Source organism: Chenopodium album, chromosome 3 (assembly GCF_948465745.1).
Source record: "Chenopodium album chromosome 3, dcCheAlbu1.1, whole genome shotgun sequence".
NCBI classification, from domain to species: domain Eukaryota; kingdom Viridiplantae; phylum Streptophyta; class Magnoliopsida; order Caryophyllales; family Amaranthaceae; genus Chenopodium; species Chenopodium album.
In genome coordinates this window covers 9,174,765-9,242,451 of record NC_137836.1, presented here as the reverse complement: position 1 = coordinate 9,242,451, position 67,687 = coordinate 9,174,765, and the positions used below count along the sequence as shown (strand labels likewise).

Sequence of the window (67,687 nt, the reverse complement as noted above, 5' to 3'; positions counted from 1 at the left end):
GACATCGCCACATCTATTACACCTCACTATTTTGCTCCATGTCTGTAAATCCTTCACAGAAAACCCAAAAGGATCAAACTCAATAGACACATGATTATCAATAATGAATTTCCTAATAGATATGAGACTGTTTACAAGTATAGGACATGTAGGATATTTTTGAGTTGGAGTATATTGTGATAATAACCTTTAATTAGAACTTTTCTACCATCACCAACAATTATTGCATTATTATGATTGTTGCTCAAATGAAAATATGACGACAACTTACCTTGAGAATTCGTCATGTGTGATGTTGCACAAGTATCCATGTAGTAGTTCAGGTCTGCCAAAGACATTGTGTGCATAGCTTGCTCAATATTAGTTGCCATGTAACTCGTAAAAGTCGGAGGAAACATGGACCGAGTAGACATGTAGTATGCTTGAGGAAGACGAGTCCCGTGAATACACAACTGCATAGGAGTTGTCCCTTGCAGCTCACTAGGTTAGGCCTTGTGAAGGGTATGGATATGAGGCAGTACTCTAGGGCTCCTGGTTCCAGTAACCCCACGGCCCAAGGAACATCCAACCCTGATGCTGTTGTTGCTGGTCGAACTGCTGGCTTTTTGGTCCCTCCTACTTTTGTTGGCCGCTGGACTTCTCGGTGTTCCAACCACCATTTTTGGCGACCTTTTTATTCCCACCTTTGTCCTTATTATTTTTCCGACCACCACGAAAAGAAAAACTCCCAAGAATTTATTTTTATTGTGAGTTTTCATTGCCTTATTATGTGCTGAAGAAGACTGAGCAATTTGAGCCTTCTTAACCGAATTCGTAAGAGAATTCGTAAAATTACTTAGCTTGATCTTCAAGTTCAAGCATCAAAGCAAAGCATCAAACAAGGGCAATGGGTTGAGATTCCGAATTGAGGTATAAAAAGGCTTATATTCCCCCGGACGCCTTTCCAAAAGCTGAAGCGCCATCCTAGCTATTATCTGAGACTTTGTCTCCTACATTCCTAAAACTGTCGACTAGGGTTTTGAGGCGAGTACAAATAGGTTTAACACCCTCGAATTAATTGAGTTTGGTGTTGCTAAATTGCGCATCAAGGTGTAAAGCTCAGCCAAACTTGATGATGTTGTGGAAGAAATCCTCTGATCTATTCGTTTCCACACATCGATTGCCTTATCATCGGGATTAATGATTTAATTGAGAAGGTCATTGTAAATAGTTTTGTAAATCCATTGATGAACAATATTATCAAGACGTTGCCAAAGAGCTTTATCCGAAGGATTCGAGACAGGATCATCAACTAGAATAACAATATGACCAATGACCATATTTGCGCGACAATGAAGCTTGAAAAGAGTAGACCAGTAGTTGTATTGTGTACCATCATAGTCAAGAACAATGGGAACACATGTCTCGGTATTGGTAACAAGGACAGCTGGGTGAATTTTTTGATTTTCAGCCATGGCGGAAGATGGCCGAGTATAGTGAAGAAGGAGAAAGAAGAAAAGCGGAAGAATTTAATAGGTTAAGGATATAAATCTTGTCTCGTGATACCATGAGAGAATATGAGAATATTTGTGGTGCTTTTCTTATTGATTAAACGCAATTACGTATACAAAGTGTTCTAGGTTAAGCTAGATTAAATGGAAGGATAAAGTCGTATCACCTAATAAAAAATAATTCCTATAACCACTAACTAAAATAGATAAGGAAGTAGGGTCAAATCCACAGAGAAACAACATTGTTCATTTATTCCTAATAAATTAATATAATCTAAATTATTAAGTAACCAAAATGATTTTTAATTTGTGAGTTATACTAAAGAGAATAATTAAACTAACAAGATTAAGAATTATAAGAATAACAATAAATCAAAGCCTAGGGTAAAAGATTACCAATAAATAATACTCAGGGATGAAAGACAACAATCAATTATCAATGCATAAATTAACCATATTATAAAGGGTTTTCACAACGTATTACAATCACAAAATTTATCTAGTAGTATTAAATCACATCTCTCGAATCTTTATTTAACCATTTATAAATTAACTTGCCTACTGAAACTAAGCCTAAACATCAATTCTCATCTGTCGAATCTCGAATCAATATTGCATAATTCATACAATTAAACAAGGCCTAATCTAATTAAATAGTATTAAATCAATCAATATGAATTAATCTAAAACATTGAAACTCAACAATAATAAATCACTAGTAGAAAAAAAGCAATTAAGTTACCCCAATTAGGAAGCGGTTATTGAATTCTGCTCCTAAAAACCCACCCAAAAAAAAAGAGAATCATACAAATGGGGAGTGGTTATGAGTGAACTGCTTCCAAATATTGTAACTGAGAGCGGTTCAATGCTGCCTAATTATTCTCTCCTCTTTTCTTTCATCATCTCTTTCTAACCACCAGAAACACCTACATTAACCACCACTTCTCTTCTCTTTCTCTTGTCTTCTTTCTCACGCCTCTCTTCTTTTCTCTTTCTCTTTGTCATTTCTTTCTCACAAAATTTGACATTGTTTGTGGGATTCGACCATGGAATTATAGGGGTTTTTTAAAAGACAAACAACATGTTTTTATGTTAAATTCGACCATGAAAACTCTAGATCTAGAGTTTCCAGGGTCGAATGTGACCATAATTAAAAACCCAAATTCAAGCCTATATTGGGATTTTGGTGGAATTCAAGGTATGTTTCCTTTTTTCTTTCTTTTATTTAATTTTTGAGATTTTTTTTAACTGTTATGGTGATGTGTGGTCGTATGGTTTGTTTCGGGCGAATCTAGTTTGGGTGGGGGTTTAAGTGGGGTCGTGGTGGGCAAGGTGTTTTTTTTTTTTAAGGTGGGTTATAGATGGTTGGTGGTTGTGGTGATACGGGATAGGAGACTGGAGGTGGTGGTGGTGGTGATACGGGTTTTGATCTGGTTTTGATGGGTGGTATGGGTTACGAGTTAGTGATAGAATTGGTGGTGAGTGTTGATGTACCGTTTTTGGTTTGGTGGCTGGTGGTGCGAGTGGCTGGAGGTGTGCGTGGCGGAACAAGAGAAGCAACAAATTTTGTTGTACTCCGTATTATTATTAATTAATTAATTTATTTATTTTGATGAAAATGTAATATCATATCAATTGATTAATGAAAATACTTATGTTTATACATATATTAAGTGTTTGTGTATCAATTTAAGTGAAAAAACGAAATTTTTTTAAAATTTTAATAGGCATAATGGGAAGCGATTCGAAGCCAAAACCGCTTCCCATTACCTTCAATTGGGAAGCGGTTCAAAACGCTTCCCATTTAAAGGGGCAATGGGATGCCCCCTCAAGCCCAAGCGGTTCAAAACCGCTTCCCATTTGGGGTGTTGAACTGCTTCTCAATTACTTTTTTCTACTAGTGAATCTTTCTTCATAATATTTATGGATCCCCAAGAACCCTAGAAATAAACTACTCACACATAATTAAATCTAAATTAAGCAAAACAATTAATTAAACAAGACATAATTAATCAAAGAAATAAAATAACTAGACATAAAGGGGAGATAAATCGTTACCAAAATAAACGGAAATTATGAATTGCATAAACCAAAGAATCTTGAGAGAACAAATTGTTAAGAAACTTAAACTCTTAAATCTGGAAATTTAACTAATGAAAAGATGTAATTATCTCGCTTAACAAAAAGCGTATTTAAATTAAAGCAAAAAAATCCTAATTAAAAATAAAGTAAAACGATCCTAATTGCTATTAAAAACCCACGCCCGGCAGGGCTCCTGACTGCCTGACTGGGCGTACCTCCAGATGAATCTTCTCTCTTCCCTGCCCGACCGAGCACGTCTTAGGGCGAGGGCCCTTCTCTTACCTGGTCGGGCGAGTCCACCGACTAATATTATGGACTCCTCGATTGGGTCCTTTTTCTAGCCCAATTCGAGCTTTTCCTCCTTGGGGTCTTTACAACTTCGGTCCATTGCCTCGATTTCTTCTTTCTTTGCTGAGCCCTTAATCACCAATCTCAACTACTCTAACACGATCTTGTGCTACAGAACATGGTCATGTGAATTCGCTCCATATCAATTGCTTGTAGTCACTGAAATAAGTCCGAAAATTGCTCCAAATCGGTTATTTCCTACAAAATAATACCAAAGCTACAAAAACACTAAAAAATGCATATTAGTAATAAAAATAACTCTGTAGAGCAAAAAATACTCATAAATATGACCAAGGAACTGGGGTAAATTAATATATAAAATAGACATATCATTGAATTTGGAAAATATACGCAAAATAATATACGAAACATTATCTACATAAATAGATTATTTTCATAATCTATTGGATATCCCTTTGTAGGGAATATTTCAAGCATTATCCCTAGCTTGAACCCCACTGTGATCATACACTCAAGTACGGTGGCGTCCAAAGGGAAAGAAGATAGAGCAAAAGAGTCGCCAACAAGTTTTAGGAACTTGTAAACCGTTCACGAGGTGAAGGTTATACCCCTTAACGATCCAGGAGATCGTTAATTCCAATAGGTCTAGAACCATGACTGTTAGTTCGGGGATGAAGGTACAAATCCAACCTAAAAGAGATTGAGCTGCCCTAATAATAGGCCTCTACTTTATTCTGATCGTATTCATGTGCGCTTTCTGACTAACATGCAATCAATAGGTTTAGCCTAAACCTGTTTATCTATGTTGGCCGAATATAAATGCACAAATAAATCTATTATTGGCGATCACTTGAATTATAATCAAATTAACCCTAAACAAGATTATTAATTATCTCATTAAGCGTGATTATAAGTACCAATTCCCTTTAAACATGCATAAAAGGCGTAATCAAGCAATAACAATAAATATCAATATCAAGCAACATGATAATAATAATAATAATCATAAGCATAATCATGTTAAAAGCATAATAATAGCAAGATCTATCCTAGGCATGATACTAACAAGATTAATAACAAACCCTAGCATGTCACTAAGCAATAAAAATCAAAGCTTTAGCCCTAACATGATACTATTAGGAAAGAAATAGGAAGCATCACAGAAATCATAATAAACATATTTGATATTATAATCTTTACCCTAAACATGATACTAGGAAAATTAAAACGCCCTAACATGACACTAGGAATCATAATAACAACCTAGACATGATTTCTACATCATAATATCAATAAATCAGTTAAAGCACTTACTTGGATGCCTCATACCTCTTTCTAATCACAAAATACACAAGTTAGTAACTTCAAGGAAAATAATAAAATTAATGAATTAAATTAAATAATTGAAATAGAGATTTGGGACCAAACCCTCAGAAATTAAAACCTTTCACGTGTAGGACGAAGGCAACTTCGAACTTGGCTAGGTGTGTCTGGATCTTGTGAATGCGGAATTTTGTATGCAAAAGGCTAGAGAGAGAGAAATAGAGAGAGAGAGAGAGAGAGAGAGAGAGAGAGAGAATAAGCTTTAGCTTCGAGAGAGAAGAGAATTATAAAACTAGAGAGTTGATGAAAATTGATGATCGAAAACGGAGGTTTTAGGAGGCTATTTATAGAAAAAATCAGTTGAACGGATAGAAAAACAAATCAGAGTTTCAACGAGAATAAAACAGATTAGCGCCAAGAGCTAATGCTTGTCGTCATGCGCTAATAATCAGTTTCATGCGTTTTCTTATTTTTGATAAAATTTAGCCGTACAGAAGGGCAAAATCGTATTTTCTTTAAAAACACTTTTTTTATTCTGATTAAAACTCTAAAAAGTCAACCAAAGTCAATTTATCAATGCTAATTAAATTAGGAATGAAAAGAACCTTCTAGAAGAATCTAGAAGACTAAAATCAATTTTAATTGCATTAGGAATGATAAATCAATATTAGTCCCTCTTCTAGATCATTAGGCCGCACAAAAAGATCAAACCGGGCCCAGTTTAGTAATTTAGTCATAACTTCCTCATTATTCATCGGAATTGGGCTTATAATATATCGTTGGAAAGCTCTTTTCAAGCCCCACCCAACTACACTATTATTGGACCCTTTCCATGAACCAAACCAAACTGGATTGGCTGTTTTCTTAAAATAGGTTTTCAAAAACAGAGAGAAAGAAAATAAATAAAAAAAACTAGCCGCAACACTAGAATTTCCACACTTTCACTTCATTCGATTATGATTCGACGTGAAAAGTAATCATCACTGGGTTTGGTTTTGGGGAGACACAAATGGGTGTCTACACCCTTAAAATAATATTTCGAATGAAATATCATAAGCCCAATTTTGGTTTAAAAGAAATTGATATGAACAAAATACTATATCTATAAAAGATACTGATGATGTTAGAAAGTAAAAATCTAAAACTTTCCAACGATATACTATTTGTCTATTCCGAGTTCTGGATTAAAAGTTATGATTTAATTAACATCTAAAAAACCAGCATACTAACACAACACACTAGATTGGGCACACTAGTAGTGTCACGCTCAGTTTCTAAGCGTGAACGACCCACGGTAATGTGTCAAGCTCAATTCCTAAGCACTTCGTGCTAGTTTGGTGTTCTAATCCTACCAAAAGTCGTCCTTTTAACCCAAATACTATCCTAACACACCTAGATTTTAGCCAAAAAACTGTAAATTCATTCGTTTATAAGCGTGACCAGTGCCAGCATGGAACGCCCAATTTATGGCATGACATGCTAATATGGGCGTGTCACGGTCATCTCCTGATTTTTCTGTCATTTCTTATTTCTCAATCTATAAAGAGGAAGTAACTTTCATATCTTGGGAACAAAAATTTTTTTGATCAAAAATCAATCATCCGAAGGACAAATGAGATAATCTAAGACCTCTGAACTTTGTTTTCAATCCCCTGTTTAAGTTATTCAAAGTCCAAAACAAGATCTGAAGGTTCTACCTTTGACCAAGGCATGAAGGTAAAGTTTAATAACAATTAATTAGAGATATAGTATTTAAAGTTGCGGGTTCGAAGTGAATACTTATTTCTCAAGTATTTATTTATTTTAACTATATTATTGCTTTGACTATTAGTGATCATGTTAGTATTATTTTAATTATTTTTAGTATTATCCTAAGTTGCTTTCAATATTTTAATGCCACACGCTATTTATTTGTTATACATGTTTTTATTCCTTTAATTGCATGATCACTGATACCTTGCTAATCCAGACCGGTATTTGAAAATCACAACTAATAACATGATCATAGACAACTAGTTAGATATGCGTTAACAAAAAATTTTGAATTTTGTTACCTCGAAAATGACCCTAATTGAATTTTCACACCCGTTTAAAACTTTTTTTTATATATATATTTTGGTACCTATAAAATGTAAAAATATAGGTTTCTGGTACCTTCGCCTATTTTCAGTTAACTTTTCTGTTAGAGGGGCCTAGCCATAGTCCTGCCACCTCACAGCCACCCTTAGCCTCCCCCCCAAGCGGCTGCCAGCAACCCCGATAACCACCTTCCAGCCAAAAATCACCAAATATCAGATGCGCAACCAACCACAACAGCCTACCGCCGCGGCCAGGCACGCAGCCTAGCCACAGCAACTTGTCGCTGCGGCCAGGTACGCAACCCACAGTCACCAAAGCCGGCGAACACACTTCAGCTGCCACCACCACCACTCGAAACTCCCTAATTCACTTCCAATTCACCGCTCCATCACACCACCACCACAAAAATTACCCCCTGCAACATGCACCAGTAAAACCCACCTGAAACATCCCCGCAAAACCACTTGAAACAACCCAAAAAACCACCCGTTTTCTAGGTTGTTTAAAAACCCTAAACGGGTTTTTTTTTGTAGTTTTAGGTGGGTATTAGGGTTTTGGTGGGCGATGAAAAAGGGAGGGTAGTTGTTTCAGGGGGAGGGAGGAAGCCAAAGAATAGGGGAGGGGGGGTTTTTTCGGCGAATGATGTTTTAATTTGGAGGGCGGCTATACAACGGTGTGCAGTGGTTTGGCGGCTGAGATCGGAGGAGGGAAAGGGTGGAGGAGGGCTCCTCGGCGCCGGGGGAATGTTTGGACACCGGAAGCCGGGATGGGGAGGGGTAAGGGTGGCTGATGGGGAGGGGTGGTAGTGGCTTATTGGTTTTTTTTTTTTTAAAGTTTTTTCTTTTCTTTTTAAATAAATTAGATTATTATATATTAGATAATTAGCCCCACTAACGGAATATGGACGGAGGTACCAAAACCTAAATTTTTTTACATTTAATGGGTACCAAAATACAAAAAAAATTAAAAGCTTAAACGGGTGCAAAAATTCAATTAAGGTCATTTTCGAGGTAACAAAATTTAAAATTTCCTTAATCTTATTGTATAATTAAGTGATCACAATATTTAGAAATTTTGTTTGCATTAATATTCACCGACTTAGTATAATCTAGTTTGGAGCAAATTACTATATGTCTCAACAAAAACCGAGTAGAGCCAATACGACGGAATAATCTTCTTAATTCAATTTCTTACCATCATCCTTAAACCTTTATTGTTGTTTTGCTACCACATGGAATTAGTGATCTTGTGGATTTGATTGGGCATAACCTTCATTGTGGTTGTGGTTGTCCATCTAATGAAAATCCATGAATGGTTTACAAATTCCTTAAAAAATTGTTGGTGAATGCATACTTTGTGCATTGTCCTATTCAATTTAATGTCACTTTCACATCTTTATGATTGTCAAGCACATTTACACATGCTAAGGTAGGCCGACTTTTTCGACACTTACTGTCACCAATCTTAAGAATACACATAACTAATCGCGCTTAAATGTGGAGTAAGTTGGAATATGTATGTACTCATTTAAAGAAAGATGTATCTTATTAGTATAAGTAGTACACTAAATCCCTGTAAAGCAATCATGTGTAGTATCACACACCCCCCCTAAGGACAAAAATGACCTTATTGCACTTAGAAACTATCCACATATTTGGCCAAAGTTGCTGGTGGTATAGCCCCATAATGGAAACTAATCATGTATTCTGTAACACCCCGACCCCAAACAAATTAGGAAAGGACCTATTGTCGCAAAATGCACATCAAGGGCCAATAATTGTCCTCACAGACCTGCACAAGACCTTCCGATACATATTTTCCTCACTCATACGCACCCCAAAAAAACTTCTAAGGAGGTCACCTATCCTAAGACTACTCTTAGCTAAGTACGCTTAATTGAGAAGTATATTAGCCTATGAGCTTCAATTCCTAAAAAGAAGATGCATCTTGTTGGTATGAGTAGTATATCAAACTCCTTTAAAGCAATTATGAGGGGTATTACATATTCGATTAAAGCCTATAATAACCCCTAGTATCCTCTCCCATTAGGAAACTAACTTGGGATCATAAATCCATATGATAAACTATATCTTTATTTGTAGGGTTACTATGATACTCCACAATTAAATGTGTTTGTCTAGGAATAGTCTTAGCCTAGAGTCCTCTGTTACTAGACAACTAACATTTATAGGATCTTTAATCTACATAATTAGAATTGGCATAAGGTTCCTATGATATCGCGAAGTTAAAATGTGCTTAGTTAAGACTAGTCCATGGATGTGTGAACAATATAAGTAGAGGATAAAATGCGCCAAAATAACATGTGTTGGTTTACACTGACAATTATTGGTCATAGATGTGTATTTCGTGACAATATGCACCTCTTTAATTGAGGGTTGGGGTATTAAAAATGGTATAAGAGCAATTCTATGACATCATTGATTTGGTTGATTGAAGAAAATTGCTTTGTCGCCTAATAGAGGTGACTTTTTAGGCTATATCACCAATTTGGTCAAATATTTAGGCAGTTTCCAAGCATATTGAGCCAATTATGATCTTAAGAGTGTATAATACTCCTCGTGTTTGCTTTAAAAATGATCTAATCTACTATCCATACTAATAAGATGCATTTTTATTTCTTTTAGAGAGCTCATATGCAAAGATACACCAATGTTGAGTGTGCTTGAATTGGTTATTCGCTAGGAAGCTTTTCAAATTACGTAGGAGTAAAGACAATATATGCCAGAAGAACTTGGGTATTACTAATGTGGTTGGCCATTACCTACTAACAGGCTAAAGTCGTATCACCCAATCAAAATTAATTCCTAAATCTTCTAACTAATGCAGGTAGAGAAGTAGGGTCAAATCCACAGGGAAACTGGTCTTTCTATTCCTAATTAATCTAAGCAATCTAAATTATTAAGTAACAAAATAATATTATGGAAGGGAAACTAAACTAAGAAGATCAAGGGTAAAGGAAAATCAATGAATAAAGGACCTAGGGCATAGATTCACCAATAAATAACATTCCAGTGTAAAATATAATAATCAATCATCAATGCATCAATTAACCGGATCATAAAGGGCTTTCACTACGTATTACAATCACAGAATTAATCTACCGGCATTAAATCTCAACTCTCGAATCTCGACTTATCCATTTATAAATTAACCTGCCTATTGAAACTAAGCCTAAATATCAATTCTCATCTCTCGTATCTCGAATTAATATTGCTAAACTCATACATAAAAGATCTGCGCAAATCTAGTTGCATAGCATTAAATAAATCAATAAAAAATTAATCAAGCATTGATAATCAACAACAATAAATTACCCCTTCATATTAGTTATGGATCCCCACAAACCCTAGAAAGTAAACTATTCACACATAATTAAAACTAAACTAAACAAAGCAATTAAAGGAGACATGATGAATAAAAGAAATAAAATTACTGAAATTAATAAAGAAGAAATCGTTACCAAAGTTAACATAAATAATGAGTTGAATCAAGAACAAAGTATAGAGTTGTAGAGAGAGAAAATTAAGCTAAGTAGAGAGAGAAAGTCTAAGAGAAGAAGTAATAAAACAAATAACACTAAAACGTACTTATACAAAACTCCTCAATAATCCTAATTAAAACTAAGTAATTTGCCGAACACATCCCCTTTTAAACACACGCCCGATCGGACGAAGGGCCGCCTGATCGGGCCCGCCTTTTTCTTCGTCTTCTGAATCTTGGCAGCCGCCCGATCGAGCCAAGAGTTGCCCGATCGGGCCCGGCTATTGGTTGGACTTGGTTTGGGCTTCACTTCTTAGCCCATTCCGAATTTCCACTTTGGGGCTTGATCACTCGGTGTCCAATGCTCGGTATTTCACATGTCGAGCTCTTAATCACCGGCTCGATGACTCTAACCAGCCTGGGCTATGAAAAGTGGTCGTGCTCATCCAATTCTCGTAGTCGCTCCATAAAATCCTGGAAAAATGCTCCAAAAGTGCAATTTCCTACAAAACTCAACCAAAACTACGAAAACACTATAAAACACCAATTAGTAATAAAAGTGGCTCTAAAGAGCCAAAAACACTACCAATTATGACCAAGGAACGGGGTAAAATACTATATAAAATGGACATATCACCTGCTAGTTGTTTCATCAACTGTCTTTTGATCCTATAAAACAAATGCAGACTATCCCCTCCCTCATCGAGGAGAGAGATAAAATCCTCTCAATGAAAATATTGAAAAACATTTTAAAACCTCTTACGAAACCTTCCTTGTTCACTTAGCTCTTTTTTGTTAAATTGGGAGAAATTAAAGAATTATCTACTCTTTCCTCTCATAAAATTATTAATATCGCGCCAATTACATTCACGTGTACATTCTTGTAGACAACTTATTTTACACCTATACTAAACATGTCCAACAAAAAAGCCGAAAGGACGAACATCTAATATTTAAGTTTGCAAATAGGATGTATGTATTTGTGTTTAAGAAACCTAATTAGAAAAAAGGAGCTAACTAAAAATATTACTTTGTATCACATATGATTAACTTAACACTTTTTAAATAAAAGTGACCGTGAAAGTACATGACTTTCATGGGCGATAAAGTTAAACTAAGGGAATAAAGGTTTATCTGATTCCTTGACTAACATGGCAACATTACATGACATACAAATAAAAGGGCAAATGATGATACAAAACATAATCGTTCCACAATTTCTTTAAAGATTATAATTTTGTAAGGTTTTTCAAAATTTTATATATAAAAAACCTAATAAGGGAAAATTGTAAAAGTGCTACTTGTAGGTTTTTTTCATTTATTAAAACAAGTAGGTTGGATATGCTATAAGCTCGAAATCATTAGGCAAAAGAACCAAATCCTACTTAAAGTAAACGTAGTCCAAATTTATCCAATAATGCAAGTTATGAATACATTGGACAAACACTTTTGACATATAGTATGGTACAAATGATTTTATATTGGGTTACGGACCAAATGTCACCCTCATTTAAAAAGAAATGAGTATGTACGCGAAACCAAGGATAAGGTAAATAAATCACAGAGAGATTGTGTTATAAGATGACTATATATACTTGAACTATATCAAAGTTACTAATTTTTAGTATAACCAAATAAGGTCCCCTTTCGGTTCCAGGTGATCTTGAGTTTGATTCTTATCACTCGCCCCTGTAGCTCTCTAAAAAAATATATATATAACCAAATAAGATTATTACTCTTTTACTAACAAATAATGTAACTTGACTCATCCCGTTTTAAAAATAATAATTCTTAACCTAATGAAGATATCTGAAATTAAAGCTAATATAACATAACAAGTTTTCAAGAGTGATAGATTTGGTAAATAAATACATGTTGTAAGCTCATACATGCACATTGATATAAAATGATGGGAGAAATATGCAAAGTGTCCAAGAAAAAGACCAAACACGTGATTAAAGCCTTAAAATGAAGTGAAGTTGTCGGTGAACCTTGGATTTTGTGCTATATATATCAATACCCAATTTTTGGTTAGTTTTTTGGAAACAGTTAGTTGCAGTTTCTTGGCATGATTTGCATGCATTTTTAAACTAATTTTTACCCTATGCATTTGTGATAAAAATTAAAATTTTTATATGTATGTGTTATCTCCACTCCATCGATTGTAGCATAAAATATAAAAATTGTTGATCTTTCTCTTAAGTCTTGACGTATAAAGATCAAATTTGCAAACGTTTTTAATTGCTATAAACTTTCATATAATTAAATACATCAAGAGAATTCTAATTTTTATAAAATGATTGCAATCAAAGTAACTACAGTTGTTTTAATCCTTTTTCGAATCTAGTTTAGAAATTTTTACGTGTTTATGATATCTTCACTCGATCGATTGACATTAAATATAAATGTGATCTAGCTTGTGCTCCTGTATAAGGTGTACACTTTTTTCAATTGCGTCTAACTAAATACGTAGTATATCATGAAGTTATAGTATGTATAGAAAACGGTTTTCATAGATTGATTTTATCTTCTTTTTCTCTCTTTAATGTATAAAACATATTCTTACACTTCAACCATGAGCTTAAACTTTTGGTTGAGTTGGTTCAGTTTTATGGTATCAGAACCTACGTGATACAAATGTCATGATTTTAAACCTCATATACCCCCTTCCCCCCCACTTTCAAGTGAAATATTAAACGATGAGTATAAGGAGGGTCCATGCTGCATCCACACTCCAAGCCCAACGGGCTCTCATGTGAGGGGATTAATAGAGTATAAAAACATAATCTTAGACTTCAACCATTAGCTTAAACTTTTAGTTGAGTTGGCTCTCTAAGGGCTCTAACATTATTCACAAACTTTACATTGAAAAGCTTTTATGATTTATTAATAAGAAAACAATAGTCATATTGGCTCTTAAACATTTTTGTTAAAGCTTTCTCAATGTGTATGTCAAGATATCAAATTTCTATTATCGTTACATATTGCTAATAAGAGATATTTATATTTGAATTTATGCATAGAAAAATGTAATATATGAAAATTGTCAATTAATTTGAAATAGGGTAAGTATTAAGTTACTTCTGATAAAAATTGTATTTCTTACAAATAGTTTTAATTAGGATTACATTTTTCTTTTAATTTACCCTTTTTGTGTTCTAATCTAAACATACTTATGTATAATGTCTTTAATTATTTTTTTTAATTATAAACATAGTTGATATATCCCTCTCGTGACTAATTAACAGGTTCTCGCATTTTCAGGTGTTATTAATTTATGTCACATTATATAAATCATGTTGATTTAGATTCAACAACCAAAAAATTAATATATCTTTCGAACCATTTTGTATTATCTTTTTTAGGCCTTATCGGATATCTAGGCTTTTACTATTTGACATGAAGTATAAAAATTGTTGATCCCTCTCATGATCTTATTAAGGTTCCGTCAAAAGGGGTGAACCTATTTTGAAATATCACATTTTGTATTATTTTTGGTTAATGCTTTCAGATGTTTACAGTTGAATTTATGATAGTGCGTGTCAACTTATTTAAAACTAGGGATGAATTATTTTTTTTTCTTATCCAATATTTTGTATCACAAGAATTGTGTTTCATTTGAACACTTTCTATCAGCATTTTATAAATACAATTATTTCACTTCTAAAACATTTAACAGGTGCGCGCATTTTCAGGTGATATTAAATTTTGTCGTAGTAAATGTAACATGAGGATTTCAATTCATAGCTACTAGAAACAACCATAAGATTTATATATATTTTGACCAACTTAAAGATCTTTTTTACTCTTTTTTAGGCTTTATCGGATATTTCGGCCTATAGAATAAATGTTGTTGATTGATCCCTGTCGTGACCTAACAAAGGGTCCATGAAAAGGAGTATACCTATTTCATGATTTACAATTACTAAATGAAGATACTTATAAGTAAGTTTATGGATTGAAAATGTGACAAATGAAAGAAAACATGCCAATTGAATTAGAATGGAGAAATTACAATTTGTTTTCATTTAATATATCACAAGAATTGTATTTAATATAAACAATTTCTATTAGATTTATAATTTTTTTTTTAATCCCTTTTGAAATATAATCTCAACATATTTATGTCTTAAGTCATTATTTTTAAAGTATAAACATAGTTAATCCTCCCCGTGACTATTTAACATATACGCGCATTTTCAGGTGCTATTAATTTACGTCTTATTAAATGTATCAGATCACGAGGATTTCGATAAATATAAGCAACAAACACATGATCAATATACCTTTTAATCCTTTTTAATGATTTTTTTGGCGTTTTTAGGCTTTACCGAACATCCATGTTTTCAGTATTTTGTAATAAGCATGAACGTTGTTGATCCCTCTCGTGACCTAACAAAGGGTCCATGAAAAGGGGTGCACCTATTTTAAGATATACAATATTTTTTTTTTTTTTTACTTTTACTTATTGCAAAATAAAAATATAGGTTACTTTATAGATTAACAAACGTGATAAATAAAATCAATTCATTTAGAATAGGGGAATTATTAATTTGTTTTTTGTTTAATATATCACAAAAATTGTGTTTCATATAAAAAAATAAAATTATTTGACCCTTTTTGAGTTATACGTTAAACACATTAATGCATTGTGTAATATTTTTCTCTAAAGTGTGGACATAATAGATCCTCCTCGTGACAGTATGACTGGTGCACGCATTTCAGGTGTTATATATATTAATTTTTGTCTCATTAAAATTATTAGATCACAAGGATTTTAATAAACACGGGCAACAGACATATGATCAATATACCTTTTAATCCTTTTTAAAGATTTTATATGTGTTTTTAGGCTTTACCGTGCATCCAGGTTTTTAATATTTGACAATACATATGAACGTTTTATATCTCGGCCCTCTCGTGCCCTTATAAAGGGTTCATGAGAAGGGGTGCACCTTTTTTTTTTTTTTTTTTCTATTTAGTTATGTATCCTTAAAAAGCATCACATCACGTTAGTTGTTTAAAAAAAAAAAAAAAAAAGCATCACGTAGCGCTCGCTTTTGATCGATTCATACAAATGGTTGTCATTAGATCGAATTTATCTTAATTTTACCCCCTTTTGCAATCTAATAAATTTTGTTTTATGTTATCCTCACTGCATCGATATTTGTCATTGAATTTAAATGTTGATCCCCCTCCTGACTATATAAAAGGTATACACTTTTTCAGTTGCTATAATGATTTGATTCATATGAAACTATTTTCAATAAATTAATTTATTTTATTTTTACTCTTTTAGAAATCTAATGTGCGCTTTTTACGTTGTGATCTTATTTATACTTCGTTGTTATTTAGCATCAATTAAAATTATTGTTGTTTATTTTGTTCGATAACCTAATAAAAGGTGAATGGTTTTTTTTTTTTTACTTGCTATTAGTTTGTCTCATGTAATATATCACAAGTAGTTTGATATAATGGTTGTCATCACATTAATGGCATGGAAAGCATGGTCCATCCCCACCTTTTGTTGCTTTTAAATTTTATAAAAATATTTTGTATTAGCACGATCATATACTAGTTTTCAAGGAATATAATAATTGACTTGTTACCGATTTTTTGTTGTACTTACTATCTTTTTTCGAAAAAGATTGTCTTATTTGACTTTATTAGCCCCACATTACATTATATTTTAAATGTAATGATTGACTATTATTTTTTAGCATTATAGGGAGTTGAAGTAAATCTTTATAGAAATGCCCTGCAAAGAAGATACTTGAAATGTATACAAAAGCAGGTAAGAAATCACTTTTAGTAATGTGGGTCCTATATGCAAATATAAAAAGTCTTATCTAATGTGTATGTGTAGATATATGACACTTCTACTTTTTTATTATTAAACTTTGACAATATATTTTATTGCTCTGAGTAGCATATAATTATATTTCCCTGATTCAATTTGATTTTTTACACTATTTACACATCATTGTTTGATAATCACTTGTGATTTATAGGTAAGAGAAAACATAATTATGAGATTTTATTAAAGATCAACTTAATAAATGCTATCATAATATTCATTTATTTATTTAATTTTTTAATTATAAAATATATTAATGGTTAAATTTATGCATTGACAATCATAATAAATGAAATAGGTCAAATATAAAAAGAATAAAAGATATCTCTTAATTGATAACAGTAGTATCACATGTATTATGCTGAATAATATCCCTTATTTTTCACATACGCACATGCTAAAAAAAACAATAAAAAAAATATTTTAATTGATTTCCAAACCATCAATGGAACAATTAATAATTTATCTACAATAAATAAATTGATACCCTCATGTATATGTAATAATAATAGAAAGATAATAATAAATCTCGCATAACATGAAATAATCAAACAAAAATGGAAATGAAGGATATTAAAATCGCCCGTAATAAATAAAGTTGATACAGAGTATGTTTTGACCATCAAAATCAAATATCACGTGCTAATATGATATGAAGGGGATGGAGAAGTAGTAGCACATGGAAAATTATATTATTGGTTTACCGGGAAAAGGTGTTATTATCAGTTTCAGAGTGAGGTGGGAAAAAAGAGAGAAAAGTTCTACCCTACAAATACAAACAACAAACAATTTCCTACATTACCATTTTATTTACATAATATAATTACATGAAATAAAATAAATAAAGAAAAACCACCACACCCAACCCATTCTTTCTTCTTTTTCTCACATATTTTTTTCTCTTTTTTCTTCTTTTTCTCTCTCTTCTCTGAATGCACAAACTGTTGTTTCACTCCATTTTATCTTTCTCGACCGCTCAAAGGGTGGCAGATCTCCGGCATTGACCCACTTTTCCGGTAACCAGTCACCCTGATTTCATCTTGTTTATCAATTTTAATACTATTTTTTTTTCTGATGATTGTTTTTTTTTTTTTCTGAAATTTTTAATGTTCATTTTTTTGGGTGTTGTGGAAATTTGCAGACTGAACTGTAAATCACAGTTATATCAGCTGAAGAATGATCAGTTTTTTTGTTTTTTTTTTTTTTTTTTTTGGAGGGGGGATTTTTACTGATTTTTGCAGCAATAAAAACAGAATAAAATTTGTTTCTTTGATTTTTAATTAATTTTTAATAAGTTAAAAAAATTTATATCGTTCTTCAGCTGGGTTGGAATGCTCTGATCTGAAAGATCTGCTACTTAATTAGCCCAAAATTTTATGATTCTGTGAATCTGGGCTAATTAAAATGTTTCAGCTGTAAATTAATTAATTAAAAAGATTTCTGGGTGTTTTTTTTTTACCATTTCTGTGAACAAATTCAGGGTATTTTTTATTCCAAATTTATTGATTTAATTACTTTCTTGTCTAAACAAATTTCCCCGAATTTGCAGGTTATAAAGGAAAAATGGGTTCAACCTGAAGGAGATTTTGCAGGAGAGCATAGTTTTGGGGAAGAAATAATTTTGGTCAATTCTCTCCAACAACCCATCTAACAAACACAATTTTATTTATTTATTTATTTTTATAAAAAATAAAAATAAGTGTTTTTTTTTTTTTTTTTTTTTAGAATTTGGGTGAATTTCCCAAAGAGTTGAATGATGGAAAATTACAAAGGAAAATCAATTCCAACTGTAACAGATTTTGGTATAGAAGGGTCATGGATTCCATTAACCCCATTGAAGCCTCATCTTGGACCGATCTATGAAAATGGTGAAGTTGAGAATTATTTGTCAAGATTTTCTCAACAAAATAATCATGCTCAAACTCTTTTATCTTATTCGATTTCTTCTCAAGAAATCAATAATGGTAGTAGCAGTATCCCCAATAGCAGTAGCAATAACCATCACCAACAACACCACCTTTGGGATGATGGTAGTGGTAGATTAGTCAATAATTTACAGAGTAATAATAATGTAGGAGAAATGCAGAGAAGGGGTTTAGAGGATTATCTGCCTACTTGGAATAGCCAAGGTAGGAGAACAAAGGTGGCTTATCCTTCTACAAACCCGACAGTAGCGGCCGCGGCCATGGCGGCCGCTCAGAGTAGTAATAACAGTAGTTACCCTTACTTTAGTTCTTGGGAATCATCAATGCAATGGAGACAAAATGGAGTCGGAGACAGCGGCTCCTCGGCTGCTGCCGCCGCAGCTATGGATCAGTTTGAGAATATGTCATATACAAGTCTGTTAGCCAGGAATGATGCTTCTGGCCTGGGACTGGGAATGGGAAATGCAGCAGTTTATCAACAAGGTTGGGATTATAATCAGCCTCCTGCAGGAAATAATACCAACTTATATGGCAACCCAGTGTACAACCCGATTTTTGGAGGAGAAATGCAAAATTGTAAGTTTTCTTTTGTTTTTACAAAAGCTTTGATTGTTAAATTGTTATGTGAAATGAGGTTATTCTTTTTACCATTTTGCTCTGTATCTTACAACATCCTTACCACACATGCAGACCTCTATAAAGTGGTGGAAAACTTGGGAAAAAACAGTGATGAAGTTTGTGTTTTGTGATAAATATAAACGGGAAAAAAATTATTATTTTTTTTATAAAAAAAGGCTAATTTAGTAGGCTGGGGGGTTTGGAGATTGCTAGATCTACCCACATATAAATTAGACATTAAAAAATTAGTGTTGTTAAAGTGGGATTGCACTAATCCTTTGTTTTAGAAAATTAACTATTTTTTTGATGTATGAGATGGGCCGACTCCAAATCATTTTGGGACTAAGGCTTGTTGACCGGGAGGTAGATAATGGTTTTTCTGTAGTATTTGGCCATCTGAATTGGCAAATTGACAAATTAAAAATATATTGTATACGTAGTATATTTTTCGAAAAAAGAAAAAGGGAATACGGTGAATGGATTCTATGCTTGCATATATAATCTCTACTTTTATATTCTAAATACCCTTTTGTTGGATATTACTGTTCTTAACATTTCCACAAGCTGATACTAAGCAATGGTGTGTTGTAGGTGCTTCTCCTCAGCAGTACCAGAGTGTTTATGATGCCAACTCTTCTCAAATCACAAAGCAGGCAAATGGAAATTATTCCAATTTTGCTCCTGCAACTCCAGATTCTCGGTGGAGAATTGACAATAATGTGGCTCCAGGGAACTCACCTTTTGGCACTTTTCAAAGACCAAATGAGCAGAACCGGTTGCCGGAGCAAGTTGAACAAGTTGCTGCTGCTGCGATGATCAACCTTCAGACTGTTCATGAAGAAGTCGCTGTTCCCAATACAGAAGAATCATCACCTGGTAAAGTCTCCATGACAGAAGAGAATCACAACCCTGACAAGGGAGGCGACCAAGTTATTGACCTGAACAAGACGCCAATGAAGAAAACTCGGCGAAGAAAGTACACACCGAAGGTTGTAAGCGAAAAGAAGCCTAGACAGACTCCGAAACCCAAAACTCCCAAGCCCACTGATCCCAAGGAGAATGCACAAGTTAAAAGAAAGTATGTGCGGAAGAACAAGGTGAACACACCTTCAGCAACTCCTCTAGAAAGAGAAGCTAAAGCAGGAGAGCAAACACCAGCAGGAGCAACTGAAGCAGGAGAGTTAACACCTACAGGAGAAACCGAAGGAGATTCAAAACCATCCGGACTTGTCACCAAGTCCTGCAGAAAATCCTTAAACTTTGACTTGAATGGACAAGCAGCAGAAAGTAACTTTCCTCATATGTCAAATGAATATTTGTACTCTGAGCCCCAGCCAAACAAGGGTGACAATGCAGATACTCTTAGACAGGGAGAAGAATTGATGGTGGAAACATCAAGGGTGTGCAATGGTTATGACCTTAACTATACCCACACTCAGGAACTCAAAAATCACTTCTCACTTCCCACAAAAGACTACCAAAATAGTGCACAGCCTGACCTTATTATCCTCTCAGGGGGGAAAGATGAGGCTCGTCACAATTTGTCAGGGAACAACGCTGAGGTTTCATCCAGAAATGATGCTCGTCTGGCACAAAGTCCCAATTCAAGCCCTTGTGCAAGTTCCAACGAACAGAAAAATACAAGAGGATCAAAGAGGAGAAATCCCTGCATGACAGATGTTGCCACTGGAAGTGTGGATGCTGCCACTCACTGTGCCTTATGGCAGCAAAACCGCACAATTTCTGGAAATGCTATAATTGGAGAACTTCACACCTTTCTCTTTCCCGAAATTTGCAAGAAAAAGAGAACTGAGAAGGTACAAAGGACACACATATCAAGCATGCCATGTACTGCTGCTCCATCTGGAGATATCAACCAAGAAGCCGGCACTCATAATCATCCAAGAGTTGATTCCACTGCATCAAAGTACTACTGCAACCCTGCTTCTTATAGAGTAAATGCAATGTCTCATAATCATGCCGGGTTACTTATGGGAAGTGTTGAGAACAGGATGCAGCTATTGAATACTTGGGCTGACATGGGAAGGTTGAAGAAAAAGAGATCAAAAGGTAATACTCGTGTTCGTGATTTGGCCCCACTGATGGGACTTTCATCTGTCTTACCTCCCAAACCAGGACCCAAAGGTCCTCGCAAAAAGAAAATTGATGCTTCAGAACATGGTTACACTGAGGCCCTAGAAGCTGCAAGCACATCAAACCCAAGATCAAAGAGGACATCTAGGAAATCCAACAAGCAATGGGACCTCGTCTTGTATAATGCTAATCAGTCTGCCAGAAAAGCAACAGGTAAATATTAGATAATGGGGTGTTCTGCATCCTCCAAAATGGAATATAACTCTTTATTTTTTAATAGATGGAATATAACTCATTTTTCCACTTGCTGCAGGTTCTATTCCTGCACTACCATGGGCAAGAACCAGCTCCAGCTCCATTGAAGAAATAACTGAAGGAATGAAGCTGCTGGATATCAACAGAGAAGGTTACAGCACTCCACTTCTAGAACGGAATGCACTGGTCCCATACCGGGCAAAGAAGCAGGCCAAAAATGCGAGAAATGCACTAGTTGTTTATGGGAGAGATGGGACTATGGTGCCATTTGATGGTCCCTTTGATCCTGTTAGGAAGAGGCGTCAACGAGCTAAAGTTGACCTTGATGATGAGACCACTAAAGTGTGGAGACTTCTTCTCGAAAACATTGACAATAAAGGTGTTGATGGAACTGATGAGGATAAAGCAAAATGGTGGGAAAATGAACGAAGTGTTTTCCATGGGCGTGTGGACTCATTCATAGCCCGCATGCGTCTTGTTCAAGGTATGACTTAAAATCCTTTTTATCTATCTATTCTTTATGTTTCATTATAATAGATACCAATATGATTCTTTCTAAAGAAAAGAAAATACGAATCACAAAGAGAGAAGCTCAAGTACATTCCTAAAGGGCTGGCTTGCACGATTGTAAATCCCAAACTAATACTAAAGCCTTTCAATTGAAATTTAGAACTTTAAACATCTCCGAGTCCAAAGTCTAATACAATTTAAACCCTGATGCTAACTTTTTTACCAGACAATGCAACTTTGCAGAATAAAGAATAAACATATATTACCGACTCAAAAGTTGATATAAGGTATTAATTATTTAGCAAAAAGATGTAAACACATTTATATGCTAATAATTATGTGTTGCAACTCCATCAGCTTTGAGCCTATGAATACATTTCGTTCAGTGTGAGTAGAGATTAAGCATTATCCGTTAATCAATTTTCAATTTAGACATGCATCATCATCAATAATGATTGAATTCATAACACGGGTTTCAAAGCTTAGAAACTTACATAAAAGCTGAAATTATAGTATACCAGAATTTACCTTCAGCCAAGAGTAATGAAGTTGGTCACTAACAACATGTTTGCTTTATACAGGAGATAGACGCTTCACTCCTTGGAAAGGATCTGTTCTGGACTCTGTTATTGGAGTCTTTCTTACTCAGAATGTATCAGACCATCTCTCTAGGTAAGACCATGCTGAAATAGAGAGATCATTATATTCCACTAAGAACATTCTTGGGTAGGGGTAAAGAATAAAAAGGTTAAATAGACAAATAACAGAGCAGGTAAATGGGTGGAAATTGTGATTGATTAAAGAGGGATCCAGAAATTAATACCCTTTTGGGGGAATAATTATTACTCTGAGGAGGGGGAGTTATTACCCATCTTCCCTCTATCTCTTCCTCCTCCCTTGTCAAACACCACTTCCACTCATCTTCCCTATTTAATTTAGTTGTCATCCCTTGAATTCTTAATTCTACTTTAATCATGCCCTGAATGAGAAGTATCTTAAATCTTGTTTGATTGCAGTTCTGCTTTCATGGCAATGGCCGCTCATTTTCCCCTCAAGTCAGAAGGAAGTGAAAGCACCCTTTCAGAGGAGTCAACAACTGCTTTGGTTGTTGAGCCAGATGTTTGTATAATTGAACCAGAGGAAAGCATTACTTGGAACGAGAAGACAGTAGATCAGAAAATTTTGAATACTAGGATTATCCATGAAATTGACCATAGTGAAGAGAAGGAAGTTGTCAATAGCAAAGAATTGACTGGAAGAGCTCCTGGTTCAGTCAGCCCGAAGGACTACTCCAGTGAAAGCAGTGAAAAAACCCCCAATAACTCAATAGTCGATAATGCTAATAGCCAGACTACAGAGACAGAGACAGCAAGTGCCTTAGGAGATGATAGAGCAAAAGATGATGCAACTTCATCACAACACTCAGTAGTGTCATCCCAGAACTCCATCAACTCTCCAAATCTGCAGACTGCTGGAACCATGAGCATCTTTTCAGAGAACTATATAAATACACAGCCTCTAATAACTAGCTCCCAATCCAATTATTTTGATTGTTCCACCCCATTTCTGAGTTTACTAAAGATGGCAGAGAGTCCCTTCCTTAATGAATCTTACAGTCAAACCCAACAAGATCCACTAGAGTGCATCAATCATGTAACAAAAAGTTCTCCAGAAGCACAAGGAATCTGCTCAAACGACCAGTTGAATCTGAATTTTCAATTACCAGATGTAGATAGCAGATCTCCCGATACATCAAGAAAAGATGAGAACAACTCACCAACAGAACAAAGCAATCTGACTACAGAATCAACAGTGCAACAACTTGCACAAGAGAAAATTTCAGATAGCATTCCAAGATCTTTTCCAGAAAATATACGCTCATTTTATGTTCTTGAGGGTGATAATATGGTTATGCAGTCACAAAATCAGTTGGCAAAGGAACCATCAGATAATGCTTCATCTGCAAATGTTCAAACAAGTTCAAATTGGAAAGGAGCAAACTTGAAAAATCAAGTAAATGCTGATGTTACTGAAAGTACTGCAGAATTGAAAAGGGCGAACACTGATAAAAAATTAGTTGAAAAAATCTCAGTACAGACATATGCAGCAGGTGGATTGTCAGAGATAACAAATGCAAATTCTAGCAAACCTGGTAAAGGAAAGGCAGGAAAGGTAAAGGCTGATGCATTTGACTGGGACAGTTTGCGAAAACAAGCAGAGCCTAATGGTATAAAAAAAGAAAGACCAGCAAACACAAGGGACTCTCTAGACTGGGAAGCAGTAAGACATGCTGATGTGAATGAAATTGCTGAAACCATTAAGGAGAGGGGCATGAACAACATGCTTGCAGAACGGATAAAGGTGACATCTTATTAATCAAATATTTGGCTTGTACAAGTTTTGTCTAAGTTCAATCCCATAAATTGTTTGCATCATTGCTAATCCCAAATAATTGTACAGGCTCTATTGGACAGGCTGGTCAAGGATCATGGCAGTACTGACATGGAATGGCTGAGAGATATTCCCCCAGACAAAGCAAAGTAAGAGAATGAATCAAATAATGAAATGCCTACATAATAACAGCTAATTTTATGCTTTGTGCTTAATTATGTAACAATTAATGCTAATACATGAATTCCATACACTATTGTAAATTTACATTCTACTTAAACAGTCATGACATAAACTACCACTAACCGCATAATGCCCAATTTCTTGTTAATGATTCAGAGAATACCTATTGAGCTTTAGAGGGTTGGGATTGAAGAGTGTAGAATGTGTGCGACTTTTGACACTGCACCATCTTGCTTTCCCCGTAAGTCTACATCAATTTCATTCAAAAATAATTTTTTTTTAGAAAGAATTATTTCATACTGACTGGGGGCTATATTTATTTAGGTTGACACCAACGTTGGACGAATAGCTGTACGGCTAGGATGGGTTCCGCTTCAACCCCTACCGGAGTCGCTTCAATTGCATCTTTTAGAAATGTAAGTAGTACAAAGTCAATGTTTACTGCAGTGTTAATGACTCCTTTCAAAAGATGTTTTAACACCATTTGCTGCATCAGGTACCCTATCTTAGAGTCCATTCAAAAGTACTTGTGGCCACGGCTTTGCAAGCTTGACCAAAAGACTTTGTAAGAACAATATTATATTGATGTTATTTTTCTTTTTAATTTGATTATTGCATTCATTAATTTAATGAATAAAATTTAACCATTGGTAAATGTCATTATATGTGATTCAGGTATGAATTGCACTATCACTTGATCACTTTTGGAAAGGTACATTGACATCGAAAAAGCTTCTTAGCGTTTGTTTTCATTAATAGATCATAACAGGATTATATTGTAATACACGCAGGTATTTTGCACCAAAAGGCAGCCTAATTGCAATGCCTGTCCCTTGAGAGGAGAGTGCAGACATTTTGCCAGTGCATTTGCAAGGTTAGTATTCCATCTGATCTAATCAATTTACCTTACAAGGTATTGAACAATAGGCATCAAGCGGATGGTTGTAACAGCTGTCAGCTTCCTTGGAAAACCTCTTTATGAACTTGGAACAGAGCAGATTGCCACTAGACACTTTTATCTGCAAACCCTACCAACACCATAAAAGAAATGAGAATGAAGTTAGAGATATTTTATAGTCGTTATAAAAATAATTACACAAGCTTTAAGCTAGGGTGAAACATATACAAGCATTATCCTAGGACAAAACACACACACTAGAGGGTGAAAAGTATACAACTACAGACTCAAATCTCATACGGCACCTTTTATATATATATATTAAAAAAATATTAATAAAAAAAAATATGTTATAAAAAAAAGAAAAGAAAAAAAAGAAGTGATTTTCATGCCTAGGGTATAAACTCAAATTTCCAAGGTACCGGATCGTGAAACAGTTCAATAGAACTGGATGGATTATAGAAAAACTATTTGCTTGCACTGCAAATTAGTATTGCCAAACAAGTTTCCAAATTATACGTAATGCTACTAACTACCTTGTTGTAACCAAACTTTTATAATTGGGTAAATATTTATTGTTGGCTGCAGTGCTAGATTTGCCCTTCCAGGGCCAGAAGAAAGAAGCATTATGCCTTCAAGTGGGGGCAGTTCAGCACATCCAAATCCACAAGCTAGCACCAATTTTTTGCCTTTGCCCCCCTCTTATTCACAAAGCAACAGCAATAATGGTGCTCATCCAAGTGCAGTTTCATCTTCCCCACTGGCACTACCCTCGCCACAGACAATCAATCAACTAGAGAGGCAATCTGAAATTAGGAACTGTGAACCGATAGTTGAAGTACCAGCATCACCAGAACCAGAACCAGAGCAGGAACAGACATTATGTGATATTGAAGACTACGAAGATCCTGATGAAATACCTACAATTAAGCTCAATATGAAAGAATTCTCTCGAACTCTACAAAATTACATGGATGGAAATTCAAATGCTTTGGTGGCGTTAACACCTGAAGCTGCTTCAATTCCAACACCAAAGCTCAAGAATATTAGCCGACTGAGAACAGAGCATCATGTGTAAGTTAACAACTCTACCCTGCAGAGTATTGCTGTAGTGCTTTCTCCTTTTAAATCAATGAATATTTGAATTTTACTGTAACATAAAAACAAAATTTCCTAATCTAGGTCAATAATTAAGGCAAGTTGGATATAGTATGAAAATTATAGTTTTCACACCTGTTTTAGCTGGTGTATATGTTTAAGAATTAAACGAAAACCAAACAGCTATTTTTCATGCAAACTTCTAGCTACACTCTGCTTTCAACTGACAGTATGTGATTCAAGAAAATTTCATTTAAAGTCAAGTCCCTTCTCAAGAAATATATGACTGTTTTCTATGTAATAGATTTAGTTCCACTAACTGTCTTCTGAATGACATTTGCAGCTATGAACTTCCCGACGCACATCCTCTCTTGAAAGGGGTAAGCTAATTATAAATTGCATTATCTATGTACACTTTTTACCTTGGTTACTTTCTCATGATAGCGCACAATTGCAGTTGGACAAAAGAGAGCCCGACGATCCATGTTCATACCTACTTGCAATATGGACTCCAGGTAAGTACAATTAGTGTACATATATTATCACGGTGATTCTACTGAGGATAGTCAAGGGGGCTAGTCCTGTTCCAGTTTTCATCTCAATAACTTACTTGTGACATACTAATTGATGCCCAAAATAGGTGAGACTGCAAGCTCTATTGAACCTCCTGAAAGAAAATGTCATTCTGAAGATCCCAGCATATTGTGCAATGAGGAGACATGTTCTTATTGCAGCAGTCAGCGGGAAGCAAACTCCAAGACTGTACGGGGTACACTTCTGGTAAGAGATCAGATATTTTGTATACCTTCATTTGTCATACATGTCATGTAGAGTACTAAATCTTGCCACAATCCATTATTCAGATACCATGCAGAACTGCAATGAGAGGCAGCTTCCCACTGAATGGAACATATTTCCAAGTGAATGAGGTATGTTCAGTCAATTGGGTTCATCAGAACATTAAATCTTTTGCTGCTCATTCTCCCATACTTAGCTTATTAATCGTATGCAGGTATTTGCTGACCATGAATCCAGTCTTAATCCAATTCCAGTCCCCAGGACTTGGTTATGGAACCTTCCAAGACGTACTGTTTATTTTGGAACATCAATTCCAACCATATTTAGAGGTACTGAAAGAAAAATTGTTTGAATTCGCATGTGTGGGTATTCTTCATTCTAATTTCTAAACTTTTCGCCCAGGTCTGACCACTGAAGACATTCAACATTGCTTCTGGAGAGGTATGCAACTATGGCAATGAATCCTTGAGCAATATAATCACATATATTTCCCTCTCCTGTAGTTCTTTCCATTTCACCACACAGCTAGAAATATAAATGAAGAGAAATATATTTTTGACATAAATATAATCACCGCTCATCTCTTACAACAAGGATAAAAAAGGAAACCACACAACTATAGTTCAAAGTATATTAAAATTTAGTTTGACTCTTTAAGAAGTTTGGAAAAAGTAACAACGTTAGCGGCCTTCACCTCCTACTACACCTTCTAACAGATGTGTATTCCCCTACTTGGCTGCCTCTATACGAGTAAGAGCAATGCACAATCTTCTCAAGTATAAATCTCTTAAAGATGAGCAGCCGACACTGAGTACACAAGAGACAATGTTCCTTTGTCCATCCCGCCCCTTAATTTACTAAAGAGCACTGAGAATTTTTTCTTCTTCACTTGGTCAGCTACTTTCTAAGCTTCTATCTGTCTTCCTTTATATGCACTAACACCTTACAACTTCCTTTCTAAAAACAGTCCTTTGCTTGCCCAATCATTAATTTGTGTTAGGCAGTTAAAAAGAGGCATGGGAATAATGTTAGTTCTAAGCTCATCTCTTAATTATTGTTGACAAGAGCATCCTCCAACCATCATCCTCAACAATTTGCAACTACCTTTATTAGAAAGAAAATGCTATCACGTTCAAACTTCAATACTACCTTCTTTGTGCCATGTCAACATCATTAATATGGTGGGGAGGGAATGAAAGGTTTTGAAAACCTGTTATTTTTTTAGACACCAAATAATCTGCCCACCCCTGCATAGAATGAGGCAGTCTGTGGGAACCAAGGGGTGAGATTAAAGGACCCAAGTCTGCCTCTGTAATGCATCCACGTATCAGGAGCCAGGAAGACTAGATTCAGGGTTCAGTTTATGAAGCAGTTAAATACCCTATTTGACACTGTCACTGTTAAAACTTTTTTCTTCTTTCTCTCTATTCCAGTTCCCAGCCCCCCACTAAGGATCTTAGTGACGACAACATGCCTAAACTCATTTTTTTCGATTGCATATGAGCCTGACCTTGTGTTAGATTTAATAAAAATCAGTAATGCATAAACTGGATATACCTTGTTGGTACTTTCCATCATGAATAATCTCTAATAGTAGAAGCTGTTTAAATTGTTGACATGGATTGCAAAACTTGGATTCTTGCACAAATCCAGTTATCATAATGGTTTTCAAACAGATTATTAGCCCTGTGAACCTCATTTTGCATCATACTAAAATTTTATAGTTTTCCTGATTCAGCTATATTTTCATATTTCATATAACCTTTTTTTGTAAAATAGTAATAAGTAACAAAATACTTTGTAGTAAAAAGTGATAGAAAATAGCTTATTGCAAATTTTGATAGTGTTTGGTAAATTAAAAATAATGAAAGTAATTTGAATTCTAGGGGGAAAATGCATAAATATGATTTAAGTGTGTAAAACTCTACGCACACCAACCAGTATATCAAAACTATATGTCCATGCTTAATTTTAATGTCAATGCAGGATTTGTTTGTGTGAGGGGATTTGATAAAAAACAAAGGGCACCTCGTCCACTCATGGCCAGATTGCATTTTCCAGCCAGCAGGATGACTAGAGGGGCAAAAGGTAAGACATATGATGAGTAGGTGACCATGTACTGACAATTGATGTCACAGAAATGACAGTGAGGTTATAGAGGGAATAGCATCATATGGAATTAGGAAATGTATCAAGATAATGACCTTGTACATCATTTACATAGATTGTAGGCAATTTAAATTCATGCTCGAATTGAGCAAGTTTTCTGCAGCAGGAGAATATAGCACAGAATTGAGATCAACATATGTGAATACAGTACTTCATGACAGACACATTGAGATAAGAAAGATGTTCTCAGTGAAACTTCAGCATCCGACAATGTTATGCAGTGTTGTCAAGACATAGTTAAATAGTGTATAGAATAACAAGTTGGTAAAAAAATTTAGCAGATAAATTATGTCAAATTGTACATCAGTTATAGATATCAGATGAAAGCAACAAAGCTCTTGAAAAAACATTTCATTTTTTTGTGTCAAAAAAAAAAAAAATCATTTTCATGGCCTATGGCTTATAATGTTACACGTAGGTGAAACACAAAATTGTTAAATCTGAGTGAGAAAGTATCTTACCAGCAAATCCCGAAGTTTGTATGTTAGGTTGAAGTGATTTCCCTATCTTCTGAAAGGATGAATATCTGACAAGCTGCAAGCCTGCAACAGGGAGGACTTGGAGTTAATATCATCTAGCACAGTTAAAACTTCAACGCATCCAACAAAATCATAAGCTCAACGCAATTGTCACTACACAGTAAATCAAGATGCAGTGGTACACGGATGGGTTTAAATCCTCTGTCCCATTTTTTATGTTCCATTTGTGTTCCACTTAATATTATTGGTTGTAATAATTACAAGGTCTCACTTCTCAAATTTTAAAAGGCAAATAAATATTTTAAGAACCAATCATATTTAGTGGAACACCAATGGGACACAAAATATGGGACATATGATTTTCTCGCATGCAAACTAAATTGTATGCCATGGTCTAACTTTGAGGTTAAAGTTTCAAATTTGCTGAAAATCTTAGTTAAAAACCAACTAATAACGGTAATAAATAAGCAATGAACACGGTTAGTAAAAAAAAAAGTTTGAGGCAAACCGTGGAAGACAGTAGAAAGCATATTTCACACATCACAATTGAAAACAAATTCACTGTAGAAATGTTCACAATATAGTCATGTTACACACTTGGACAAGAACATGACAGGTTTAACATTGACAGAAGATCGAAACATCTGTCCAAGATAAGCCTGGTTTATAAACCAAGATAAACCTTGTTCTTTTTCTGTTTTTGAAAGGAGATAAGCCTTATTCTAGGTACACTAATGTGTGTAGGATGTTTTTACAAAAAGTCAATGCTTTTGCTTTCTGTTGTAAACATGATACTTGGAACCATAATCAAAGGCTCTATAATAACCATATGGGTTTATGTTTCCATTAGATATATTATTGAGAAAGTAAATAAAGAAAATGCATTCTACCTTTGACTGGCTTCTAAATTGGTTCAAAATTTGCCTCACATTCCGAGAAGATTCATCATTCAACAAGCCCCGAATCTGCAAGAAAATAAAAGGGTAGTAGTTCAGTGAGTTCTCACTACCTAAACAACGCAATACAACATAGCCTGAGTTTTAATCATGTAAGATCGAGTTGCTACACAGGAACCAAGTGTCTTCGCGAGCAAAGATTCTAAACATTTGTAGCAACACACAAGCAACAAAAAAAGCATAGAATCGAACAAACAATTAGCTTAGTCTTACTAAAAACAACAGTACAGCCTTGATACTTTCCAAGGCACATTTAAAGTCTAGGTTTAGCATTGAATAGTATCAATTACTCCTATTACTCATATGTGTAACCGCTTATACACTTCACTAGCAAATTGCAACCCACCATCTCCACCACAAGGTAAATTTATTTATACTTAGTATTTAAAAACACAAACCAAAATTGACACATGTCATCATTCTTTCTCACCTTTCTTTATTCATTCTCCTTCCTTATTTTTCAAAGAAATTCTCTCTTCATCTCCCCCTTTATTTCTCAATAACTTTTATATTTTGTAATCTTTATTTTAATTCAATAACAAATAAAATTTCCTAAACCTTCTTCTCTTCTCATTATTCCATCTATCAATTCAATTTATTCACATTCATAATCCATTTCTTTAATTTGACCCCTAATCTTCCCCCTCTTCTTATATAAATACAAATTTTCAATAAAGATTTTTTCACACTCATTAAGTTTCAAAAACTAAAAAATTAGTTTATCTCTCAAAATTCTATGTGAAATTTCTACAACAATGAGGATGATGATTGAAAAGGGAAATATTGAGGTGACAAGAATACTATGGAAATTCCATAGGATGACATTATTTGCGTGTCATGGGCTTTAATTTTGAAGATATTAAACGCAATATAAGAGACATATATTGGTAAAGACTAAAGAAGAATATCATGCCTTCACACTTGATGTAAAAATTATAAAATTATAATAAGTGTTTGGTATTTACAAAGTAGTTTTTTATACAAATTGTTGATTAATATATCATGCGATAGAGATATGATTTTACGATTTTAAGCCATTTTTTCTACAACTATTAGTCTATTACCACTAATTCATAAAATATTACAATATGTCAAAAGACGATAAAATAAATTCATTCAAATAATTTGTAAAGGTTTTTTTTTTTTGGTGACAAGATAATTTGTAAAGTTTCAAATAAATTTATAACTTAAGCATAACCCGTGCGTAGAACGGGTCCAAAAGCTAGTTTAAATAAATTAATTAAAGGCTTTTTTTTTTTTTTTTTTTTTTTTTTTTTTTTTTTTGGAGTTTATCCCTTTTGCTCAACTGGTTCAGTTACTTCAGTTGCTGCCGCTGGCTTCATAAAAACCCTAGAAAACTTCGAATTCAAGTTGAAGAGATTATTTAATCGCTTCGGATTTTATTTGAACCTTCAACAATGGTTAACTTCTAAGTTCTAACAGATTTAGTCGCCGCCTTTTTGACGAATTATAAAGCAAGCTTAAGCACAAATCTATAATGTTTGAGATTCAAGTCCACCAGATCATTAGAATACAGATTTTAATCGCCGTCTTTCCCACACAATAAAAGTAATTAACCTAGAATTTTAAATAAAATAAATAAAGCAAACAAACAAAATCAAATTGACCAGATCAATTAGTTGCATTAGATTCTAGATGAACCTTCAAAAATAGTGAACTTCACCGTCTTTCCAACAATATTTCTAGAAAATTCGAAAATCAAGTTAAACAGATCAATTAAATTGCTTCAGATTCAATATAAACCTCCAAAGTTAACAAAAATAAAACTTAAATAATCCAAGCATCAAACTGTAATATTTTCGAGAAGAATCAAACAACTTCAATTTGTTAAAAGTGCGATTATGAAATTAATGGAGGAATCAATCTAAAACGAAAATCGAAGTTTTGGAAATCGAAAATCGACATACGCACATACCTGCTCGTGTTCTGGTAGAAAGGAAAGAAGACGAAGACGCCGCCATTAGAGTGATGAGCGGAGGAGAGAGAAAGAGAAGTGGAGGGAAGAAAAGAGCGATTTTGAGGTTTTAATGAGTTTTGCCGCTCTTTTTTTATTTTCAAGTTCCCTCCAACTTTTTAAAGCCCGCCATGGATTTGTGAATTTTGGATGCGGAGAAGACGGTAATTTGAGGTGAGTTTTGTCTCTTTATTTGAGTATTGATGACTGAAAGTTTTAGGGCATGTTGGACAACATCTTTTTCGATAATTTTATATTTTTATCGAGTTAAAATTTAATCGGGTTTTATTTTTGGGTTCATAATTTATTATCTTCATTTTTTAAGTGATATTTTCTTCGTATATTCTTAGCTGTACATTTTGTACAGCTAAGCTGGCTGCACCACCCTCTAAATACAATTACAGAGTATTTTCTAGTAAAATATACCCAAAATTTATCTTCCTCCTTCAATACTTGTTGATCCAAATTATCCATTGCTCCATAATTTTAATACTTTTCAAATCTATATTTTGTTTCTTATTTCCTTTTTTAGTGCTAAATTAATTAATCAAGCTATTGAATGTCTGAATGATGATTCCTTACAAGTCACAATGAATTGCTTTCTCCAATAATTTCTCTCTCCTCAAGTACTTATTTCCCTCTCTCCTCAAATATTTCATTTATAATTGTAATTTGCATGATTGTGTTGATCTTTTTGAGTTTTTGTTTAATTATTTGAATTCTTATGAATTTGTGATAATTATTAATTAAATGGTTTATGTTATGATAATATCTAAATATGGATGTCTATTATCGCATGTACAATCTAGAATATTCTAGAGTTGGGTATTTGGTCTTATCCATTGATGGAACCTTAGGTAATGTACATTATATATATCCCGTACTAGATGGAATATGAAATACAACGTAACAATCTTCCCTCATCTCTCTTTATTTTCTCTTCCATATTTAACACGTTATCAGCACCATTGTAGTCAACTGAGTAGGATTACCAAACATTTATCTAGAATCCCATATTATTATTTTCATGTAAGTATGATCGCAGCCCATAACAATTATAATTTAACATTTATCTACTTTTGATGCTTATTTATTGGAATATCAACATATATAACGAATACTGAGCATGATATATAATTTAAGGTTCCATTCTTATTTTTCTCCATGCTAACGTTCTCATCTTCTATTTCGTTCTTATTTATGCATGACTTGTATCAGGTTTATTTATGCATGATTATAACGTTTAGTACATATTTTGGATACTATTTATATATACTTATCTTTTAATATTATTTTGTATAGTGAAAAATGTCGAACCTTGCCAAGCTCGAATTTGTGGCCCTTGATATTACCGGAAAGAATTATTTATCATGGGTGTTAGATGCTGAAATACACCTAGCTGCTAAAGGGCTTGGTGAAACAATAAAAGAGGTTACACTACTAGAAAAAAGACTTATGGCAACGACAATAATTTGTTACCATATGTCCTATTAATGTTGCCATATGCCTATAGCAACAGATTATAAATCGTTACCAATAGGTGCCGTTGCTAAAACTCTTTGGCAACAACTTTCATGCATTAGGCACACAATTATTGTAAACTGTTGCTGTAAATAATTATGGCAGCGCTTTTCTTCGGTAGCACTTTTTACTTTATGCCAAAACTTATTCAACAACTTTAGGCAACATTTTAAAAGTTAAAGAAACAATTTTCGCTAATTTAAAGCAGCACTTGTTGGCTTGAAACTAGTTGATGTTTAAAATTAATTAAGGCAACACTTTATTTTGTTTATAGCAATGCTTCCAATTGAAACTAAGGCGACACTTTTAAACCTGTTAATGGCAACGCTTTTAATTGGCATTTAAGCAATAGATTATATAATGCATGCATATAATAAGTAAATTGCTTAAATAGCATATGATCGATAAACTTTTGCTTAGTATAAGTTCTCCATAAAAATTTATATGTAGTTAATTCAAATCAATTCTAAACGATAAGCTAAATATTTATTACAAACAACAAAAACGTTCAATCTAAATATTTCTTACATTAATCTAATAAAAAATTCCAAAACCAAATTCAAAAACCAATCTAATGTTTTTGCTCAAATTCCAATAGATCTTTAGATGTTTGATGGAGCACTTGATACTTGGATATGAATAGCCTCCTGCAAAACAATAACAATAATAATAAGACTCTTATATTAAATTTTAAAAAAATAAATCTCCAATGAATTATTTATGGAAAATTATTATCAAAACACTAGAAATTACTTTTGTAGTGAGCAAATAATGAAAATAAAAAATATTTCATCTTAAAAAGGCAAGATGGAGGTACTGTAGCAACATCACAAGAGTATAAGGAAGTAACATCAAAGGATCATAAATTTGTATAATCATAGATACTACATTATCAAAACACTAAAACAATTTGGCTTAGCTAGAATCATAAATTTTGATGCCTAGTTTCGAGAAGAGGAAAGAAATTGAGTTTTCAATCGTATAATCATCAAAAACAATAATGCCAGTAAGCACATATTTTATAACACAAAGCTCAAGTTTCTAGATTATCCATTATACCATATAAAGTAGTACTTGAACAATACTGAACAAATATGTAAACCATTGGCATGCATGTATATATTAGCTTTTTAACACCCTGCAAATTCCAACGCCTTTTTTAGCATATGCAAACACATAAAAATTATCGAATTTAAACCACCAAAGTATGATCTTTGGTCTAACATCCAACTCGGCAACCAAAGGCATTCTAAGATAACATGTAAGTGGAATAACATACCTGTTCATAATCTTAAATAATATAGTTTATGGATCATTTGTAGTCGTTGAAACGATAGCTTTTGCAATAATTTATGGAGTTAAGCTAGGATCTTTTTGGCGTAGTTGTGCAAGTGCCGATATTACTGCATCAATAGTTATATTTCCTTGTTGATTTTCAATATCCATGCGTATCTCTTGCAGTTTTAAGGTCTCAGATTCAAGCTCCTTTGTTTTCCTCTCTATTTCAGCTTCTTGTGCAGCATGAACTTCTTTTTCCTTGGCAAATTCTTCAATTTCAGCATTTATATCCTTTTGAACATCAGCAGTTACAACACTTTTGATAGACTCCATGACCTCTTCTGATAGAATCAAAGAGGTACTAGGTCCTTTATCTTTTCGCTTCTTACGAGTGGCACCAAGTCCTTGTAATAATTATGTACCTCGACGTGCATTTCCCATAACTTCATCAAATGGGTCCTTAATAGATTCACCACTCTGATCATCTTGAGAAGCTTCCAATTCCCTCATTGCTTGCTATAACAATTATTAAAAATTATAGGTGACAAAGTATACGATTAATTTATTCATTAAATAAATTAATAGGAATAATAGAGTTTTTACTATCTTCTGTTGTGTATCATCATAAGGCCGATCATAAGTTCTTCCCTCTTTCGCCGTCGAGTCTCTTCAAACATTCTTCTTTTTGATGGTGCCACACCATCTTTCCGTAGCTAATAAATAAACAAAAATAAATATATAAACAACATAGAATCCATGAAATAAAAAAATAATCATAATAAATTTGGAATGTATTTCGCACCAACTGCTCATGTTTCATGGCAAAGGAAACGGGACCATTTGTATGTATGTTGTCTTGTTCACGCCGATTTTCAGAATTTTGCAAACTGGTTTTCTACATAAAATAAAAACGGATAAGCATAAAAAGTCAAGACAAATTTTGAGAGTTCCTAATTATTCAATTATACCTTTGCTATTGTTGTCCCCCAATAAGCTAAAAGTGTTTTGTAATGTGCTTCGGGCACTCTTTCAGGAGGATGCTTCAATCTCTCTTCATAGGTGTCATACATATATATAATAATGATCTCTTTTGAGGCGACATTTGAATCCTCTCCAAGATTGATCAAGAGTCTCCATTACCCAATCCTTAGCTTCAACAGGAAGGATGTACTTGCTCTAAAATAATGGTTAGGTTTATGTTTACAAAAATATTAAAACACATATAAAAGTAAAATTATGTTGTAGACTCAAAACATTACAAATGAGAGAAAAGAACACTTACATTCACAAATTCCCAAATTTTCTCCTTATTCGGAACTTTTTTCCAATTTGTGTATGTCAAGGGAGCCCAATTGTAATCATGAGCAATAGTTCCTAAGAATCTAGTTAGCTCTTTCCTTGCCTTTTCAGGCCCAATAGGTTGTCCTTTGTCATTACAATATATAGTTACGCGATCTTCCCACTTGCGAGCATGGACATCAAACAAATTTGTTGGACCTCGCCCTTTCTTCTTAGGAACTTTTATCCAAGTTAGAACGGAATAATTAATTCATAAGAAATCTCTAGATAAAAATAAAGATTACAATCACAACTTTATTAATGCAATTACATGACATATAAAAGTTCAAAAATAAACATGTGACAAGCATTCAACTCAATTTAAAGAATTACAATATGTTTTTGTATTTTATAATTCTATAGAACTATGAAGCCAAGCCTTATATATGCATCAGCAGGCCCTGCATCAAAAGTAGAAGGCCCTGCATCAACAATAGCTGCAGACCCTGCATCAACAACAACAAACCTTGCACTAGCAGTGTCCCTTGATCAACACAAGCATTCACATATTTCCTCGTGCAGCAGCAACACCTCCCAGAGCAAAAAACTCTCCTCAAATACCTCCCATACTCCCCCACAAGCCTAATAAAACTAACTTCAACCCGTACATAACTATGTTTGATTGTATAATGGTAATTAGCTAGCAGTTTGTTCATAATTTGTTCATTGTTTACAGCTAATTACTTAAATAATAAGAGAAGAAGCAGATTATAGAAAGTTCTCTAACCTTGGATTGCATAACTAAAAAGGTTACAAGACCATAAGATTTTTCATGATTTTTAGAGGGGTGGAGTATTGAATACAAACCTTGTGCAGAAATAGATTCTCCTCGGCTTTCTAGTGGGACAATGGTCGAAAGTGGACGCTTAGAATTTTGTCGAACTTGCTCCAATTGTTGTACATCTTGCTCTATTTGTTGTACTTCAGCTGGATCCATTTGATTTTGCGTAACAAGGAAATTGTCCATTGCCATAGATGGGCACAATGGCTGCTTCTTATTCTTCCTAGGTGGTTGCTCTCTAGTTCTTGCCTTCTAGCATCGGAACATCAAGGTAATTATTATCGAAGATTAACATGATCCCAAGAAGAAAATAAAAAATAAATAAGGAAAAAAGGAAAAAAGAAACCTTCTTAGGTATAGAGGTTGTTGCTTCAATTAAAACATCTCTCTCTCTAGACTTCTCAAACTCCTCAAGGTCACAGTTTTCTTTATCAGACACATAGTCTGGATCATCTACATTATAATTCACATTCTCCTTTCCTTTTGCAAAATTCTTACTTTTTCCAACAGTTGCTGAGCAATCTTGTCGAGCCCTAACTCTCTAAACTTCTGGGCATTTTTTTCTATTGTCATGGACCTAACTTTCTCATAAGGTGTTAAAATGGACTTTGAGGCACTTTCAGGCTTCTTACTTCCATTCTTCGTCATTCTGCAAACAAATATTATAAACAATTAGTGGGGAAAAATAGTATAGACATATCAGATAGCACTTACTACAAAAAAGTAAGACATATTTTTTTTCAAATATAACACATATAGACATACTTAAACTTAAAAATTTATAAGTACTATATCTTATACCTGACCAAAGCAAATATATTCAGGTTTTGGGAAAAAATTAGAAAAAAAATCTGATTCACTAAAAAGATGATAATTTTGAGGAAGTCCAAATATGATAACTACTTACTACTAACAAAAGCTAAATCAAAAGGTTCAATCAACAAGTCTAATAACATAAGACAGATAATAATATGATAAAATCACTTCTTTTTTTTTTTTTTAAATAAATACAATTGCTCAAGATTCATTAATAATCCTATGGGTCATGAGCTGGAAAATCATCAGTCGCATCCATCCAATCCCAATCTGTATCATCATAGACAATGCCATCTTCAAGGTCATTAACATCTCCAGACTCTGATAAATCATCTATGTTCACATCACGCACTTCAACATCAGCTCCTACATGAATATGATTAGCGTCAAAAGAAGGCATGTTATTAGAACTAGAATCAATAGGCTCCTCCCAATATGTTTCTTCACTTAGTGCTTCCTCAAAGTCAAAAAGATCTCTTGGAACCCTTTTCATGACGTATTGAATATCTTTTTCTAATGGGTCTTGGGAATAGTATACTTGATGAACCTGAGAAGCCAATACAAATGGATCATCTTTGGAACATTTCTTCTTTAAATTGACATATGTAAGCCCAAATTCATCAATATCACTAAGAAACCAATCACACTTAAATAACACAACGCTGAATTGAGACCAAAAGTCCAACTCAAAAATTTCTTCTATTACACCATAGTAGGTAACATCTCCGTCGACGGGATTTCGATCCCTTGAACTGGCAAAACTTGAAGTTAAAGCTATCAAAGTCACTCCACTATTTTGAGTCTTTAATCGTGAATCACGTTCTCTAGTGTAAAACCTATAACCATTGATAAAATACCCAGTGTAGCTCCTGGCCTTAGGATTAGGACCCTTAGCCAACCAAAAAAGTTCCCCATTAACCTGCTCCCTTTGTACTTTTTCAAAAAACCAATCAATAAAATCTTTGCTATAACTTTGTGCACTATCCCATCTACGCTTTCGACCTTGGCTATTCACCCAAATCTGATGTTCTCTAAATTATAAAAGGAAAAAAAAATCATTATTTTTATCAGATTAAATTCTTAAAAAATCTTAAATGAAAATAAATTAAGAAAAAAACTCTTACTTGATGTATGTTTCAACTGTTGTATTGTCACAATTGAAGACAATATATCTATGAGCTTGCTTCAGATTTTGGAAATATAAAGTAAATCCTTTTCCTTTTCTCTTCCTTTTCCCTCCAATAGGATGTCCTACTTTAGGAAACAAAGATAATTCATCCGCATGCTGATTGAAGGAAAAATTCCTAGCACATCTTCTATCTAGTCTTGTGTTTACACCTTCACGCAAATATTGAGAAATAAATGTCAAACACTCTTCCATCATATACCCTTCTGCTATACTTGCTTCAGGATTACTCCTATTTCGAAGATAGGACTTCAGCTTACCTAAATACCTCTCAACAAAGTACATCCATCGATATTGCACAGGTCCACCAAATTTGATTTCCTCTACTAAATGAACAGGTAGATGGATCATAACATCAAAGAATGTAGGAGGGAATATCATTTCAAACTGACAAAGTATATCGACAACTTCAGATGCTAACCTATCTAATTCTTCAAGATCAACAATTTTACTACATATACCATGAAAATAGTTCCCCAATCTAGTCAAAGGTACTGCAACATTTTTTGGCAATGTCTTCCTCACAACAACTTGAAGCAAGGGATGCAATACGACATGTGCATCATGAGTTTTGTAGCCAGAAAAATTCCTTTCTTTAACATGCACACACCTCCCGATATTTGATGCATACCCATAAGGTAACTTTGTTTCCTTAAGAACTTTGAGAAACAAATCCTTCTTTGTATTACTCATAGAATAAGGTGCTGGTGGAAATAGCATGTGGTTGCCATCTTCAGATGGATAAGGTTGGAGATGTGGTTTTATGCCAAGATCCAACAAATCCAAACGTGCCTTATTGTGGTCTTTAGTCTTTCCTGGAATATCTAACAAAGTGCTAACAATATTATCGAAGACATTTTTCTCGATATGTATGACATCTAAATTATGACGATATTTAATATTAGACCAATAAGACAGTTGAAGAAAGCATGATTTCTTTTTCCATGGACCTTTACCAACTCCACCTTTACTGTTCTTCCCAAAATCATTTTCAAAGTTTTCTAATTCATTCATCAAATCATTACCATATAACGGAGAAGGTGCACACCTATCCTCTACTTCTCCATTAAATGAATTTGTATCTTTGCGCCAAGGATGATCCATATCAAGATGCCTTTGAATATCCATGTAACAATTCTTTCTGCTGTGATGCAAGTATTTAGGTTTCACATCATGGTTACAATTAGGGAAATCATAATTTCCTTTAGTAGGCCATCCAGATAACATGGCATAAGCCGGAAAATCATTTATTGTCCCCATTAATGCAGCATGCAATTGAAATGATTGTTTTTTAGATGCATCATATTTCTCAACCCCATATTCCCATAATTCCTTCAATTCATCAATTAGTGGTTGCAAAAAAACATCTATGTCATTTCCAGGAGACTTAGGGCCAGGAATTAACAAAGACAACATAAAATATTCCGGTTTCGTAGAAAGCCAGGGTGGAAGGTTGTAATTAATCAACACAACAGGCCATGTGCTGTGAGCAACACTCATAGTTCGAAATGGATTGAATCCATCACTAGCAAGAGCTAAACGTACATTTCGTGCTTCATTTTTAAAGGCAGGATATGATGAATCAAAGTCCTTCCAAGATTGGGCATTTGCTGGATGTCTAATTTTGTCATCTTTTATTCGGCCTTTATCATGCCAAACCATTTGTTCAGCTGTTTTAGAACACATGAATAGTCTTTGCAGTCTAGGTTTCAAGGGAAAATGCCTTACAACTTTGGCTGGAACATTGTTTGACTTCCACCTAGATGTACCACACTTAGGACAAACATCGGCTCCTTCAAATTCCTTTCTATAAAGAATACAATCATTGGGACAAGCATGAATTTTTATATAATCAAGACCTAAATTCTTCACTATATTCCTAGATTCATTAAATGATTTAGGAAGTTCGACCATTGGAAATGCCTCTCTTAATAGCTCTAAAAGATCACCAAAGGCTACATTGCTTAAGCCATTAAGGCACTTAAAGAGAAACAAACGAATTATGAAAGACAATTTCGAGAAAGTTTTACAACCTGGATATAACTCTTTCTTTTCTTCTTCCACTAAATGAAAAAACTTTCTAGCCTCCTCATTTGGCTCACTTTCAACCTCGTGATCTCTATTTAGACCTTCACCGACATCTCTAAAAGTATCATGTAGTAAGCCATCAATATCATCATGTGTACTTTGATTATTTACTTCATGCACATTTTGCCTATCATTATTTGTAAAAGAATATCCCTCCCTTTGCAAGACCCACTCCTTGAATCCCTTCACAAACCCATTAACAATCAAAAGATCATAGACGTCATCTCTAGAATGGCAAAAACGCCTCGAACACGTTTTACAGGGGCAAAATATTTGATCTCCAATGGCGTCCTTGGCAAAAGAATCATCAAGAAAAAAATTCAACGCAACTTTAAAGTCCTCCGAACTTCTAGGATAGTTCATCCAATTATGATCCATAACTTAATTTATGTCAATTCCTAAATTACACAAGAAAATAAATTTAGAGATCTATCTATACTATGAAATGAAATAATAGATTTGTTAGATATTAACTGGAAAAATATATAGTACAATAGTTGAAAATAGAAATCTCAAGCAAATACATATAAAGATCATCTATGATATCTAAATACGTACACATATTAGTTATAAACCAAAATCTAGTTCATATAAGTCATATGTAACATCTTAATTAAGGTCAAAAGTCATATATAACAAGAGAATAACTAGTTTTACACACTAACTAGAAAGAAAATTACAAAGCCTAAATAAAACATCAAATAAGAAACTACTAACTATGAAATAAAAGTTAGGTAGACATGATTCCATTAACTCATGATAATTCCCCACTAACTAGAACTACGCTACTGGCCACATAATTAAATTGGAGCATCTTTGATATTTGGGTTTTAAATAATGTTATGAAATTTGCTCTTATGGGTTTCGGATATTTAGTACTTAAAATTTGTCTTACTATCCTTTATTTATTAATTACCCCACAAAGCTGATGATGTACTAGCTTTCTTGACTCTAGCCTTATTGAGTTGGATGATTATAGGACTTACTAAACAATCAATTAAACTTAGATGTTATCTGAATTATTGAAAGCCAATTTATTTGTATGTATACAAATAATAAAACATAAGAACACAAATATTACTCAAGTATACAAACTGCTATACATAATTGAAATAGAAAGTCTTTAGGTTCACATACGATTAATCTCATTAAAACAAAAGATTGACAAAGTAAAATTATCCTCGTACATTTTCAATTTTTGCTAGATATATGCTTGTAGTTACATACAAAAAACATTTGACCATAGTAGCAACTAGGATAGCATAACAGGGTATTATTATTCATCATAGGAAGACAAAAATCCTCACCAACCATTAATTTTATATATCAATGGGTATCAATCCTAGCCTTGCCTATCACTGTAATTTTAACCCTTCATATTCTAATTCAATTACCTTTTAAATTATTTACTCTCATCATCAAAAGTACATATTATAAAAGGATTTAGATTTTGTGATGACTTAAACCCTATAATAATTCTGCTAATAAACAATCTAACAGAAGCTTTTAGATCAATTAACTCTCCTACTCGCTGCGAGTATCTGAAAATATAATTAACCATCTAGCCCATAAATAATTTAGCTAATAAACCATATAATAATTCAATAGCTTTTGTGATTTAATTAAGCCATCTAACAAAACACACAAACACAATACGAAAATATCAAATGAATTCCTTGATAATACTAAATCACGCATGCAATTTTAATAGAAAGTGATAAACCACCTAACAAATCAATGTATACAAATTATTTATAATTATATCAAATCATTCAAATTCCCCAATTTTTATATCAATAAAACCCTATTTTCCCTTATCAACACTAATATACCCTGTTTACTACCTTAGAATTGTGATAATAGTATCGAATAGAAAAACTAAATACACCGAATTACTACTAACCTCGTATGTCGATCTTGAAAATAGCATAAATAATCCGCTAAACTGTGAATAATCAGCCCCCTTTTGCCCAATCTTTGAAAAATCAACTAAATTCACCAATTAATTGTAGTTTGAGAAGTGAAAGTGAGGAGAGAGAAACGAATCTAGGTTTAATTTGGGGATTTTATTTATTTATTTTTTGACGAGAATTTGGGGATTTTATAGAACACTAAGAAAAGATGAAAAGAGAGTGGGAAAGCAAAATATTGAACCTCCTACCGAAATTTTACCAAATGCGACCCGCCTACAGATTTTTTTCAACACCCATTCTTTTTTTTTTTTTTTTAATAGGATAGTAACTGTTGCCACATAGTATCTTTGAATTAGTCATTGAAAAGTGTCGCCATATTTTTTGTATAGCAACAATTTTTAATAGACTAAGAGTAATCACATTAATAAATTAAAAAGTGTTGCAATATGTCTAGTTATAGCAACACTAACCAAACTGTTGCAAAAATTGACGTTGCTATAGCCCTATTTTGTTGTAGTGTTAATAAGGCAACACCTCAAGATAAGGCTAAAGCCATGATTTTTCTTCGCCATCACCTCCATGAAGGGCTCAAAAATGAATATTTAACTGTGAAAGACCCACAAATCCTTTGGAGTAATCTAAAGGAAAGGTATGACCACCAAAAAACAGTGATACTCCCTAGAGCTCGTTATGAATGGTTGAATTTGAGATTGCAAGATTTTAAATCTGTTAGTGAATATAACTCAGCTATGTTTAAAATAACTTCTCAATTGAAATTATGTGGAGAAAATATTACTGATGCAGATCGAAATGTTTGAAAAGACATACTCCACTTTCCATGCTAATAATATTGTCCTGCAGACACAATATAGAGAAAAAGGTTTTAAAAAATATTCTGAATTAATATCTTGTCTTCTTGTGGCTGAGCAAAATAACGAGCTGTTAATGAAAAATCATGAATCACGTCCTACTGGCTCTACTCCATTCCCTGAAGCGAACGTGACAACCCATAACAGGAAAGAAACTAAAAACAGAGACCATTTCAGCAGTAGTGGTCGAGGTAGAGGTCGTGGTCGTGGCCAATGGCGCGGCCGGGGTCGTGGACCTGGATATGGTAGAGGTCGTGGAGGTCATTTCACAAACTCACATTCCCACCAGAAGTGGGAACGTAGGGATGAAAAAGAGAAAAGTGATAACAATATATATTACCGTTGTGGAGGAAAAGGTCATTGGTCTCGGGTTTGTAGAACTCCAAAGCATCTTATTGAACTTTACCAAGAATCATTGAAGAAAGGAAAGAAAGTTGAGGCAAACCTTGTTCTTGAAGATGGTGAAGGTGATTTTGATTTTGGCAATGCCAATCAATTTGATGTTGGTGATTTCCTTACTTCCCCGGAAGGGGATAATTTTGATTTTGGCAGTACAACTCATTTAGAAGTTGCCGATTTTTTCACTGCCCCAGAAGGGAATAATTAAAATTATACTGTTTTATGTCAGTTTTAAGTATTAGACTTATGTTTGCTTATTCTAGTGATTTATTTAAGTTTATTTCTTTCGTTGTAATAAGGATTTTTTATTTATAAATTTATGAACTATTTGAGTGTTTTTATTGATTTATTTGTTTTATCATCTTTATTTTTATGCTTAATATTTTGACATGTATTTTATTTCATGAAGAACATGGATATTACTCAAGTTCAATGTGCTATGAATGGTGAAGAATTATGTCTTGCTGACAGTGCAACTACACATACAATACTTAAAAATAAAAAATATTTCTCTTATTTGATGATGAAAAGAACTAATGTGAGTACCATATCGGGTAGTACAAATATCATTAAGAGCTCCGGAAGAGCCACTATAAAGTTGCCTTGGGGAACTGAAATTAAAATAATTGATGCTTTATACTCCCCATTGTCTCAAAGAATTTTATTAAGTTTTAAGGATATTCGCAACAATGGTTATCATATTGAGACAATCAATAAAGAAAATAACGAATTCCTTCAAATCACAAATATAACTCAAGGCTCAGAACATGTTTTGGAGAAACTACCTACATTCTCTAGTGGTTTGTACTACACAAAAATCAATGCTATTGAAGCTCATGCTATAGCAAACCAGAAGTTTACTGATGATTTTGTTGTTTGGCATGATCGGTTAGGCCATCCCGGTTCAATAATGATGCGAAAAATAATTACGAATTCATGTGGACATTCTTTGAAGAGCCAGCAGATTCTTCATAATAATTTTTCATATGCTGCTTGCTCGGAAGGCAAGTTGATTATTCGCCCATCACCAGCTAAAATTAATTTTGAATCAATTAGTTTTCTGGAACGTATACAAGGAGATATTTGTGGGCCCATACATCCCCCACGTGGACCATTTAGATATTTTATGGTTTTAATTGATGCATCAACTAGATGGTCACATGTGTCTTTGTTATCAACTCGTAACCTGGCGTTTGCGAGATTACTTGCCCAATTGATTAAGTTACGGGCACATTTTCCAGATAATCCCATTAAGACTATTCGGCTTGACAATGCTGGTGAATTTACATCTCAAGCTTTTAATGATTATTGCATGTCCATTGGGATAAATGTTCAACATCCTGTAGCACATGTTCATACACAAAACGGTCTAGCAGAGTCATTAATAAAACGTATTCAGTTAATTGCTAGACCATTGCTTATGAAATCCAATCTCCCAATTTCTGCTTGGAGACATGCTATATTACATGCAACAACACTAATTCGCATTAGGCTAACAAGTTATCACAAGTTCTCCCCATTACAATTGGTTTATGGTCAGGAACCAAATATTTCCCATCTAAGAATTTTTGGATGTGCGGTTTATGTTCCAATAGCTCCACCACAACGCACTAAGATGGGTCCTCAAAGGAGGTTGGGGATATATGTTGGGTTTGAATCCCCGTCAATAATTAAATATCTTGAGCCTACAACAGGGGATTTATTTACGGCTCGTTTTGCAGATTGTCATTTTAACGAGTCACTTTTCCCAACATTAGGGGGAGAAAAGAGAGAGCTGGAAAATGAAATTAAATGGAATGAATTATCATTATCCTATCTTGATCCTCGAACTAAACAATGTGAACTGGAAGTTCAAAAGATAATTCATTTACAAAGTTTAGCGAATTAATTGCCAGACTCGTTTGCTGACCCAAAAAGAGTGACCAAATCAGATATTCCAGCTGTTAATGCTCCATTTAAAATAGATGTCCCGGAAGGACAAAATAAAATTGCTAATGAGTCTAAACCACGCCAGAAACGTGGAAGACCAATAGGTTCCAAAGATAAGAATCCTCGGAAAAGAAAAGGAGCATTGATTGATGATGGTCAAATTGAAGAAACAATTTCCGAAGGATCTCCAGAAGAGACTTTAGACATGATATAAGAAGAAATTCAGGTACCTGATAATGAAGAAATTTCAATAAATTATATCATGTCTGGAATTACATGGAACCGAAATCAAATCGACGTCGATGATGTTTTTGCATGCAATGTAGCATTAGATGTTATAGATAATAATGAGGATCATGAACCAAAATCCATTGAAGAATGTAGACAAAGAAATGATTGGCCAAAATGGAAAGAAGCAATTGAAGCAGAATTAAAATCTCTTGGAAAAAGAGAAGTATTCGGACCTGTAGTTTGTACACCTGAAGGTGTAAAGCCAGTGGGATATAAATGGGTCTTTGTGCGAAAGAGAAATGAAAAGGGTGAAGTTGTAAGATATAAGGCACGCTTAGTTGCAAAAGGATTCTCACAAAGACCTGGTATTGGTTATGAGGAGACATATTCTCCTGTGGTGGATGCAACTAATTTTAGATTTTTGATTAGTCTGGCAATAAGAGAAGGACTTGACTTACGTTTGATGGATGTAGTCACATCTTATTTATATGACCCACTAGATAATGACATTTACATGAAGCTCCCAGAAGGATTCAAGCTGTCGGAAGCAGCAAAATCTAGTTCTCGAGAACATTTCTGTATTAAATTGAACAAATCTCTTTATGGATTGAAACAATCTGGGCGTATGTGGTATAACCGTCTAAGTGAGTATTTGTTGAAAGAAGGTTATAAGAATGATCCTATCAGCCCATGTATTTTTTATAAAGAAATTTGGATCAGGATTTGTTATAATTGCAGTGTATGTTGATGATTTGAATATCATTGGAACTCCTGAAGAGATTTCAGTGACTGTCAATTATTTAAAGAAAGAGTTCGAAATGAAAGATCTAGGAAAGACAAAATTCTTCTTGGGGTTACAAATAGAGCACCTAGAGAATAGAATCCTTGTGCATCAATCAACATACATAGAAAAGGTTCTTAAAAGATTTTTTTTGGATACAGCACATCCATTGAGCAGCCCTATGGTTGTAAGATCACTTGAAGTAGAGAAAGATCCATTCCGACCTCGGGAAAATGATGAAGAAATTCTTGGTCCTGAAGTACCGTATCTTAGTGCAATTGGAGCACTAATGTACCTTGCAAGTCATACACGACCTGATATATCATTTTCAGTTAATTTATTAGCAAGGTTTAGTTCATGTCCAACCCGAAGGCATTGGAATGGGATTAAACATTTACTTCGTTACCTTCAAGGTACGAAGGATATGGGTTTATTTTTCCCAAAGTTGTCCAAAGAAATTTTGATTGGTTTTGCAGATGCAGGTTATTTATCTGATCCTCATGATGGTCGGTCACAAATTGGATATGTGTTCACATATGGTGGTACTGCCATTTCTTGGCGTTCCATGAAACAAACCATTGCAGCTACTTCTTCCAATCATTCTGAGATTTTAGTAATTCACGAGGCTAGTCGTGAATGTGTATGGTTAAGGTCGGTAGTTCAACATATAAAAGAAGTTTGTGGTTTATCATCTGGGAAAGAGGCACCAACAACTTTATATGAGGATAACGCTGCCTGTATTGCTCAACTTAAGGAAGGATACATCAAAGGCGACAGAACAAAGCACACCTTACCCAAATTTTTCTTCTCTCATGATCTTCAGAAGAATGGAGATATAAATGTATTGCAGATTCGTTCAAGTGAGAATTTAGCAGACTTATTTACTAAGGCTCTTCCGATAGCAACATTCAAAAAGTTAGCTTACGGCATTGGATTGCGTCGTCTTAAAGATCTCAAGTGATGTAGTCATGAGGGGGAGTTAATGCGCGCTGCACTCTTTTTTCCTTAACCATGGTTTTTCCCACTGGGTTTTCCTGGTAAGGTTTTTAACGAGGCAGCATATTATGCGCATTATAGTGTATTATTTTGTACAGGTTTTGTAGTAAATGTTAGTTATTGTTTTATTCAATATATAGTCATCCAAGGGGGAGTGTTATGATAATATCTAAATATGGATGACTATTATCCCATGTACAATCTAGAATATTCTAGAGTTGGGTATTTGGTCTTATCCATTGATGGAACCGTAGGTAATGTACATTATATATATCCCGTACTAGATGGAATATGAAATACAACGTAACAATCTTCCCTTATCTCTCTTTATTTTCTCTTCCATATTTAACAATTTAAACAAAAAAAAAAAAAAAGAGAGAGAGATGGATGATTTTGGTAATTTCCTCTCTCCTCTTTTTTATAGTCATTTTATTCCCAATTATGTTATATAAATTAAATAATAAAATAAAATAAAAAGTGTACTCCGTATCATTTTTTACCATATACTACTGAGTTAAAGCTTAATTCACTATATACCGCCAAAAACTTTCTAATACATCAAATACCACTCAGTTAATGTGCATTAACAACACAAAATGTCTTTTCTGGTAACTGCCTTTAGTTTTCCGTTTGGGGTAATTTACCATTATGCCCTTATACATCCAACTGGTGTCATTGATAGGGTTGACTCCCCCAAACATCACATTTCCACTTTGAAAAAATTGACCCTTATTTCCCCTTTCCATTGAAGCGTCTCTCTGTTCTTCTCCATTAATGTTGAACCCCAAAATCAATCAAAAAGCTTCAAACTTTCTTCTATCTTAGGTGTACATTGCTACTAGGACAGTAAATTGGGGTTTCGATTGAACAAAGAAGCAGCTTGGTGAGGTTTGAGAAAAAGAAAGGTGTACGTGACTGAATTACACTCCTAATTCGCACCTGGGCTCGATTAAGCTTACGCAAGGTAATATTGTCCTTATCAATTTGTTTTCGAGCTTTAACTTTGTTTTTTTTTTTTTTTTTTTTTTTGTTTTTTTTTGTTTTTTGTGAAATTGAGTTAGGGTTAGGGTTTATTCGACAATGATTATGTTAGTTTGGTTGTTATGCTATTAAGTTCGAATTTGAATTATTTAGGTTAAGTTTGATGTGTTGTATGCGAATTGTTTGGAGTGTGATGTTAAATGTTGATGTTTATTATTCATTCTTAGGATGAGTGCACTGTGGCTGTTAGTTTGTTCGCTAGGTGGTACTTTTGATGTTAGGGTGGATGAATAAGACCAATTTGATGGAGTTATTTGAGTATATGTTTGAGGATTTAGTGAAGCAGTTTTCCTCGTCCCTAAATACTTCACCTTGTTTGTGAGTAAACTTAGAACTAATCGTAAGTTAGAGTTAGTTGATGATGGGGCAATGTTGAAAATGTGGGAGTGGAATGAATAGAAGGATGAAATAGAATTGTTCATAGAAGAGACAAGACAATCATCTATTGTGTTCCAGTTTGCAGAAGTTAGTTAGACAAGAACTTTGAAGAACAAGGCTGAACAAATTAGGCAGAAGGAGGAAGAGAATAGGTGTAATACCCCGTATTTTTATACGTATTTTTATTTAAAATATGTATTTAATAAAGGTATTTAAATAATTTTAATATTTTAATTATGGTATTTTAATTATTTATCCTATGTAAGTTTGGAAATATTTTTTATTAAAGGAAAGTTTGTTTAATTATTTATTTTATAAAAGTTGGGGTTTTATTTTAGGAAAGTATGATTTTAACAAGTTTTATTAGGGAAGGGATTAGGAAAAACTAAAAGAGGAAAGTTTAGGGTAAAAGGGTGGAAGAGAAGGGGTATAAATATCCCTCTTATGAGGCAAATCAACTTTGCCCAAAGTGGAGAAAACCCAAGGTAACTTCTCTCCCTTTTCTCTTTATTTTTTCTTTTCTTTTTTTTCCTCTTTTCCCTTCCCCTTTTTGCACGGTCGGACCACCACCTCACCACCGCCCACCATTGCGCACGACCAGCAGTCGCGGCGGCATAGGCAGGGGTGGCAGCAGCCCAGCCGTGCCGTGGTGGCCGTTGCTACCACTTGCGGTTCTCGAAAAAAATTTAATCTTTCTTGTTTAAAACTTATCTATGCTTAAATCTATTTGTTAATTATGAGTTTTGGGATTTAATTTTGATGTTTGATTATAATAATTATGTTGATTAATTTTCAGATTTTGTTTTTAATTAAAAAAACCCCAATTTTTTAAACCTTAGGTTCTTGATTTATGAATTATTGAAAGAATATGATGTATTATGGGTTAGATCTTTGATTAAAGTGTTTTAAGACTAATTTACAGCAAGTTTTAATTAAAATAAAGTGCTGGAATTTTGTAGCGCACTTAATCTTATGTTTCTTGAAGAAATTTCAATTACCCATTAATTGGGACTTAAGTATGGTGTTTTAAATATAATTTCAGCTTATTTTAATTAAATTATGGGGGGTTTTATAATAGTATATATTGCCGGAAATTTGTTTAGAGTGGATTTTAATACTCTATTATGATTTTAATGTGTAGGAGACTTTGAAGTAAGCAATTTCTATTAGTCGTGGCGATTTTAAGTAGGGGTGTCAAACAGATTAGGTCGGGTTCGTGTTCGGGTCAGCTAATTTCGAATCAGTTGACCCCTAACCCGAACCTGATCCATTTAAGTTTTCGGGTTGAAAAACTCAACCTGAACTTGATATTTTCGGGTTCCGGTTAACCTGAAAATGACCTGATTTGACCCAAAATCTTTTTTGGGTATAAATCAGGCTGCTATATTCGGGTTGGGTCAACCCGAAAAACCTGACTTTGTTCATTCAATAGCATTTTAAATTTTTTTAGAAAAACAAAATTCAATCTTAAACAAAATAGTCTAATAAATTTACATAAAGGGTTACAAACCAAATCTAATTAACGAATAACAAATTGAATTTCAAAAGCTACACTGATTTTTAATTAAGTACAATCTTTAATTCTCTTTGTTTTGCCCATCCTTCATGGTGTAATTTATCTTCTCTTCTTTGAGGTGGATTTGATTGGCCGCTACTTGCTGCAATTAAAAAATAACACAACAATTAATTAAAACCAAAACATAAATAATTTGTTCACAAACATGCAGATCATTAAAAGTCAAACAAGTAAACATCGCAAATAAAAACTATTAAAAACATGTAAAATCGTGTATTTAACATGTATAAAACAATTAACTGAAATTAGCATGATTAATTCGCATAAAACATTTACAACAAAAATTAACAACAAAAATCAGCAAAAACAAGACAACAATAGTATAACAACAATATAACATAACTTAACAACAAAAATTAGCATGAAAAATACCTTGGATAGACAAAGGAGAGGCTAGGAAGAGGCTTAGTGGCGTGTACAATATCAGGAGGCATAGAATGATGTAAAAATATTCAAGGATAGAAGAGGATTTTAGTGTTTGAACAACAATAAAGAGGATTTTAGGGGTTAAAGAGAGAGGAAGTTTAAGAGAGAGAAAGAAGGCAGGTGACAGCTGAGAGAAAATGAAAGAGAATAGGAGTTTTTAGGGTTTTTGACTTTATAAGAGGGCTTTATTCGAATTTGGGCTGGGCTGAAAGTTGTTTTTTATTTATTTATTTATTTATTATAATAACTTAAATGTTTTTGGGCTATGTGGGTCATTTTCGGGTTGGGATTTTCAACCTTAACCTAACCCATTTAAATTTCGTGTCGGGTTCGTGTCAACCCATTTAAGTTTTCGGGTCGAAATCCTCAACCCTAACCCGCTATTTTCAGGTCGGGTTCGGGTCGTGTTTTCGGGTTGGGTCAGCTTTTGCCAACCCTAATTTTAAGATCGTACTCAAGGTACGTTCGCATACTTAGCATATTTTGGTGATGTAGTATCATGTTAGGCTTGATTTCAATCAATTACAAGTAGTATCATGCTAAGGTTTATGTATGGAATTGTGAATTATTGGTGTTGGTGATTGAATTGTGAAGCATGAATTATTTGTGATGGTTTATGGATTGGAAAATTATATTTTTGGCATGATTATATGGACTATACTTTTATTTATGGCATGATAGAATGCATGTTTAGTTAAACTATATGTTTAATTTGGCTTGGAATATTAAAAATGAATTTTATTATGGTTCATATAATTTTTATTGATGTTTTAAGCATGAGGAAGGAGCTATATGAGTGTCTATGTACACAAGGAAAGAATTGTATGTTGGTGCCTTTGTGCACTTAAGGTGTTTTTAACACCGAGGGATAGGATTTTTGGCGTTTTTGCGTTTAAGGTGTCTTTGACACTGAGGTAGAATTAAAAAGGGTTCAACATTAAATATTATGTGGTCACTAAATATTCAAGAATTAAATTGGTATGTTTGTTGATTGAATAATTGGTGTTGATTGAATTATTATGCTTTGAGAGTCGTCACCAAGTATAATAATATGTAAATAACGTAAAATGAAAGAGATTATGCACCAAAACTATTGGAACGTATATACCTTGAGTATGAACATATGGGGGGAGTTATGTGACTTTATATTTGATCATAGCTTCTAATGGAGTACATGATGCTGTACATTCCTTTTTATTTATTATTATGCACTGGAATTCCGCCACCTATGTGTGGTTTGTCGCTTGCACGGTTAGCTCCGTGTCAGTTAACCTCAATTTATTGGGGGGGGGGGGTAGAGTTGGAAACCCGTTCGATGCGTAATCAACGCTAAATAAATTATTTAGTGTCTAGATAATGAGTCTTGTTGAATGTTGGGTGTGTTTGTTCACAGGTGCATTGAGGTAAGTGTGTGTTGATAGGTGAAAACATGTTAGTTGTTTAATTACGCTTATGTACTCAGCTTTGCTGATTGTGTATGTTTGTGTGTTTTGGCCATGTTTTTATCTTGACCCTATGATGACCCATTTTTAATGGAGAGTAGTGGAAGCAAGTAGAGATAAGCTTTTCTGGTAGTGAAGCATATTCATGACGGGGCATGAGTGAAGAGCGAATCATGCTAGTTTCTATTAGATTGCGACGTGCTTTATGCATTGACTATTTGTGGTGTTATTTTATATGTGGACTAACGCAAAGTTTTGGATTTGGTTTGGTTTTGAATAAGGGCCTTTGATGGTTCCAAGTTGTAGTTTGATTTTATTTGACTTCGTTTGTTTTGGTTTTAAACTTTACTTTCGTTGGTTGACTTTTAAGTGGACTTGTTTTGACTGGTTTTGATTTTAAGTCTTCCGCTGTGTATCTTTGATAGTTGCCTTAGCCGTTTTTACGGTGGCGGTAATGTCTTAGATATTCCTATTTCGTATTTTAAAAGGGTAAAATAGGTATTTTAAGGAAAGGAATTTCTAGGGTGTTACAATAGGGGAAATGCAAAGGCAGTAAAAGCTAAGGAGGAGCATAAGGCCCAACAACCATTTACTGTGGTTGTAGAAGTCCCTATTGTGAATGCAGATGATGATGGGGTTGAATATTTTAGGATATTTAACACAGCAGCAACTGATGTGTTATTTCCAGGGGATTCTCAACCTCCACCCTCACGAAAAGAAACATCTCAACCCACAAATGAAAAAAGTAAACCACCATCACAACCAAAGAAACTCCAAGAAGAAAAAAAAGTAACTCCAAAGAAGACAAAAACCCAACCTACACAGTCTACTCAACCAAGAGAACCCACAACTCCACCACCAAATTTTTCAATTCCCAAGAGCATCCTTCTCCACCACCAACACCAACACACCATGCTTCCCCAAACAACCCACATATGCAGAGATCACTAACCTAACCAAGACAGCCTACACCTCCCCCCCAACCACCCCCACCACCACCGCCACAACCAACATCAGTTGCACCAAGGCAACCAACCCAAACTAAGGGTTCTGCTAGTTCTGCTGGAAAGCCTAAACAACAAACTAGAGTTAAACCAAAAGAGTGGAGGGTGCCTAGAAGCACATCAAATAAGTATGGTGTTGAGGTTAGGAAAAATAAAGGAGGAGAGAGACAAGTGAATACTAGGAGCAAAAAACCTATGCCTTTTGAGGAAAGTGATGGTGAGTCTAATGCATGGCCTTCTGATGATGATGAAGATGATGATTATGAAGTTTCTGAAGTTGAGGATGATTTGGATATGAACTTGAATATTGATGATGACTACATTGTGGAAGAGGAAGATCCAGCTGATAATATCCATGAGAAGACATTTGAAGATTACCTAGATTGGTCCCATGTTTTAGACAAGCTGTACAGAAATGGCAAAGTGTGGTTTAACTTACCATTTGGGTCAATTCAACTTGAACCATGGTTAATTTTTGAAACCAAAACACAATATCTTGAGGGTATTCAGAGATTATTGCATATAAGAATGCTTTACAGTGTCAGTTGACTATACTGACAATCAATGATACACAGCAAGGTGTCTGATCAATGATTGCAATAGGAGGATTCATGCAGCAGTTCTTATTGATAAAGTCAGCAGGGTTATAAAGAAGCTAGAAGGTGAACATACAACTTGAGGGAGGCTAGAAAAGAATCGTATGGTCTCTTCAGCATGGTTTTGTAGACACTTGATACAAGACTTGGAGGCAAACCCAGAGACTCCAATTGAATCATTACAAAGAATGTGCATGGAAAGGTATAGATTAAGTTTGTGATATGTCTATTTTATATAGTATTTTACCCCCGTCCCTTGGTCATAATTAGTAGTATTTTTGGCTCTTTAGGGCCATTTGTATTACTAATTGGTGTTTTCTAGTGTTTTCGTAGATTTGGTTGACTTTTGTAGGGATTTGCACTTTTGGAGCATTTTTCCGAGATATTATGGAGCAACTACAAGCATTGGAGAAGCATGACCAGTTTCTATAGCCCAGGGCCGGTTAGAGCCATCGAACCAGTGATTAAGGGCTCGGTATATGTGATACCGGGGCATTTGGACCAAGTATTCAAGACCCGAAGAGGAAATCCAGATTGGCCCGAAGAATTGAAGACCAATCGAAATCCAAATAGCGGCCCAAGAGTACCGCCCGACCAAAGAGGCAGGCGCCCGGAGGCGCGCCCGGCCGGGCGAGGAAAGCAAAGGCTGGCACCCGATCTCGCGCCTGGCCGGGCGCGAGATTAATACTTGAGAGGAAAAAGGCGCGCCCGATCGGGCGGTGCCTCGCCCGATCGAGCGCGTGTTATTATTAGGGGTTAATTATTCGACGTTTAAGTTTGTTTTAGTTTAGGTTTCTTGCTTAGTATAAATACTTTTCCGTTAAGCAAGTTTAGGAGCTTCTTTTACTCTCTCTTAATTATTTCTTTGATTTTCTCTCTCTACTTAGCTTTTAGATTAGTTTCTCCCTCATATAATTTGTTTTCAACTCTATTCTTAATTCCAGATTTATTTGGTAACGATTTCTCTCCTCTTAATCTTAGTTGTTTATTTTATTCCTTTGATCATGTCTTGTTTTATTGCTTTGATTAGTTTAGACTTAATTATGTGTGAGTAGTTTTATTTCTAGGGTTTGTGGGGATCCATAAATAATATGAAGGGGTAATTTATTGTTGTTAATTATCAATGCTAGATTAATTTCCTATTGATTGATTTAATGCTCTGTGACTAGATTTGCGCAGATCTTTTATGCATGAGTTTAATAACATTGATTCGAAATTCGACAGATGAGAATTGATGTTTAGGTCTAGTTTCAATAGGCAGGTTAATTTATAAATGGTTGAGTCGAGATTCGAAAGATGAGATTTAATAACGGTAAATTAATTGTGTGATTGTAATACGTAGCGAAAGCCCTTTATGATCTGATTAATGTATGCATTGATGATTGATTATTATGTTTTACCCTGGAATATTATTTATTGGTGAACCTATGCCCTAGATCCTTTTTATATATTGTTTTCTCCTTATCCTTAATCTTCGTAGTTTAGTTTCCTTCGATCATTATATTGTAGTTACTTTATAATCTAGATTATATTAATTAATTAGGAATAAAAAGACTCGTTTCCCTGTGGATTTGACACTACTTCCCTATCTATTTTAGTTAGTGGTTTTAGGAATTACTTTTGATTAGGTGATACGACTTTAGCCTGTCAAAATTTGGCGCCGTTGCCGGGGAAACGGTTTTATTTTTATTTCTGATTATTTTTGTAGTCTAGGTTATTTATTTTTGTCTCAGAGAACGTTAGTTCTTTGAGGCAAGTCTCATATTTGCTTTTAGTTTTTTTTTTGTTTATGCCCAGGTGTTCCAGATCAGGTTGCATCCCATTTGATCCTGAGATCGAACGATCCTTCCATAGTCAGAAGAACCTTTACAAGCAAATTCTGGCGAAATCTGGGAATAATATTAATCACCGAGATCCTCCAACTGGTTCTAGCGATTCAGAGGTATCATCAGATCCAGAACCAGAGATGACGACTCAAAAGAAGCTTAGTGATTACTCATAACCAAAGCTTACAGATTTTCCACACCTTACCCCCACTCCGGCTCTTGACGGGGTATAGTTCGAAATTAAACCCCAATTCATAACGATGATAGAAAGGAAGCAATTTAGTGGAGCTAAGGGTGAAGACCCAAATCTCCATATTGCAGACTAATTTCAGTACTGTAATACCATCAGGCAAGCTGGGGTCACACAAGACCAAATCAGGGAGATTCTCTTTCCTTTCTCTTTAATTGGAAAAGCTAAATTGTGGTTTAATGGTTTAAATAGAACTGCACTTGGTATAACTAATTGGGAAACTCTTGTTTTGAATTTTTATAACAAGTATTATCCTGCAAAGAGAACAACCCTACTACGGAGTGCAATTCAGAACTTTGCCCAAGAAGCCGATGAAACTTTATATGAGGCTTGGGAGAGGTTCAAGGACCTACAAAGAGAATGCCCCCACCATAATTTAGCACAATGGTAGTTAATCAAAGCCTTTTATAATGGCATTGGAAATTCATCTAGAATAATCTTAGATTCTGCAGCTAGTGGGAGATTTATGAATCTTAATTCTGATGATGGAGGTCAGGTTATTGAAGATATGGTGATACACAATTCCCAATATGGGAATCCTAGAGGCCTTGCTAACAAGGGGAAGCATAGTGTTGACTCTGTATCCTTTTTGCAAGCTCAATTAACCTCTATCTGCCAAAAATTAGATAATCTTAGCACTGCTAATATAGCTAATGTTTCTGCAATTAATAATAATGATAATGAGGCTTTATGTGAAAATTGTGGAATTTTAGGTCATTGGGAACAAGATTGCAGGAGTTCCGTGGAGCAAGTTAATGCCTTTCAAGCTTATAGGCAGAATAACCCATACTCTAACACCTACAATGCTGGGTACCGGAATCATCCGTACCTCTCCTACCGGAGTACTAATGTTCAAAATCCACCACCACAAGAACCACAGGCGCCACAACAACAACAGTAGAAATATTACCACCCCAATGCTGGCCAGAAGAACCAACCACAACAACCCTCCTCATCTTCCGACCCTGCCTTGGTCGAAATTAGAGCGATGCTGGTTAATATGTAGAAGCACATGGAGAGTAGAGATGCACAAATTGATTCAATTCTAGCACACAATAAAATTGTAGATAATCAAATTGCGCAACTTTCCGCTACTCTACAAGCCCGCCAACAGGGAGCTCTGCCAGCACAACCGACCAGGCCTACGGATCAAGCCTATGCAATTACTCTACGAAGTGGTTCAAACTATGAAGGGCCCCCTATGCCCAGAGATGATGAACCTGTTTTAATAAATAATGCTAATCTTAATTCCGTTAAACCAGAAAATGTAGCTAGTAGCCCCGCAGGGCTAAAGCATATTACTAATATATCTAATTCTACATTGCAGGATACGACTCCAGGGAAGGTGGCCACTCCAGATAAGAGAAATAATGCTCCAAATCCGGTTATCAAACTTCCATTCCCTAATCGTCACTTGAAAATAAACTTGGATAAGCAGTTTGGTAAGTTTCTGGAGACGGTAAAAGATTTAAAGGTAACAGTTCCCTTCACTGAACTAATCACATAAATCCCTGCATATGCTAAATTTATGAAGGAAATATTGACAAGAAAAAGGTCTATTAGTGAGGTAGAGACAGTAGCTTTCACTACAGAGTGTAGTGCCGTACTTCAAAATAAATCTCCACCTAAATTAAAAGATCCGGGTAGTTTTTCTATCCCTTGTCATATTGGCAATCTAATGATTGATAATGCATTGTGTGATTTGGGTGCTAGCGTTTGTGTTATGCCATTATCTATGTGTTCCAAGTTAAATATGGGAAAATTAAATGCTACCAATATTACTCTACAAATGGCCGACCGTTCTTTCAAATACCCCTTAGGTGTTTTAGAGGATGTTCCCGTTAGAGTAGGTAAATTTTATATACCTATTGATTTTGTTGTTCTTGATATGGCTGAGGATACGCAAACCCCAATTATTTTGGGTAGACAATTCCTCAACACTGCAAGAGCAATTATAGATGTGAGAAGTGGCAAATTAACACTATCAGTAGGGGACGATAAAATTATATTTAATCTTAATAATACCCCTAAAAGCCCCATGACAGAGGAGAAGTGATTTAGTGTTAATGTGGTTCAGAGTTATTCTAACAAGCCCTAAGCTCTTGTAAAAGATCCCTTGGAGGCGGTATCTTGTGTTGCATCCCTTTCAGATGAGATAAACAAATGGCAAAAGGAAGTTGATGCAATAGAAAGAGCCCTCTACACTGTCGGTCTTGGCTTTGAGGATGAAAAGGTGGAATCAATCAAGCAAGTTGTGGAAATTGAGCCTACGGTGAGTGTTCCGCCAGATCGAGTTGCAAGTGCTAAATTCAGTAACAGTTTGAAGCAACCCACGATCGAAGATGGATCTTTAGTGCGTAGCATTGAAGAGCCCCCAATCCAAGTCAAGGAGGATCCACCAGATAAAGTGAATTGGCGTCCCACAGGGTATGTCAGGAAGCCGTGTCGTGGCCTAAACACCGCTCGACCGGGTGAGAAACCACCCGACCAAGCGTTAGACCAAGAGTCCTAGTTCTTATACTTGGTAAGAAGGTCGTGCGGGATCTAGATAAACCAGCGCTTTGCGGGAGGCAACCCGTATTTAAATGCTTTTTAGACTAGTTTTTCTTTCCTTTTCCTATGAGAGGAGAGATGAGGGAATTTAATGAGTTTTATGAGTTTGTACAGGTTTGAAGGAAAAGAGTTAGCCAAAAATTGAAGAAAAGAAGAAAGTAAAGATTTCGTCAAATTAGCCTCGGGCCCGACCGGGCGAAGCTCGCCCGATCGGGCGCGAGAGCGGGGTTAAAAAAATTAGTTTTTTTTTGCCCGACCGGGTGCAAAACACATCGTATACGAACATCTTAGATCGCCCGATTGGGCGAATGTCGCCCGACCGGGCGCGAGAGTAGACAAAATTGGGCACTTAGATCGCCCGATCGGGCGAGTGCCGCCTGACCGGGCGCGAGAGCATAACTGAATAAAAAATTTAGATCGCCCGATCGGGAGAGCACCCGCCCGACCGGGCGCGACAGCCATCCGGGTTATTTCTCCTTCTTTCTTCTTTTTTTTCTCATTCTTATCTCTTTCCTCCATAACTTTCTCTCTCTAAAAAACTTAAAACCTCTACCTTCTCTCTAAGATTCTCTCTTCTTTTCTCACCCAAATCCAAATATTTTTACATATTCTTAATCTTCTCTTCATCCTCTACAATTCTATATAAAAATTTTTGAATTTCATTCAAATTAATTTTCATACCCATTTTTACCATGGCTTCAAAGAGGGCTCGATCTATTTTCGGTAGGAGTTCTAGTTCGAGGGAGGAGTACGACCCGGATTTACAACTCCCTACTGGCCAACGATCTGTATTGCTAACCACAGGAGCAAAAGGAGCGGTTAGAACACCTAGCCGGGCGCGAGGTAATTCCTTCACGGTGGTTACACCTCCCTACTTTAGAAACTTATGGTTTGTATGATTTTGTTAAACGATTTTTGAATGACATAGGAATGAGAAAATTCGTTGATATGCGTTATCCTACATACCGTGAATTAACTTGTGAATTCTTATCTTCTTTGAAAGTTGTAAATAGTAGAAATGGACCAAATTTATTTTTTAGGTTGAAAAATAGAAATATTAGTTTAACTTATGTGGAATTTTGTAAATTGTTTGAATTAAATTCTGAATTACCATACCAATGGCATGCTGAATATAAAATGGGTGACATTTATTATGCTCTTACTGGTTTGCCTACCCCCGACCCCCAACGTGCTAGTACCAAACCTATTCATCACCCTATCCCAAAAATCTAGCAAAGATTTGCGGGTTTGTGTTTTCTAGGTAGGAACGAGCCCCATAACGCCCAAACCAACGAACTAGCTGTTATAGGACACTATGTGTATGGGTTTGGGAAACTGAACATGGGGAGGTACATCATCCACCATTTGAGAAGACATGCCACATCCAGTACCCAGTCTCGCACCCCCATTCGTATAGGAGGCCATATCACTAGAATAATAGTGAAAAAGGCCGGTTTTGTTGAGAGTGGACCCCCACCAACTGACCAACTGTGGACCGGATACCTATATGACTGCTAGGTATTTTGAGGAGTTGGGATGGGTACGACTGGACAGTGAGCAGACACCCCACTGGTGTATTAGGACTGGGACCGAGCAGCCTTTGCCCATCTTTCCCCTACCTAGTCCTTGACGAGTGGAAAACTAGGTCGTTATCTAATCTTCCCTCGGTCAAACTAAATTTATAAACACTTAACAAACCTAAATACGAGTATAGAGGCAAGTCAAGGGTCGAACCCAAAGGAACGGTAATGTTCAAGCACTTTCAATTATGCGCCTAAGCTAGGTCGAAGACGAAGGTAAGAGAGAATACTAACAACTAACAAAACAAGTAACCAAGGAAATAAAACACTAGGAACGGGGATCAACAAGTAATCATGTCAATTGCAACAACTTGGGAAGAGCATGCCAATCAAAGGTTGTGAGGACTAAATGATAAGAGCAATCAATAGGAATCAAAGAGCTATCTCCTAATTGTTAAGCTAGGGTTCACTATGAATAACAAACTAAGAGAATCACAATCAAAACCAATTGATAATTGCAATTCCTAAATCAATTGTTCATGTCATTAGCAATTACAATGCAATCTAGCATAATTCTCAAGGCCAAATTGAATTACACACATGCAAACCTTCACTAATCACTTTAATCTCAACAATTAATCAACACAATTCCAAAATTAATCACAATTAATAAATCATACAAGTTTCACCCAATTCCTAGCCAACAACTACTCAAACAACATCATCAAATCAACTATCAACTATAGAGAACAAGAATCAACAAAATATCAAGAACAATTACTCTAATCAAACATCAAATATCAAAATCAAACCAAACAAACATCAAATTAAACAAAGCAATTGAATGAGATAGAGTTTAGAAATGCTCATTGATAATTAAAAAGATCTCCAACACAATTGTCACACTTGCATCTTCAATCTCTCAATCACCATTGAAATTCCTCACTTTCTCTCTCTAAAACTACTCCTAATCTAGCCTAATCTACAGAGAGAAGCTCTCAACCTAAGAGAGAGAAAACTATTCTAAAACTAAAGAATTACATGAGTGAAGAATAAAGGAAACCAAAAACTATATAAACAAAAGGAGAAAAGAAGCTTAAAATCGTAAAAGACTTAGAAACCCGCACCCGCGGAGAAATCAGCCGCGCCCGCGGAGGGGAACGGACACCCCGATAGCCGCGCCCACGGCCCAAGCCCGCGCCCTCGGGGAGCCCTCGGGACAACCGCGGGTGCTTACTGCCCAAATACGGCAGTTTTGGAGCTGCGACAACCCCGCGCCCGCGGGTACTGTAGCCCGCGCCCGCGGCAGTTTTCAAGGGCCATTTTCAGAAGGCTGTAACTTCCGATCTAAGAATTGTATGAAGGCGTGAGGCCTATCATTGGAAATCTCTTCAAGTCTAGTTTCCAACCCAACTTGAATCACCCTAATCCGATCTGTAGAACTTGAGATATGACTAAAACAATGCACAAAGGTCCTATATGATACTTTGCAATCCTTCATTTTCCTTTGTTTCAAACTCAAATTCAATTCCGAAAAGTGCATATTGATCCTAGTGGGTGCTATTTTCAATTCCCATGCATATAGCCCGCGACGTACCTACAAAACAAGACAAAGAAACGGAGAATCAAGAGAAATAGGCGAGAAATGAATAAAATGATAAGAAAGCCATTAAAAGCATGCATTTCTTTAAACTAACACAAAAACACGCGAATCGAGCATTATTCTCTAAAAACACGACATAAACGACTATAAAGGAGCATAGAAATATAAAGAAAACATAGCCTAAAGGTGCCATAAATGGCACGGATCAAATTCCCCCAAGCTAAACTTTTGCTCGTCCTCGAGCAAAACAAAATCCAACCCAAGGGAAAAATGATGACATTATTCAAGCAAAGAAAGAAACGAGAAAACTAGAGAAGATGAGAATATACACTAACTCACTTTCGTAGGAATCACGGTCAATTTTAGCAACTAAAGACAAGCCATTTAAACCCCTAGATCGCCCTAGAGGACGAGTGATGCTCTCGTAAGGGTATCCTAAGAGTTTACCCATAACTCTCATAATAATACAAATAAGGCAAAGCATGAAAAAGAAAACAAAATACAAGAAAAGCAAACAAATGTTCATGAAAGGACTTTTGCAAATGTACAAGCACAATGAATGCAAATCTTTCTAAACAAGTAAGGGAGTGCACGCTATAAGATACCTAAAGTTGATTGAAACATAAAAATGCTAAGCATAGGAACTAGTTATCATCCTCCACTTTTATCCCAAACGGTCTTACCGCGTTCCCCTACTAATCTCATATCTCCCCCATAGTGAGCATCTCATAGATTCCGCGAAGGAACCGGAAAAAGATCAAATTTTTGGGCTACTCGACATCTTGACTTCGCATCCCTTTAAAATTTAAAATTTAAAATTTGGAGGTTTTCCTAAAAAGTGAAGCAAAAGGGTGATCAATCCTTAACAACAAGATCAAGAAATCACCAATCAAAAGCAACACCCCCAAGCTTATTTGAAGCTATACTCACAAGAAATATATACAAAAGGCGTAAACGCTTCTCACCCAAGCTTAAATGAAGCATTGTCCTCAATGCTTAGAAGGAGAAAAGAATACATCAAAATATTTTTGAATTTTCACTTTTTTCAAATTTTTTTTCTTTTTTTTTACTTAAACTTGCAATGTACTCGCCTTTTGCTAAATTCGAACGGCTTTTTCTATAGTGCAATTTATTAGTCCATGCCTTTTATGATTAAGGACGACTTTTACTCAAACACTTGCCATTATTCACAAAGAAGACTTAATCACAAACTAGCACTCATAAAAACCAAATTTCCAACTTATCCACCACAAACTCCATCATACGTGATCAATTTGCTTCACAAAAAACCAAGAATAGAAAGAAAATGAAACAAAAGGCCAAAGAACTAAAGATGTGGCTTGAAAAGAAGGTATAAGGCTCAAATGGTTGCAAGAAGGCAAATGGAAACCCAAAAACAAATATGAATCAAACTAACCTAAAAATGAAAAATACCACCCCGAAAAAGGTGCCTTTGTCCTCCCTAGATAGCTCGGTCTCGGGTTTAAGAATCATACATCAAGCTTTATAGATTAGGCTTGCAAAGTCAAGGACCCCATGCCGCTCATGCAAGAATATGATGAAAGCTTGAACAAACATAAATCTCACATGGTTGTAGCAAAAACTCACTAAGGTTGTCAAATCGAAGATAGGGAGCAACTACCAACATGCCACAAACAAGTAGAATCCGGTTTCATGATCCCCCTAGTTCTAGACAACTACCTTAGCATGCTTTATCCTAGAATCAACTAAACGTATCTCAAACCGTGCACACCACTACCATTTAGGAAGAAAAGAATTCAAGTATACAAGTCCAAATGTTATTATGTCCAAAGCAATAACAAAACAAAACACAATGCAATTTTGCCTTGATAGAAACAAAAATCTTTTTGGAGTTTTTTTCAAAATATGAGAACATGGAAAAGCATATACAAAGGTGCATGACATATATGAATCAACATTCCACCAAACATGATAGAATACCCTCCCCCAAGCTTGAATGAGACAACATGCTCAAACATAAATCAAATATTCCACGGGAGGGGAAAACAAGGAGATCAATCCAACAAACCAACATATGTCCAACAAGTCATCATCCACTAGAGAAAGAGCAAGGAAGGATATTACCGGATATTAGGTGGGTGTAAATACCCGCAAATGACCCAATTTAACCTTTCAAAGCTAATTTCTCAAGAATGAAACCTTGTTTCCATATGCTAGCAAAAATAGGAGTCGAACTTCCTCGATTCTTGATCCAAATCGAAGCACCGAAGTATATCAACTCATGTACCTAGCAAAAGGCACACAAAAATTTCCATGAGAGAAAATCTATTCTAAAAATAAAAGAAAATGAAAGCAATAAAACACGGGTTACTTCCCGAGAAAGGCTTGCTTAAGGTCCAAGCTTGACCGCTCTAGAAAATAATAATTCAACGCGCGCAAGAGCTTGTCAAATGCACTACTACACATTTCATAGGAGAGAAGGTAGGCAAATGGCGCGAAGAGTACGTGCAACAAGGATAGTGCACGCAAATGAGGAGAGAGATACCAAGAGAAGGAAGAACAATCAAACAAAAACTCAACAAAATAAGAAAAGGAAAAAGAAAAAGAAGAAGAAGGCAAACTCTCCTCACAATATTTTTGGGTGGCAAAATCACCCTTTTCCTCAATTTGGGACAAATGAGCCACATACAAATCATCATAGACAAGAGGGTCCCCAATAGGCTCATTAACAAAGGAAGGGAGGGATATAGGAGTGTAAGGGATATGGTTGAATCTTCTTGAAAAAGGGGTATGAGAAAAGAGAAAAGGGGCTATGGTCTCACAAATGAACTTTTTCTCACCACCATGCCTCAAATCACCAATAAGAGCATGGAAATCAATCATAGAGTCCTCAAAAGAAGAACACTCATGATATCCATCTCCCTCAAACATCCACCCTCTAAGAGGAACAACATAATCCCCTCCATCACAACTATGAACAACAACTCCCTCAACAACTTTAAAGCCTAAGGTCTCAAAACCATGCATGAATGGATGCAAATTCATTTCAAACTCATCTCTCTCCCATGAAGCATCCTCAATGAACTCATTTAAAAGGCTATGGGTTTTCTTTTGACTCTCAAAGAATGCATTGGTCATAACCTCAATCGATTCGAAATACTCATGGATAGAAGAGTCATAAACATGCACATGAGACTCATCAAGATGGGAAAGAGGGTTAGAAATTTCAATATCAACACTCTCTTCATTCTCAACTCCTTCACTATCACTCAAATGCTCACCAATGGGATCCTCACACTCTCTTGGTTGCTCAAAATCATCATCATCATCCTCAACACACACATTAAATTGGGATTTATCACAAACAAGCATCAAGGATGACAATTGGCTTTCTAACTCTTCTCCTCTTCTCTTTTCCTCCTCAATACGCTCCTCATTCTTTTTCATTATCTCTAATTGACCTCTCATAGAATTAAGAATCATCTCCTTACTAGACCCAAACTCATTATCAAGCTCAATGCGCCTAATTTGAGACTCAAATGTATCAACAAGAGATTCAAAAGATGTAGAAGGTTGAGGCTCAACAAGAGAAGAAGAAGTACAACCAATATTGGAAGAATCAACATTAAGATCATGAGCATATACATCACATTGGGGAGTGGGGGCACAATTTATAACATGAGATTCATCATTAAGGGAATGAAGCACATCACAAGAAGGCATGGTAAATAATGAAGAATATTGAAACACACCATTAGCATCAACTTGAGCTTGCACTTCATTATCATGAACAAAAGGAGAAATAAAGTTGAAATCATGTGTTCTAGGTTCACTTAAGGGCTCATGTGACAAATCATGGGAATTCATGCTAATATTAGAAGAATCAAGACATTGCATATCAATATTAGACTCATGATTACCCCTATCATAAACATCCCTAGCAAACCAAACATAAAAATCCCAAGCATCATCAATTGACAATGCTCTAAATTCACCATTATGCATACATTCAACTTCATCCCTAGTTTGCTCATTCAAACCAAAATAACAAATCTCACAAGCCTCCCAAATATTACAACAATTTAGTCAAAAAATCCCTCAAGTCTAATGAAATATTCACAAAAAGGCTCATTGCTATATTGAGGAAATGATAGACATGCCATTTTTTTTTTCACCAAAACAAACAAAAATTAAATAAAAGTAAAAATATACACAAAGACCTAGACTCAAGCAATAAAAAACACTCAAACAAAGACACCGTTCCCCGGCAACGGCGCAATTTTGACGAGTGGAAAACTAGGTCGTTATCTAATCTTCCCTCGGTCAAACTAAATTTATAAACACTTAACAAACCTAAATAGGAGTATAGAGGCA

General features: G+C 34.9%; 3 protein-coding genes, 1 long non-coding RNA gene and 1 other non-coding gene across 5 annotated transcripts; 1 reads left to right on the top strand and 4 right to left on the bottom strand.

The window, feature by feature from the left end:
- Positions 1–17,519: 17,519 nt before the first annotated feature.
- On the top strand, positions 17,520–29,775 carry LOC145623811 (DNA glycosylase/AP lyase ROS1-like). Its single transcript, XM_081676680.1, has 20 exons — positions 17,520–17,657; positions 18,191–19,142; positions 19,776–21,491; positions 21,592–22,017; positions 22,625–22,715; positions 23,060–24,404; positions 24,504–24,583; positions 24,774–24,858; positions 24,942–25,033; positions 25,114–25,182; positions 25,293–25,329; positions 25,409–25,491; positions 26,104–26,589; positions 26,957–26,993; positions 27,071–27,128; positions 27,254–27,393; positions 27,477–27,542; positions 27,626–27,740; positions 27,814–27,852; positions 29,398–29,775. Exons 2-20 carry the CDS (start codon positions 18,395–18,397, stop codon positions 29,517–29,519), a joined length of 5,835 nt encoding a protein of 1,944 aa, XP_081532806.1. The 5' UTR covers positions 17,520–17,657; positions 18,191–18,394; the 3' UTR covers positions 29,520–29,775.
- LOC145623812 (uncharacterized) lies at positions 25,499–33,182 on the bottom strand. The gene is made up of 4 exons (XR_014110253.1): positions 32,952–33,182; positions 30,950–31,024; positions 30,042–30,122; positions 25,499–25,645 (listed from the first exon to the last, which is right to left on the bottom strand). It is a non-coding gene; the product is annotated as an uncharacterized LOC145623812 (long non-coding RNA).
- Positions 33,183–34,927: 1,745 nt separating this feature from the next.
- On the bottom strand, positions 34,928–38,428 carry LOC145611349 (uncharacterized). The gene is made up of 5 exons (XM_081666668.1): positions 38,255–38,428; positions 37,935–38,160; positions 36,758–37,307; positions 35,791–36,684; positions 34,928–35,158 (listed from the first exon to the last, which is right to left on the bottom strand). The coding sequence occupies exons 2-3, from the start codon at positions 38,098–38,100 to the stop codon at positions 37,045–37,047; spliced, it is 429 nt and encodes a 142-aa protein (XP_081522794.1). The 5' UTR covers positions 38,101–38,160; positions 38,255–38,428; the 3' UTR covers positions 34,928–35,158; positions 35,791–36,684; positions 36,758–37,044.
- A 516-nt stretch (positions 38,429–38,944) lies between these two features.
- Positions 38,945–42,376, bottom strand: LOC145624809 (uncharacterized). The gene is made up of 2 exons (XM_081677897.1): positions 39,849–42,376; positions 38,945–39,755 (listed from the first exon to the last, which is right to left on the bottom strand). The coding sequence occupies exons 1-2, from the start codon at positions 42,374–42,376 to the stop codon at positions 38,945–38,947; spliced, it is 3,339 nt and encodes a 1,112-aa protein (XP_081534023.1).
- Positions 42,377–57,926: 15,550 nt separating this feature from the next.
- LOC145626016 (small nucleolar RNA R71) lies at positions 57,927–58,033 on the bottom strand. Its single transcript, XR_014110901.1, has one exon. It is a non-coding gene; the product is annotated as a small nucleolar RNA R71 (small nucleolar RNA).
- Positions 58,034–67,687: the final 9,654 nt, after the last annotated feature.

Excerpts from the sequence above, each read along its gene's own strand:
- LOC145623811 (XM_081676680.1), top strand. The coding sequence starts at position 18,395 with ATGATGGAAAATTACAAAGGAAAATCAATTCCAACTGTAACAGATTTT. Across the intron at positions 26,994-27,070 it reads CACATCCTCTCTTGAAAGGG|TTGGACAAAAGAGAGCCCGA; the intron begins GTAAGCTAATTA and ends GCACAATTGCAG. Across the intron at positions 27,853-29,397 it reads TCAACATTGCTTCTGGAGAG|GATTTGTTTGTGTGAGGGGA; the intron begins GTATGCAACTAT and ends ATGTCAATGCAG.
- LOC145611349 (XM_081666668.1), bottom strand. The coding sequence starts at position 38,100 with ATGGCAATGGACAATTTCCTTGTTACGCAAAATCAAATGGATCCAGCT. Across the intron at positions 37,308-37,934 it reads AGAATCTATTTCTGCACAAG|TTCCTAAGAAGAAAGGGCGA; the intron begins GTTTGTATTCAA and ends CTTGGATAAAAG.
- LOC145624809 (XM_081677897.1), bottom strand. The coding sequence starts at position 42,376 with ATGGATCATAATTGGATGAACTATCCTAGAAGTTCGGAGGACTTTAAA. Across the intron at positions 39,756-39,848 it reads ACAGTTGAAACATACATCAA|AGAACATCAGATTTGGGTGA; the intron begins GTAAGAGTTTTT and ends TTTATAATTTAG.